This window comes from Pistacia vera, unplaced genomic scaffold (genome assembly GCF_008641045.1).
Source record: "Pistacia vera cultivar Batoury unplaced genomic scaffold, PisVer_v2 Contig200, whole genome shotgun sequence".
NCBI classification, from domain to species: domain Eukaryota; kingdom Viridiplantae; phylum Streptophyta; class Magnoliopsida; order Sapindales; family Anacardiaceae; genus Pistacia; species Pistacia vera.
This window is the reverse complement of record NW_022196003.1, coordinates 413,801-485,889: the sequence shown is the minus strand read 5'-3', so window position 1 is coordinate 485,889 and position 72,089 is coordinate 413,801. Positions and strand designations below refer to the sequence as shown.

Sequence of the window (72,089 nt, the reverse complement as noted above, 5' to 3'; positions counted from 1 at the left end):
CTTGGGTTTTTGGTAAAGGCAAGATTATTATTATTCCAAGAGAAATTAAGATGATTTCTCCACTTAGGGTTATAAGTGTTTGAATAAGGATCATTCCTAGGCTTAGGTTGGTAAGACTCCATCAAATTGGCTTGTTCTTGTTCATTCCCTACATAAGAGTCATAAGACAAAGAACAAGTGTTAGCACCATGCCCTAAAACACCACAAACTCCACATACCTCATTATTTGTTGTATTTTTGGTATTTAGAAGTTTCACTTGCTTAGTCAATGCAACAAGTTGCATAGCCATCTCATTGTCAAAGCTTAATTCATGTACTCCAACTCTTCTTCCTCTCACGTTCTTTTGTTGAGAATTAGCACCCAACATCTCATATAACTCAACCGTTTCTACAACAGTTTTCTTGCCCATTGCTCCACTAGCAGCTTTGTCCACCATATATTGACATTGTTGTGTCAATCCATCATAGAAAAACTAATTTTGTAATTGAAGCGGGTAATGATAGTGAGGAAATTAGATGAGAAGCAACTTAAATCTGTCCCATGCCTCATAAAAAGGCCCTCCTTCCATTTGAGAAAACGTTGCGATCTTGGCCCTCAAGTTAGCGGTCTTTTGATAAGAGTAAAATTTGCCCATGAATTTATTGTAAACTGATGAGAATGCAAAATGTCATATTTAACCCCCCTTAATGTCTAGTCTTTTATACTTATTTGTTGCCTAAATATACTCATTATTATACTATTTTGATTTAGGATGCAAATGGAGGCGTTAAATGCAAAACGGAACTAATTAGGTGAATTCAGATAGTTTTGACATCGCTTTGTAATCTGGGCATAACTCTCTCATCCGAGCTCCGATTGAGATGATTCAAAATGCTATGGAACCCTAAGAAAGAGATCTACAACTTTCATGTTTTGAGTTTGGAGATATACTCGATTAATCAAGGTTGTAATCGGGCTTGAAGTTGATGCACTTGCACTGCTGATGTTTTGGAACATTTTGCCCTATCATGCAAGTCAATTAGGCAGTTTATTATTGGAAGTTTTGAAGACCTGTTGCACGCAAGTTACAGCTAGAAACACCACTTTCCTATTTTACATTAGGACTTTATTTTATTTTCAATTAATCAGATTAGGATAAAATGTTATTTTAGGATATTAGAATATTTTTAGGAGATTTAGTAGATATTCCAAATTTGAATTGGATATTCTTAAAAGGGGAAGAGAGATCAGATTAGGGGAGATTACCTCTCTTCTGCAATTTTCTCTTTCGAGTTTTAATGATGGCCATGAGCGGCTAAAACTTTTATAACTTGGTCGAAGGAAACGGAGGCCTCGGAATCAATAAAACTGTGAGATCTAATCTGTTTTTTTTTCTAGTGTTCAATATATGTTTTGAGTATTGCATGTTATTCTATGCCTATTTTTATGATTGTTTCATTTAATTACTAGGAGGCCTACTAGTTTATTATTTGTTGTAATCTACTGCTAAGTTAGATATCAAATCCGTAATTGTTTGATCCTTCTAACTTGTGAGTAATTAGGGTTAAAGAATTTGCTACGTCAGGAATTATTAAATCTTAAGAAGAACATTCAACTAAATTAAATTAATACAATTGATTGTGTTTGTGTTGTTCAGTTTCATCGATTTCTCTAGCCCTTAAGGCTGCTACTAGATTAAACCTTTAGCGCTTGTCTAGGGTTGTTTAGTAGTAAGATTAATTAGATCGCTTGTTTTCTAATTAACTACAACTAAGGATAGATAGGAAAATAGTTCCAACGGTGAATATTCAAAGTATGAATTGATTTATTTTTGCATCGATGATCAGTTGTAAAATTCCGATGGTGGATGTTGACTTAGACCAAGGTTTGTTATTTTGATTGATTTCGGTAATTTAACTTGAATTGTTTTTCCTGAAAGTGTTTCCGTTTTACTCAAACCCCCCCCCCCCCCCCCCAGCCTTGTTCACATAACATTAAATTCGGCTAGACACTCTCCGTGGGAATAATCCTGACTTACACTACTACATGTGTTTTTAGGTTTTAATTTTGGTTGCCTGCGACAACACACCATAAACCACCTCCCATGTAGTCAATGAACCAGGTTGAAGAGTCATAAACCAAGCTTTAGCTCTATCCTTCAAGTATAGGGAAAACATCTCATCCTCAATTGATCCTCATTGAATCCTTGCAATGGAAAAGTTTGCACAGTGGCATAAAAATCTCTCATGAACGTCAAAGGGTCTTCATTAGGAACTCCGTAGAAAGAAGGCAACATGCTATAATTGATATTTTTCAACTCATAATTCCTTGCTGCTTCCCCTAATTGTATGCAAGACGTGGCAATCCCAATGATTAGCCTTGCATATTCCTTCATCATCCTTTGGTTCCCTGCTGGCTCTATACTTTTAGTTTCTTCAAAGCTTTCCTTTTCATCCTTGGAATGTAATGGCTCTTCTTTAAAGATATCCTCGAGATGTTCTTCAACTAACTTCTGCAAATTCTCCTTTATCCTATGAATATTATCAATTGGTGGTGCGAGGTTTCCTCCTAAGGATCTTCAACCTTGCATATACCTGAAACAAAAACCAAGAAAAATTCAAATAAAGCAAAACAAAATAAAACAAAGAACAAAATTCTAACAAGACAAAGAAAACAAAGATAGAATTTAAATGCCAATTCCCTGGCAATAGCACCAAAAACTTGATGTACAAATTTATTACTCGCAAACGCACGAATCATTAATAGCTAGCGTTAAGTATACTCCCAAGGTCAATCTCTCGCGGAATTGCAATGGTCTAAATTCTTAATTTATTTTCTTTAACAACTAAATAAAACAATTAATTAACTCCTAAACACTCTAACCAAAAGATTAATGAAATTAATCTAAAATAAAACTATAAATTAACTAAAATCAACGAATGCAATCTATTGAATGTGAACTAAATCAATGAGAGTGATAGTGGGAATTTAGCTAACTTCTCAATCATGTATTGGAATATTTGGCAAATAAAACAATTAAATCCTAAGTTCAGATTGTTGATTTTTCCACTAAGCCATAGAGAATTCCAATGATCATGTTCATTCTCCGTTTATAATTAACTAATTAACTTCTATAATCAAGTTGTTAACTAATTAATTGTAACCTATACAAGGAAATCACACAACCATCCAAATCAAAACAATGATCATGTATTCAATTTGAACTCTTGCTTAATAGAGCTCAATTAAGGCAAGATGATCACTAGAACCCTAATTCTCAATTTTAATTATAAAAAGTAGTTGGCCAGTCAACAAATTATAATTATATAAGATCATGAAGAACAATTAAACAAGAAACAATCTAAAACTTTCATAAAACAAATCACCAAATACCTAATACAATCATGATAGTTAAACTAAACTCCCACAATATATTTAGTCGCTCATAATCAAACTCAAACCAATGAATTCAATCAATGAAAAACTAATCATATTGCAAAATAAGATGTAACTAAAAAGAAATCACCTAGGAATTAAAATAGATTGATCCTCTTCCTTCTCCCCCTTGTTGAAAACTCACAATTTTCTCACACTAAAGACAGACTCTCCAAAACATAAAAGAGCATCCAAAAATCCACACAAGTCTACCTCTCTTGTGTTAAAAGTATGTATTTATAGCCTAGGGTTTTTAAGGGTATGATTGGGAATAAAACAAAATAATAAATCACGTAAAACTAACAAAAATTTACACACTTAAGGGCCCTGGATGCTAACTGTGATGACAAAAATGGTCGCCGCAGCGATATTCAATTGGCTTTAAGTTTGAATTCCCAAAACACGCTTGTCGCGGAGACCAAAATGGTCACTGCGGCAGTATTCCTCCAATACACCCTATATATTCAGAATTAGACAAGGTCATTAACACAAGAATTGTAGCTCTCTAAATCAGCTTTCCAACGCCACAAGAGTCATCCAATTCTGAGTTCCACAGCTCAAGTACTGAAGTACGTTCACAATTCAAGAAAATTTTAGGATTCGAATCTCATCTTCAAAGCACCATAACTTCCTTGTTTCAACTCCGATTCTCGACCCATTTTGCACGATTTCTTTCGAATGCATTCCAAAAGCTCATGTACCTTCAAAATGTTAAAAACCACCTCAAAGTAACATATTCTTAAGGTAAAACACACAAATAACAACTAAAAAGATAACAAAATACTAAGACAAATATTGGTTTATCAACATCAAAAAGCTTCAAATGCATCAAACTTTTCTCTCAAAAAATCAACCCATGAGAATCTAGAATAGTCATCAACACAAACATAAACATATCTCTTCCCTCCTAAACTTTCAATTTGCATAGGACCCATTAGATCTATATGGAGAAGTTCTAAAACATTAGAGGTAGTAAATTGAGATAGAGTTTTGTGAGAGCTCTTAGTTTGCTTACCTTTTTGGCATGGGCCACACACTTTACCTTTGGGAAACTTAAGTTTGGATAGCATCCTTCTTGGAAAGTTTCACAAGATCTTTGAAATTCATGTCCAAGCTCCTTGTGCCATAGATCCACACAATCTGTTTTTTTGAGCTTGAACAAGAAACTTTGTTAGATACAAATGGCAATTATCACTAGATTTCTTTCCTTCAAGCAAAGAAGTACCATCACCATTCAAGACTTGACACATATTCTTTGAAAATTGCACAATACAATCCTTGTCACATATTTGACTAATAGTTTTAAGTCCTTCAACATAAAACACATCATTCAATATTAGGAAGCCAAGAATGACAATTGAGCATTTTCTAATAATCTTACCTCTTTTGCCATCTCCATAGTGACCCAAGGGATCGATGTGGTGACCGTGAACCAAATTCATGATTTTCAATGCATCTTTTCAAATAAGAAATGAGTTTAAAGCAGTTTAGGCTAATGAGACCTTTCTTTTGACAAAAATGATAGATTGGAGTGAACCTTTTTACCTTCAAGGACTGATCACAAGTGGCAGCAATAGCTTTTGGAATTGATTTAGAAGTATTTATGAAGGTGGTCACACCAGGTTTGGAGGTGCTCGCTTTGATGAAAGTGGTCACTCTAGGTTTGGAGGTGCTTGCTTTGATGAAAGTGGTCACACCAGGTTTGGAGGTGCTCGCACCAGAAGAAAAACCCAAACCTGATTTATCATCAAAAATCTTCTCTTGGCCCAGAACTTCATCAAGTTTGCATGAACCGGCATTTAACCTTTCAACAATGGTCTTGGCCTCAGTTAGTTCATTTAAAGCTTGGTTTAACAACAGTTCTTTGTTGGACAAATAAAAAAATAAGGCTTTCAACTTATAATTCAAAATTTTCTTATCTTCTAACAAGATGCATTTTTCAGATTCAAGAGATTTAATCTTCTTGATAGCCTTTAACCATGACTCATACATCTTGTCATAAGCCTCCTGTTGCTCTTTGTAGACATCACATGAGTCATTCGAGGACACACTATCATTATTTTCTTGGTTAGCCGAAAAGGCCAAAAAAATTTCATCCTTATTAGAGTCATCACCCCCACTCTCACTGTCGTCACTCTCACTAAGGGTGGCAACCATGACTATACCCTTTTTTAAGAGTATTTGCACACTCAGATTGGATATGATCGTATCCCTCGCATCAAAGCATTTGAAACCTTTGCTTTTCTTTTCATTTCCTCTTGAAAATCTTTTTGAAAAGACACCCTAATTGGATTGGTCAGAAAACTTTTTCTCAAAAGGTTTTTTCCCTTTTTGGCCACATTTGGCTTTCTCATATTCTTTTTCAAAAATTTTGCAAAGTTTTTTTTGTAAGCAAAGCACATTCATCATCTTCAATCTCACTAGTATCAACATTAACATGAGATTTAGAGATTACCTCATGTTTCAGGGCAAGGCCTTTACCTGATTACTTCTCCCATCTTTTTAGGTTTAGCCGAAGGTTTGCAAAGAGCCAATCAGTTTATCCAATTGGATCTCATCGAGATCACGACATTCTTCAATGGAGGTTGCCTTGGACATGAATCTGTTAGGTAAAGAGCACAACATTTTACTGACAAGTTCAACGTCAAAATAGATTTTACCCAAAGCAAAACATTCATTTGTAACATCACACAAACAGCCATGAAAATAAAAAATTGATTCATCATCATGCATAACAAGATTTTCATAGTCAATTATTATTCTTCTAACCCTAGTCTTTTTCACAATATCTATTCCTTTATTTTTTACTTGGGGGTCTATCCCATGCATCCTTTGATGTTTCACAGTTAACAATATTTTTCATCTGATTTATACTAACAACATTAAAATTGGCATGAAAGGCTTTGAGTTAAAATTAGACTCTTCTAACTCTGCCTTGGTCCATTGATCAATGGCTTTTCCTTTGCTCCCACTTGCTTCATCAATTTTAGGTTCTTTCCAACCAACAATACAAGCATTCCAAGCCTTCTCATCAATGGATTTTAAAAAGGTACGCATCCTAGGTCTCCAAAAACCATAGTTGGTTCCCCCCAACAAGGGTGGTCTATTGGTTGACCCTCCTTCACTAAAAAAACTCATGGTAAACAAAACAATTGGTGTCATCACATATGACTGAAGTAGTCACAGGCAAGCACGCAGGACAACGGCCACATCACACATATAGAGGTGTTCACAGTCAAAATGCTCAACACAGATGTGGTAACACAGGACCAAAGTCGTCACAAGCTCTATAGCAAACAAATCTATTTAAAAACGTGAAAAAATACCAGGAAGAAAACAAATACAAAAATGCGATTTAAACACAATCAATAAGAAAAGATCAACTAAAATAACTCTTTAAAACATGTTCTGATACCAGATGAAAGTTTTAAACAATTACCAAGTTGTTAACACTTAAGCGGAATGGGTTTGCTTGTTCATTTTGTGCGTAGTGATTTGTTCAACATATGTGATTCATCCATGAAAGCAAATAAAGAACACATTCGTTTTTACATGGTTCGGCAACTTGCCTACATCCATATGACCAAGTCCAGAAAGAAGCAATCCACTATGTGAAACTTATGTGTTCAAATACAAAGCAAAAGATAAGCACAAGTTGCAAAATCACTCCCTGTTTTTGTCAACACTTCAATCTTCTCAACTTTGGTTAAACATCAAGCCACCATAGCTAGGGATGGGCACGGGCCGGGGACCACTGTCGCCGGCCCTGGCCCGAAAGCCTGAGGGGATTCCCCAATCCCGGCCCGAAGCCCGTTTGGGAAATTCGGGGAATCCCCGAAAAAAGCTTGTTCCCCAAACAGGGAATTCGGGGAATTCCCCGTTTGGGTTTTTTTTTTTTTTTTTTCAAACCTTAATTTTATACTTTTATTATTCTTTTCTCCCAATTATATATACCAACCAAAAAATAAATTAAATATATAATATACATATTAAACATAAAGACCATATATCATCAAAAAAAAAAAATTAAATCTATAATGTACATATTAAATATAAAAACCATCATACTAAATTGAATAATTGATCATATTAAATATATAATGTTAAATGTTAAATGTATACCATATATAATATATAATATATAATGTCGAATGTATAACTTTTGTTTCATAGTATTATTATATTATGTATAATATATATATATTACAAATATTTATAACGATTTATTATATTTAATCTAGTTTTATTTATTACCTATTTGTCTATAGTTTCATAAAATACTTACACAATTATAATTTGTTATTGTATAATGTATAATTGATTTTCAAATATATATATATATATATATATATAAAATATGCGGGCTGCGGCAAAGCCAATCCCGACCCCGGCCCGTCCCCGAATTCAGGGGCTAATATTGGACCTGATCCCGACCTGTAGCCTGAAATTTTCAAAGAAAATCTACCCCATTCGGGGCGGGTCGGGGCGGATCCCCGCAGGGGCGGGCTTTGTGCCCATCCCTAACCATAGCTAGCTCCTCTTCACAAGACCTCCTAGTCACCATTGAGTTCCTCTCAAGGTTCAACACCAAAGATCAACTCTGGCTTCACCAGCTTGAACTCCACCTAGCAACAAAAATGGAACCACGTTCCAAACAATCTCCAAAGAGGAAGAAAGATTAAGGTATTTTAAGCCTACCTAAGCAGAAGGGAAACCTTAGACTAAAACAAAAGTACCTCAACTATAATCAAAGAATTTCAAAGGCACAATCGGGCTTCCTTACAGAGATAAAAAGGAAAAAAGATGAATATATATAATTCATGCACAAAAAGGTGGGAAACCAAAAAAGTGGATAAAGGGGGAATTGTTTTGCCTTTTTAGGAAGCTTCTGCAATAATGACAAGACAAAACACTTTTCCAGGCACACTATTTATATAATGCCATGTGTCCATGGACCACAACAAATATCTCAACAAGAATAAAATCAGTTTATAAAATCAGAATGCAATACGTGTTTATAGAAATATCTACCAGATGAGTGATCACATAGACTCTGAGGTACTCACATGATACGCATGAAAATGATTGTGCGTTAAGCGAAAATGAAATCTCACACAAAGCTAGTGTTACCACACTGAGACATAAGTTGAAAAAATACTTACACAATTCAATACAATTAAATTGAATTCCTCTAAAATATCTCTTGAGCATACTCTGACCCTTTCAATTGTCTCTCTTGCCCTCTCAAAGTATCTCTCGGCTTAATTCTGACTCTTTCAATTGCCTTCTTATCCTCTTAATTTTGATATGGTATCAAAGCTCCTCTCTCAATTCTTATATATTTTACTCTATCTATATGAATTTATTAATTGACCTATTATATCGATAATATAAAATTAAATCATTACCAGAAAATATCTCTTTTTTTTTTTTTTTTTTGTTATTTCCTTTTTCAGTTTGTAGTGTCATTCCCATCATTCTCGAGAAATGACCCTCGATTTAAAGTTTAACGATCCTCTTAATAAGATTCTTAATTCACTCTCAATTCACCCATTAAAATTTCACGAAATCATATTTGAATATAATATACTAGTTTGTCTCGGGCTTGGTTTATCAATTCATTTTTCATTTTACATGAAAGAGTTTATGATAGAGAATTTAATAATAAAGTTGAAGCTTTTGAGCGAAACAATTACCAAGTTGTTAACACTTAAGCGGAATGGGTTTGCTTGTTCATTTTGTGCGTAGTATTTGTTCAACATATGTGATTCATCCATGAAAGCAAATAAAGAACACATTCGTTTTTACATGGTTCGGCAACTGCCTACATCCATATGACCAAGTCCAGAAAGAAGCAATCCACTATGTGAAACTTATGTGTTCCAATACAAAGCAAAAGATAAGCACAAGTTGCAAATCACTCCCTGTTTTTGTCAACACTTCAATCTTCACTTTGGTTAAACCACAGCCACCATAGCTAGGGATGGGCACGGGCCGGGACCACTGTCGCCGGCCCTGGCCCAAAGCCTGAGGGGATTCCCCAATCCCGGCCCGAAGCCCGTTTGGGAAATTCGGGAATCCCCGAAAAAAGCTTGTTCCCCAAACAGGGAATTCGGGGAATTCCCCGTTTGGGTTTTTTTTTTTTTTTTTCAAACCTTAATTTTATACTTTTATTATTCTTTTCTCCCAATTATATATACCAACCAAAAAATAAATTAATATATAATATACATATTAAACATAAACCATATATCATCAAAAAAAAAAATTAAATCTATAATGTACATATAAATATAAAAACCATCACTAAATTAAAAATAATTGATCATATTAATATATAATGTTAAATGTAATGTATACCATATATAATATATAATATATAATGTCGAATGTATACTTTTGTTTCATAGTATATTATATTATGTAATAATATAATATTTACAATATTTATAACGATTTATTATATTTAATCTAGTTTTTTTATTACCTATTCTATAGTTTCATAAAATACTTACACAATTATAATTTGTTATTGTATAATGTATAATTGATTTTTCAATATATTATTATATATAAAATATGCGGGCTGGCGCAAAGCCAATCCCGACCCCGGCCCGTCCCCGAATTCAGGGGCTAATATTGGACCTGATCCCGACCTGTAGCCTGAATTTTCAAAGAAAATCTACCCCATTCGGGGCGGGTCGGGGCGGATCCCCGCAGGCGGGCTTTGTGCCATCCCTAACCATACTAGCTCCTCTTCACAAGACCTCCTAGTCACCATTGAGTTCCTCTCAGGTTCAACCACCAAAGATCAACTCTGGCTTCACCAGCTTGAACTCCACCTAGCAACAAAAATGGAACCACGTTCCAAACAATCTCCAAGAGGAAGAAGATAAGGTATTTAAGCCTACCTAAGCAGAGGGAAACCTTAGACTAAAACAAAAGTACCTCAACTATAATCAAAGAATTTCAAAGGCACAATCGGGCTTCCTTACAGAGATAAAAAGAAAAAAGATGAATATATATAATTCATGCACAAAAGGTGGGAAACCAAAAAAGTGGATAAAGGGGAATTGTTTTGCCTTTTAGGAAAGATTCTACAAATAATGACAAGGCAAACAACTTTTCCAGCAACATTTTATATAATGCCATGTGTCCATAACCACCAACAATATCTCAACAAAGAATAAATCAGTTTAATAAAACAGATGCATACGTGTATAGTAAATATCTACTAGATAGTAGAATCACAATAGACTCTGAGGTACTCACATGATACCATGAAAATGATCGTGCGTTAGCAAAATGAAATGCTCACACAAAGCTACGTATTACCAACTGAAAAACATAATGTTAAAAATACCACACTGAGAACATAGTTGAAATTTACACAATTCTTACAATTAAATTGATTCCTCTCAATATTCTCGGACATATCTGACTACCTTCGATTGTCTCTCTTGCCCTCTCAAAGTATCTCCTCGGCTATATTCTCTCTCTCAATTCATTTCTTGTCCTTAATTTTGATGGGTATCGAGCTCCTCCAATTCTTATATATTTACTCTATCTGTTTCACTATCTATTGAATTTATTAATTGACCTATTGTACGATAATATAAAATTAAATCATTACCAGAAAAATATCTCTTTTTTTTTTTTTTTTTTTGTTATTTGTTAGTCCTTTTTCAGTTGTGAGTGTCCTAATAGATTCTTATATCACTCTCAATTACCATTAAAATTTCACGAAATCATTTTGAATATATTATACAGTTTGTCTGGGGCTTGGTTTATCAAACTTTTCATTTTACTGAAAGAGTTTATGATAGAATTTAATAAAGTTGAAGCTTTGAGCGAAACAATTATACTTAACTGTAACACAGCATTTCTTTTTCTTTCTTTCTTGAAAATAATTTACACAAGTAATTGAGTGATAATATATGGAACAATTATGCTTATTTTTTGGAAAATAAAAGCAATTAATTGTTTCATTCATGATATGTTGTAAGATTTAGTTGAAGTTATTTTTTCTCACAACACAAAATATAATCTCACGGCATAATATTAGATAATATTGTAATAGAGTACATATTGGTTAGAATTCCTTGGCTTATTATCTATTAAATTATTTTTTTAACAAAATTTTAAATGTAGTGTTTACATTTTTTTTTTTTAAATCCGACTTTTTGTAATCAAATTTTATACTTTTCAATGCTAAAAAAATTTAATTAAAACTTGTATTATAGTACTTAAAAGTGTCAATAAACATCTAATAAGTCAGTTACATGCTAAGACCGCTAATAGAATACTGAATAAGATATTAAGAATAGTCCAACCCTCCAGATTGGATTTATACATTTAGTAAGAGAGTTGAAAGGCAAAGCTAAGATAGTTTTATACGTTTCTAGTTAGTATTTTATTTTTATTTTTTAAATGTTTATTTCATATATCCCTCTAATATTATTAAAACTTAATATACCCACATTATAAAATATATATATATAGTTGTTTGGGTTATTGACATTTTTATAAATATATTTTTTGTATTCTTAAATATATTTTAAATAATTTTAAAGAAATTAATAACTTCTAATAATGTAGATGTGTTTAATATTAATGGATGTTACTGTATTAAAATAAACACTAATTATAATTAAAAGTCCTAATCAAGTTTGAATTCATCGTCGGCCACCAAACTGACGAAACATAGGGGTTAATGTATGGTCCATTAACCACATCATACACAAAGATTTTTTGGCTGCTGTGTAAACTTTTTCCAATTACTTTAACAACACCTTTGAATAATGGTAATCCTTTGATTTAGTCTTATGATTCGAAAACTCTTCAATGATTTTTTTTTTTAAAATAAAATTTAAGAAAAGTTTTAGGTGGATTAAAGTTTCATTTACAATAAATTGTAAATAATATTTTCTTTTTCTATTTAAAACAAGAGTTAATACGTAAGTATGTATCTTTAAATATTTATTGACAATAAATAAAACACATATAAATTTTAGAAAAAATACGGTCAATCTATTGAAATTTTGGCTTAAAAATAAATGTATATATAATTATTTAATAATAAATTCATATAAATGATATATGCATCATCGCCTCTCATATCTTTTACTCATGGATCTAATAGGTCACAAGGTGTAAAGATTTATTCAAATTACTTTGATAAATTCCCTTGACACAGAACTAGATAATCAATTTATAATCCTTATATTATATCTAATTCTAATATTAATAATTACATTAAGTGTGGTGGTGTCTTTCATTGCACAGAATTTGGAATTTCTTCTGTCTCGAAAAGCAAAAATAATTGTGCAATTTCTTTTCCTTATCCTAATAATAAAGTCCAACTCGTCTGCTTTGTAGTTGAAACGTAATTTTATGCTATTTAAATGGATAATAAGAGTTGAATTAAAAATAAATCTAATTATATTTTTTTTTATGCCCTATGTATGTCAATAAAGAGATGAAGGAAGTCTAATAAAAGCTATGTGGGATGACTATTAGGGAGTGTTTGGTTCAGGAATGTTAGATTACTGGGAATGTTGGATTACTGGAAAGATAGATTACCTTGGAAGATTACTGGAAATCTTTAAGAAAATATGTTTGGTTAGTTGGTGAGTATGTTATATTAAATTGATGGGTATGTTATTTAAATTACTAAATTATCTGCCTTTTAAATATTAATATAATATTATTTTTATTATTAATTTTGAATAATTTTTTAACCCCCAATATTTCAGATTTAGCTAAAACACCCCCGCTTATATAAAACTTTAATTTATGAAGAAACCACCCCCACCTCCTGCCGCCGCCTGCCGCCACAGCGAACCACCGCCGGAAAATCGCCGAAGTCCCTAGAAAAGAAGGAAATTCTGTGAGAGGCTCCGGGAGGCTTCGATATGGTCGTTTCCGGTCATATTGATGGCCGAAAACGGCCATATCAGGCTAGATCCCTGGCCATTATCGGCCATGGACCTGGCAGTTAATGGCATGTCCGTGGCCGTTAACGACCAGATCTGGCCCAGACCTGGCCGTTAATGACCAGGGACTTGGCCGTTAATGACCAGGGATCTGGCCGTTAATAGCTAGATCTGGCTTGATATGGCCATTATCGGCCATCAATATGGCAGTTTCCGGCCATATCGAAGCCTCCCACGGAATTTCCTTCTTTTTTAAGGACTCCGGCGATTTTCCGGCAGTGGTCCGTGGTGGTTGGCTTGCTGTCGACGGTGGTGGCTGGGTGGCAGTGGTGGTGGTGGTTGGGTGGCAGTGGTGGTGGTGGCTGGGTGGCAGTGGTGGTCTGTAAATAATTTTAAATATAAGGGTATTATTGTCCAAAATTTTAATTAAACAAGGGTAAAATTGAAATAGGATATTAATGTAAATTTGTTTTAAAGTAGGGGTATTATTGTCCAAAATTTTTATTAATAAGGGATAAAATTGTAACAAAAAAAGATAACCTTGGTAATCTCATAATACCTAAGAAAATAGAGGTAATCAGATTACCTCTGATATTACCAATAGTAACCACTATTGGTATTTGAAGATTACCGGTATCTCATATTACTTGACAACCAAACATGGTAATCAAGTAATATAAGATGACATTACCCCAGTAATCCTACTTAACCCCCAACCAAACGCCCCCTTAAGATGACTATGATCCTCAAATGAAACAATTCGTCAAGTAGCCTAGCTCTTAGAGTGGGTTGACTCATGGTATGAACAAACTTGTAGAATGGGTAACCTCATAGAATAAATCTTCTTACAAAATAGGTCATCTTCCTTGATGGTTTTTTCATAAGATAGATTTACGTGTGGATCCAATCAAAATTGGGTTATGACACTAGGTCATGTAATGACCAATTCGTAATGGGATCTGACAAGGTTCAGTGTGATTTTTAAACCCATAGAATGTGCAATCTTCAAATCTAGTATGATGGTTCAAATTTATGGTCTAACGTTGTCAGCATACAAGGATAGCCCCACAACATAATAAGTCCTATTATACTTTGGAGTTTGAAAGGGATGCCAACGTCAATTAGTAGTAGTATTGGACTCCACTAAGAATATTAGGTGCTCACCTACAAGTCCAAGAACTTTTCAGTTTAGTGTCCATCAATGCTATTAAACAAAGTCTGAATTTTCATAACTCAAAAATATGCATATCTAAGAATTTTCTCTTTGAAGATGAGCGACTGAGACACATTCTCTCTCTTGTAAATGAAGATGAGCTCCCTTTCTTCTTCTTCTTCTTCTTCAGGATTTTCCCTCTATTTCTGTATTTGCATCTTTATAATTTTCCATATAATACAGAAATCCTGTGCTCAAAATACTACTACGACTGACCCTAGTGAAGGTACGTACTCTCTCTCTCCCTCTCTCTCTCTCCCTCTTAATATTTTATATTCCAGTCTCTGTATGTTTCAATATATATCTATAGGCGTATTTATTATTATTTTGCAAATTAGTCTTGTGTGTGTGTTTATGTAGAGTAATTTATGAACTAGAAAAACAATAAATAAATGTTTATATCCACGATTATATTGGGTCGACAATATTGAAATTAATTATTATATGATTTTTGTCTTGATTTATCATTTTTTTTTCTTTATTCTTGAGAATTCATTTAATGAAATAAGTTGAGTGAAATTAGAATGATTATACTTTTTTTTTTTTTTCTGAAACCAAAAAGTCATTAATTGTTTCATATCATTATGGATGCTAGTATATTGAAACTTATATATGTTTTAACAAAATTCTCAAATTAATGCATATATTCTTCACATTTTTTTAAAATATGAACTTTGCTTTGTCAGAAATAATAAACATTAAAAGATAAAGTACGATGTAAAAAAAAATTGACTAATTTATTTTTACATTTATCTACAGTAATAAACCATTAACTACCGCTAATAGTTAATAAACGTGGTTTATTTAAGACTGCAACTAAATCAATAACCCTTGTAAGTCAATTTAATGGTAAGATTGCATAAGATATTATGGAATAGTCCAATCCTTCAAAATGGAAATAATATATTAAGATTGTAAATATAATCGTATAAATGTTATAAAGTTATTAACATGTAGAGGAAGAGTAAGATAATAAGCAAAATACAAAATCCAGAGGCCTTTTAAGCCGATGTTAAGTCATAATCCTTTAATGGAGGCTTTATTTGTTATTATTATTATTATTGTTGTCGTTGTTATTATAAATCTGCTGTCAAGTTTCCAATCGTTGTCGGCCACCAAATTAAGATAACGTTGGAATGAATGTGTGATTTCCTCCACTCGAATTGAGGCCCATCAGTCTCAACTCTAATATTTTTATGAGAAACTCAAGTTTTAAAACCATTGAGACTTTGTCTTATTTTGGAGAAGTCAATTTAAATAATATATCCATTTTAGTGATGACTTTTTTTTTTTAAATATCATGAATAACACTATAATCACTAATACCTTTTATTAATTTTCTCTCGTTAATATCACGTGTCAATTTATAATTCACCAGATTATATGGATTTCACTTGTTTAATAATAGGTTCCGTTTAACCAAACCAATCAGAAATAGTGAGGTTAGGATTATTGTTATGGAAAAACTCTATATATTTAAACTACTAGTAGACTACTTGGCAAAACAGGTAGACCGGATGGGTACGGGTCGGGTCCAACAGGTACAGGCCAAAAGAACTGATTCTTAACGAGTTAAAAATATTGGACCGTACCTATCCTATTCCGGCGATGGTGGACCTGTAAGTACTCACTACATTTTTCATTTGCTACAATCACAGCCCCACAACCAACTTCACAATTTCATTTCAATTCAACACATAACCCTAAGTCCGCCGCAAGACTCCTACGATGGCCACAATAGCCATTAGGCATCACAACACCACCACAAACAAGCAAGGGACAACCCACAACAAAGACTAACTAGGTGACGTGTTTGGACAGTGGGAAAGTCGTGAAATTTCGCGATGAAGACAACGCAGTTCGTCGTTAATGGCGACTGGATCAGGGCGGCGGCAACACACCAGGGGAAACGCAAAGGCACGAGGCTCGTGCGGGGTCATCTTGACACAATAGAAAGGCTTGATAGCACCCATGATCGATTGCATCACGCGCGCTCTATCGCGCGCAGCGCGACTAGAAAACGGATCGGCATTGTGTGACGCTAGCCAAAGGGGAAGTGAGACCTCCCAACGAGCAGCACACAACGAGCAAATAACGTTCCGAGGCGTACCAACATGGACCAGATCGGGACAAGGCAGATCTGGTGCAAAAAGAAGAAGAAGAAAGTTGGAGAATAAATTTTAGGAATTAGGGTTTTTATTTTTTTTTTTTAAGGTTTTACGAGTACCAGCGGATATACCCGGCTCACCCGCAAAAGAAACGGGTCATGCTGGGTACAGGTCCGAAAGAGGGGTCCAAATTTTCAGATTCGTACCCTATATTAGGTCCACCCACAAGAAATTACACGTTTTGGTAGGTCCACCATTAGTGAACCTCCATTATTTTAAAATTTGCGACCCTAGCCTCCACTCTATTTTTTTGATAAAGGTAATTGAAATTGAAGAATAGTTGATATTGTCAAAGTTTAAGAAAGCATTTCAGACTTTTCTGTTTTCTAAAGCAACCCCAGCCTCCATTTTTTTTTGTTTTTTCTAATAAAGTTAATTGATATGGAGGAATAGCTGATGTTGTCAAAATTTAAGAGGATATTTTAGACTTTTCAATATTCTACCGAAACCCTAATTTTTTTTTCTTCCTTTTACCCCTTATCCCAAAACTCAACTTCACTTATTTCTTCCACTAGTAGCTTTATGAGGCAAGATCCGACCTCATGTTGCTTTCTCTATGCCACAAATGGCTAGATCTGGCATCGCACATTGACGAAGAAGCACTGTGCAAGGTTGATCTAGCCTCACTCATTACCTTAGTTACTGCATAATGCCAATTTTAGCTTTGGCCAACATCATTAAAGCAAAAGGCCTTTAAATTGTTGGGATGGTGGTGAAGTTGTTAGGTTTTAGAGTTAAGAGGGTCCAAGAGGTTTTAGGGCTAGAAGGGCAAACATGTCATTTTCTATGTTAGCAAGTTATTTTTCATGATTTTTAATGGAATGGGAGCTAGGGTTACATTTTTTAAAACAATGGGAGTTAACGTTGGCAAAACATTTAGGGGTTTCTTGTAATTAGCCCTTTTGCATATTATAATAGCTGTTAATAAATGTTAATAAAATATGCTTTTATTATTATTTTATCCTAATAGACTAAACTTCAATTATATGCAATGTTTTGAAAACTAGGTCGGGCCTTGGCCTGGTTCATGGTTTGATTGGTCAAGGGCCTGGTTCACAGTTTGACTGGTCAGACCAGTTAAACCGATGGTACACCCTTGAAATATACATTTCAATCCTTATAGGTTTGAAATTTAGCAAATACACCCCTACGATTTGTTTGGGTTTTGACTTTTCCTGCCAAATTTCAGCTTATTCTGGCAACCAAAATTCAATCCGACACCACCACCTAAACCATCAGCCTCCGCTCTACAAAAACCCTCTAACCTCGGAACTTGGTAGCCCCTTGTTTGTCGGTCGTGATTCGCAAACACCATTGCGATTTGGTTGATTTGTTAGCCAAATTCCGGCTTATTCTGGCATAAAAAATTCAATCCAACACCACTACCTAAACCACTAGCCTCCACTCTATAAAACTCATCTAACCCTAGCACTTGGTAACCCCCTATTTGTCGATCGTGACTTGTGTATTGGGTTGATTTTTCTGACCAAATTCCAACTAATTCCAGCGTCCAAAATTCAATCCGACACCACCCCTTAAACCACAAGCCTCCACTCTATAAAACCCTTCTAATCTTGGCACTTGGTAGCCCCTCGTTCATCGACAATAAGATTAGGGATTTTAGTGAACAGTAAAATTGGAAATTCAGACCAAAGAGGATGCTAGTCGATGGTCAAACTGGTCCAACCGACCGGTCCGGTATGGTTTATAGAACATTAACTATATGTCAAGATTATGACTAAAATCTATCTTATTAAATAATATACCCTAATGATATACATAGATATGATTTGATATTTTTATTTTTAATTTATTTGATTCTACATTGCCCTTTCTAGATAAAAATCATGGGTCTGCATTTTTCATTCTTACGCCTCAGTAACAAAATTTGCTTTCTTTGTTTTTTGAAATCAAAACCAAGAAACATACGCCAAACATATTTTACGCGATTCTCGAGATAATAAAACCTGAAAAGAAGAAACATATTTTACGTTCCAATTAAAAATGTTCTAGATTGACTAAAATTTGGCTAATTAATCATTAAACGCAAAATAGTCTTTATGCCTCTTTGGTCGTAAATACTAGGTGTGTTCTTTTATAAATTTTATATTTTCGGTTCCTCATTTTTTAGAATTTTGACAAGAATTAGAAAATATAAAAATTGAAAACACATTTGATATGTTTATCTAAAAATAATATTTAAAAATATGAAAAATAAAAAAACATTTGACATGTTTGCTTGAAAATAGTACTCATAATAAATATGTATTTGTTTATATTCTTAAAAACAAGTATTTGAGCACTCAAAATATAGTAAAAGTGAAGCTTAAATTGACCGTATAACTAACAGAAATTAGAAATAATATAAATTGGACTTGCAAATTTAATGTGAAAAAATATCATAGGGTGCGTTTGGTTCCTTATTTTTATCCATATTCCCAATCCTATTCTCCAAATAATGTTTGACACATTATTCCAGAAATATTACCCTATTTTTTTAATTACTTTTAAACCCCATAAGGTTATGAATTTCATTAAATACCCCCTAAAAAAAGTTTAAAAATTAACAAAAACACCCTCATCAACCCATACTTGCCAGATTCCGGCAACCACCGTCGGTGATAGCCGAAATCTATACAACGGCCTACCTGCCGACCATAAATGGCCGGAAGTTCACTGATCTGGCCAGATCCACTGCGGACCTAGCCGAAAAAGGCCAGATCTCGTCGTCGTTGACCGTCAATGACGGCCACATTTGGCCATAAATCTGGCATTTTCCAGTCAGATCTGTGGTAGATCTGGCCGGAAAAGGCCATAACGACGCGTTATGGCACAGATCCGACCGGTCTGTGTCGTAACGAAATTTTTCGACCAGATTCTGGTGGTGGTGGCCGGAATCTGACACTGCAGGTGGTGAGGGTATTTTTTTTCATTTTATATATTAGGGTCTTTAATTAAATTAGTAAACCCAAGGGCTTTTTCATAAATTTTTAAAGTTTACCTCATAATACTCCTCTATCCAACAACCCAATATTATTCCCAAAATCCTATCCAAAATAATGAACCAAACGCACCCCTAATATTTTTGACATATAGGAAAAAATTAAACATTTAGGAAAGTTCAGGCTCCGTTTGTTTTGTTATTCCTATCCATATTCCCAAAATACTTGTTTGTTTTATTATTTGAAAAATACTATTCAGAGTCAGTGGTTGCTGGAATCTGTCACAACGGTATAGAAATGACCGGAAATGGCTGGTAATTCGTCGATCTGGCCTTTTTCGGTCAGATCCACAATGGATCTGGCCGTCGTTGACGGTCAACGGCGGCCAAATCTTGGCTGTCGCTAACGGCCAAATCTGGCCTTTTGCAGCCATCGACGGCCAGATCTGGCCTTTTTCGGCCAAATCCGTGATGGATCTGGTCGAAAAAGGCCATATCGACGTACGATCGGCCAAATCCAACCAGTCTGCATCATAACGCCATTTTCCGGCCAGATTCCGATAGTGGTGGCTGGAATTTGGCACTGTGGGTGGGTGAGGGTGTTTTTGTCATTTTACAAAATTTTTATATATTGGGGTGTTTAGTTAAATTAGCAAACGTAAGGGGTTTTTTGGTTGATTTTTAAATTTTATCTCGTGATACTCACCTTATTCAACTACCCAATATTATTCTCAGAATCTTATCCAAAATAACAAAACTAACGGATCCTCAAAAGTTTGTCTTATATGAGTGCTGTTTGTCTTTTCCTTGAACTCCCTTTGTCCTCTTCTCACTTTTTCTTCAGTTTTTTCTCCATTTTATAAAATTTTTAAAAACAAGTTCATATCAGAACAAGCCCTTTATTTCTTTGTTTTTGTTTATAGAGTGAGGTCTTAAAAACTGAAGTGTAAAGAGACTTGGCAACTCATATTTGCACAGACAATGGTTTGTGCTGTTGTACAAGATAAAATTGAATTTGGGTTGGGATTAAGTGACTTATACAAGATAAATCTCTAAGACTGAATTTGACTTGAAATTGGATAAAATTTATATACTTGACTATTGTTAGGAGTGTATATATTGTAACAGTTATTCTTCTTCACATAGTGAAATCGTCATCATCACCTCTGGAGTGTTGATTCTGTGTGTTTGTTGCGTTTATTGTCAATTATTTGTAATCTTAAGGTAGGATATAATTGTTTCAAGTTTGGAGTCTTTGGTTAATTTCTGTACACCTAAGTGTAAAGTAAATTGCAACACTTGGATTATTTTGCAACAAAACTTGTCTCAATTCATAAACTAGTGATTTAAATTTGGATTGATACCAAAAGTTAAATCTGCTCAGCATTTCTCAGAATTCTTTCAATTTATAAGCTCACATTCACTTGTACAAGTATAATCTTTTCTTTTTTGGTGGCAATGCTAATCAGTAAGAGCATTGAACTCAATATTTCAACAATGGATATCACAAGCAGTGAAGGATTGTGGAACTAACCGGATCCTTGTACTGAAGTGCTGAATGGGACTCACTTTGAGGACCCAGATATAATCCTGCTATCAGATGTGATTGCTCCTATGACATAATTCAACTTGCCATATCACTCAATTGTACGTTATTCATCCCCTTAATTACGTTAATTTATTTTATAATAATTCTGGAATTGTACTTATAAAACAAAAAATGGAGTCACCCATATCACTGTGATTTTGAATAAACAAAAATGGAGCGCTCTCTCTCTCTCTGTATATATATATCCCGTAACACCCTAATGCTAAATATTTTTTTTTTCCAGGAGAGTGTGCCGAACAAAAACGGGGTGATCCCAGAAGAGATAGTGACTTTGCGATACTTGACATATTTGTAGGGATTTTCCACTTATTTCCAGCCTTTATTTGTTTAAACTTTAATCTTTATGATGTCAAATCAACAAACATTGCATTTTTTGCAGGAAACTTGATCAAAATTACTTCACTGGTACATTGCCTGCTTTCATTGGAAACTATCTCGATTGCAGACATTGTAGACACTATATTGTACTCACCACTCATATTTTGTTCTTGCACATGTATGTTACTGATTATATTTTCTTTGGTTAAATGGCTTTGGATTTGTTGCTAATTCTGTTTTTCTTGTTCAATTGTTGTTTCAATTTTCCACATTATGTTTAGATCATTTGCATCAACGCGTTTACGGGTCCATCCCCAAGGAGCTTGGAAATCTTAAGGAGTTAGCTTTGCTTGTAAGATTTATAACTCTCGCTCTATCTTCAGGTTTTTGAAAAAAATCATCTACGAATGTACGTCATGCAGGCTATTGGTTCCAATAATTTCAACGGAACACTCCTCCAGAACTTGGTAACTTAGTCAAACTTGAGCAAATGTAGGTTCTAACTTCTGATTTGTTGATCACTTAAACTGTTTTTTTTTACAGCTTAAATTTCACATCTGAGATTCATGTCTAATGAAATTTAGAAATTTTTTGTTTTGATGAACCCAACAGTTACATGTAGTATTGGCGTGGGTGGTGAAATTCCCTCGTCTTTGCTAGTCTGCAAAATGTTCACACAATGTAAGGGGAATCGTCTCTACATAAACTATATCTTTATGGAATTTTCTAAGCTATGAAAAACTACTGTTATTTCAGGGTGGCATCGATATCCTTTTACAGGGACAATACCCGACTTCATCGGAAACTGGACCAAGCTTACATCATTGTAAGCTTGAAAAACTCCTGTTACTAATCTTCAGTTTCTGAATGTTTTGTTGATAAATTCTGTCAAACGTTTGTGCAGAGATTTCAAGGGAACTCTTTGAAGGTCCTATACCATCCAGTTTGCTAACTTGACCTTATTGACATCCTTGTGTACATTTTCTGTATCAATGCTTCCATCTTACTTTCTCCCTCGATTTTTGGAAAGAAAGCTGATATCAGTGATGTTTAAATTGATTGTGTGGAGAATCATGACATATACAATGTCAGCTCTTCTCTTGATTTCATCAGAATATGAAAAAATTAACCGACTTGTAAGTTTACACATACTCCATTCCTGATTTCTTTTTCAAGCTATTCATATTGACAATGATCAACTTTATTAACTCTTCAGATCCCTGAATCTTTATCAATGGTCTTTTCCATCTGACGTTGGGATACCAGAGCTTCAGACTCTGTAGTTAATTAATCAACAATTATACCTCTTAGCCACTACTAATAGATCTTCTTCAGAAAAAGTTCATCATTTTTTTCTTTCTCCTGCAGGATTTAATTTAACTTATTGTGAAATCCCAAGTGCTTTATTCAATATCAGTTCTCTTACTTCTTGTAAATTCCTTGAACTTCTCTTCTCAATTCAAGAACTTGAGTACTTTAAGTTTGATTGTTATATTAATTTTGGTCTAAGCCTTGTGCCTTTCACTTCATATATGTACTTCATTAGCTTACTTCTCTTCCACACATTTTCAATTACCAGGTTTCTTGGAAACAATAGTCTCTCAGGATCCCTCCCCAACCAAAAAGTGAAAATCTTCTAAATATGTAAGCCTTGATTGTTGCATGCACAAAATATGTTGGCTATTGTCATTCGGTTCTGCTGTGTCACATAAGCCCATGTCAACAAAATGATTTAATTCTTTCTTGCAGAGATTTATCATACAATTATCTATCCGAACTTTTCCCTCGTGGTGACTTCAGATTTGCAGTTGTATGTCCCTTAATCTATGTATTTTGGTTTCTTTGTTCTTTTCATTTTCTCGATTTCACACTTTACTTGAGCTTTGGCGTTGTTGAGCTATACAACTTTTTTCCCTGGTTTCTTTAATTTATCACCTGAGATGGTTATATGAAGAATCAATGCAAGAGAGTAGTATGAAACCTACTGAACACTATCTTTACGGCCCACCTACGGCTGTCTGAGGCCTAGTTAGTTTCTTTTCTTTCTTGGCACTCAAAAGAACTAATGTAAAATCTTGGCATGATGCCTTGGAAAACTATTTTGGATACCTTAAAAAGCACTGTTCATTCTATGTCTTTGTTAACTTAGTTGACACTCTACTGACAGACTGCTTCAACTTTGAAATAATTTGATCATTCATTGATTGTGTAGGAATGTGGCCACAACTTCACATTGACAGCCAACACCAGGTTGCTGATCTTTTTAAGATATATAGAATATCAGAATTGTATTTGTAAAAGGGTGCTTGTCTAAGCAAAATGTCCTCTGTGCTTGCTAGTATTTTCCCTGATTGAACTGTCTTCAGAGAACTTCCTGTGCAATCGAATCCGCCTCTCTGTAGCTGCTTTATTTCTGATGCTCAAATCAAATTCTGTAATGTATTGTGCTGGCTTGTAAATTAGAAAAGAGTGTTTTATTGATACTATAATGCAAGAGGATTCAGAAAGAGCTAGAGGTGACGCTAACTTTATGTTATTGTATCGACAGAGAAACAAATGTTTTAAGTTGGTCGCTTTTACTGGTCTAGACAATTTCCATTGCCACTTTCTGCCATTAACCAATTTGATTATGGATGGTAATGAAAAACGATGGTAATTAACCAATTGGAACAAGAATCAAATTATACCGGTAGCCTTTCGAGCCATCTTGCCATGAAAAAGCTTTAACAAAGCTCTTGTTCATGTGATAAATGAGTGTGAAGTGGATAGCACCTTTACAATCTCTATTGTTTCATAAATGTTCGTGAGCTGTATCAGCTTGGGCTGGAGAATATTCATCGTTAAAATTACTTGAGTGTTGTTGAACTAAAACTCCATACTTTTTGAAAAATGTGATTTGTTCTTTTTATCTTTGCATTTGCAGATGCAGATTTGCAATCAAGTGTGGGGGTGCAGAGATGACAGCGGAAAAAGTAGTCTATGAGACTGAAACTCATCCCTTGGTGCAGCTTCATTTATTGTGCTAGTACAGAAAATGGGCAGTTAGTATGTAGTTTTGTTTAGCGAGAACGAAAATCCACCTATGTGGGAACTACTCAAGCACAAGTGATTGGCACCCGAGCTCCAGAGCTTTATCAACTTCAAGGCTATCCCCTGGATCACTTAGATACTATGGCCTTGGCCTTCAGATGGACTCTATAATGTAAGCCTGTTATTGCAGAAACAGCTATGAGGATCCAAGCACACAAGGGTGGCAAAGTCTTGGAAGGCGTGTTTTTGATATCTATATCCAGGTAACCGTACTCGAAAATTTGAATTGTGAGATCATGTGATTCATCCCTAATTATACACAGATTCTATTTTTGATTAAGATATATGAATTCTATCTCCTGTCATGGATCCACCAGGGAACTCTCCAACGGAAGGATTTTGACATATCAAAGGAGGCAAATGGTTGTTAACAGAGCAGTTACAGGGATTTCAATGCTAATGTGACTGAGAACCATCTTGAAATTCACCTTTTTGGGCTGGTAAAGGTACCTGCGCATACCTGTACAAGGTGATTTTGAGACATCAATTTCGGCTCTTAGGTTGTTCCAGGTAGAACTTGCAATTCCTTTTAATCTTCATTTAAATGATTGTAATAAAAGTGATAATCTTCTTTTATGATACTTTTAGCTGAATTTTACTACTCAATTTCATACCACTGTCAGTGGTAAACCCCCTAATACCTACAAAGAAGAACCAGACAGGGCTGATCGTTGGTATTGCAGTCCCTCTTGGAATTGTGAGCTTGATACTATATTTATAGCATTTACATGAGAAGAAAAAAAGATGATGATGATGAGGATGGTAAGGCACCATAGAGGATGTAAAAAAAATAGCATTGCTACATATCACTTGTGCCCATTGTAAGGTTGTCTTGGCACTTAAAAAAGTAATGTGATTTTTGTTCTATCATTGTATAGTAACTTTTTTTTTCGAATGTGCAGTGCTACAAGCAGTAGGTCCTAAAGGAAACACGTTCAGTTATGCTGAATTGAGATCTGCAACAAAAGACTTCGATGCTTCCATAAGCTAGGAGAGGGAGGATTTGGACCTGTTTACAAGGTAACAAGTTAACAAGGATCTTAGCTATTGGATTTCTACCAAACGAGGGGCAGTTGTTAGTCTTATTAATAATTGTGGTACTTTACAGGGTACACTTTCTGATGGGAGAGTAATAGCCGTGAAGCTACTTTCAGTTGATCTCACCAAGGGAAAAATCATTTATAAATGAGATTGCTATCATCTCTGCAGTGCAACATCGAAATCTTGTGAAATTGTATGGTTGTTGCTCGAAGGAATGAGGCGCCTGCTTGTCTATGAGTATCTTGAAAACAAAAGCCTTGATCAAGTATTGTTCGGTATGAGAATGACAACATGCTAAACCACTTAGAAGAAGCAAAATATTAATAAGCTCCAAAATTCTCCTAGGGATATATTTTACCAGAATCCTGAACTTTTTAATTCAATAGATGTATAACTCTTTTAGGTCTCTGATTAATAAAGCTACCATTTGGTAGGAAATAGAGAGTTGCATCTCGATTGGCCAACTCGATTTAGTGTATGCATGGAAACTGCAAGAGACTAGCTTATCTTCATGAAAATCAGACCAAAGATTGTACATCGAGATGTCAAAGCAAGTAATATCTTACTTGTGCAGACTCTGCCCAAGATATCAGATTTCGGATTGGCAAAACTGTAGATGACAAGAAAACTCACATCAGCACTGGAGTTGCAGGCACCATGTAAGCTCCATCAACATTTCTCAACTAACATTCTTTTTAGTGCATTGAAAAGGAATAATAAGCACTGGGTGTAGGCCTAATCATGTAATGTATATTTACTCAGCGGCTTCTACACCCGAATATGCTAGCGTGGACACCTAACAGAAAGGCTGATGTATTCAGTTTTGGTGTTGTTCTTTGGAGATTATCAGTGGAAGGCAAACTCTGACAATAGCTTGGATACTGGAAGGATTTATCTTCTGGAATGGTAAAGGAAGTAGTAAACTTGAATTCTGTTTTCTGTAATTTTCTTTGCTTTCAAATATGTACTAGTTAAACAAACTCTTTGTTTATCCTTGTGAAATATCATTACAGGCATGGAATCTTCATGAAAATAACCAAAGCTTGGCGCTTGTAGATCCCACATTAACCGAGTTTAACAAAAGCGAAGCTCTTCGAATAATAGAGTAGGTCTTTTGTGCACTCAAGCTCACCTATATTGCGGCCACCCTGTCAAGAGTGTGGCCAGCTTACTGGAGACATAGAAGTGGGAACTGTTACTTCAAGCCAAGTTACCTGACTGACTGGATTTTAAAGACATAACAAGTGACTTTCTGAATAATGAAGATAGTGTTGCATCTTCATCTGGAAACAGCTCCGGCAAGCAGAAAAGTGAATCCAACACGCAACTTTTCTTAGCCATGGAGTGGATCCATTTCATTCCCCAGTAGATGTCACTCAGTTCAGTGACAAAATTACAGATGGGAGTGAAAAGAAGTCATAATTTATTATGTTGGCACATTTTCAGCTGCAAGTGCAAACCATAAACTTGTAATAATTGGGGTTTTCAAAGCTGTATTTATATAAGTTTAAGCCTTTGAGTGAAATAATTGTACTTAACAAATTCAATTATTTCTTTCTTGCGAATATGTCCTTCACTGAAATAATCGAGTGAGAAATAATAATTATACTTTTCTTTTTTTTTTTTTTTTTTGAAAGCAGAAGACATTAATTATTTCATACCAGATATGTTACAAAGATTTAGTTGAAGAAGTTATTATTATTATCTCCAACTTTCGTTTATCAAATTTTACATTCTTCGAGTGAAATATTTAATTAATTTTTGTATTTTTAATGTTTAAAATGTTATAAACGTTAATACTTAATACTGCATAATATTAAGAAAAATCCAAGCCTCCAAGGTTGGAATTTATACATTCAAAGGGAAAGAGAGTTGAATTGAACTTAATAGTTTTCTAGTTGAGTTAATGATACATTACTTTATATAAAATATCATATAATCCTATTACAAAGTTAAATACGTCGCATTTATCACAAAGTATTATATATCAGTTTGTTAGCGTATTAACAAACAAAATTTAATAAGCTTAAATATGTTTTCAACAAGAGTTACCAACTTTTCCCACCAAAATAATGGCTTAATGACAGCTTTCCTATCCACCAACATTTAAAATACATTTTATTACCTAAACTTATATTCGTTATAGTCTAATATCATTGCGACCCACACTACCACCATTCTCTTTCTGATATTCACTTACAAAAACCCTTCAAACCTTATTCATATCAATCCCGCCAATCACTGGTAATTGAGCGATTAGGATTTATCCAGTTATCCCCCCAAGTCAAATTCTCTTGATCTCACCACCAAAATTCAACTTTTCACCACTAAAACTCTTGGCCTCCCCTCTTCAAAAGCCCTAATAGTTTAGACAAAATTTATCTCTGTTCACCATCAAGTAAATTTGGATAACAAATGGTATTAAAAGTCGAGTGCGAAAGTGGATTAAACCATAATTTGGTGGGAAAAAAGTCCTTGGCTCTTTCAATATGTTAAAGATATTTAGGCTCCGTTTGGTTCACATTTTTGCTTTTTTCGGAAAAAGTTTTTTGAAAAAAGTTAAAAAAAAAGTTGAATTGGCATGTATTACGATGTAAGATTAAATTAATAAATACCTCCTATGTTTGTTTGTTTACAAAACACCCCTATATAAAACTTAAAAGTTACAAAAACACCCCCAACCCACCCTCAAATACGGACAGCTGGTCACCACTGCCGGAGGGTGGCCGGAGTCGCCGTATCGGTGCTAACAGGCTGGATCTTGTCAGTCGTGTGCCGATATGACCTTTTCTGGCTAGATCCGGCTAGATCTACGGCTAGATCTGGCCATTGACGGCCAGATCTAGCCGTATTTGCTCATCAATGATGGCCAACAAAGGTCATCGTTGATGGTCAACGCCGATCGTTTGTTGTTGGCCGTCGTTACTGACTAGTTATGGCCAAAGATCTAGCCAGAAAAGGCCAGATCGCGCACTACCAACCAGATTCAGTCGGTTGTGGGCCATCCTACCAATTCCGCCATTTTCTGGCATTGGTGGCCGAAATCTGGTAAATGTGGATTGCTGGGGGTGTTTTTTTGCAATTTTAAAAAATATTTAAAGGTATTTAATTAAATTAACGAATTTAGGGGTTTAAAAAAAGTTAATAATTTAATAATATTATGAGTTTTTGAATATTTTAGTGTTAACTTTTTTGAAATACTAAAAATATTTCCCAAAACCAACCAAATGGAGCCTTAATATTTTGAAAAAGTATTAATACTTTTGTGTTAAATATAATCGATTTTACCTGCTTTTAAAATAAAAATATATTTTAATTGAAAGTCCTAATCAAGTTTGGAGTCGCATCAAATTAAGGTCCCACTCAACAGCCCAAGATCTTCACTCGGCTGCTGTGCAAATTTTTTCCAAAAACTTAAACAACGCCGTTGACAAATGTTAATTCTTTGATTTGCTAAGTATTTATTGACAATAGTAAAACGCATATAAATTTAATATAACATCAACATTGGAAATTTTGCTTTAAAAAAATGCATATATAATTATATTTGTTGTGATTGGCTATCCACGGCCTTACTTTAAGCGGTGAATGGGGGCAGGGGTCGTTGGCTATAAAAGGCTCCCTCCCCTTCATTTTTAGAAGTTTTACAGCTCACTTCGACTTTACTTTCTTAGCATTTTGTTTTGTTAATCTATTACACTATACCACTAAGAATTATAACACGTTATCAGTACGAAAAGTTTAATAAGTGTAATGGTGTACACTTACTGAAAGTACATATTTTCAACCCTACAAAGGTTATTTAATCACTGTTTCTGCTTTATAGCTAGATTTATTTTATCATTAAATTCCAGTTTTTCAATCCCACATGTGTTCTTTAATCTCTATTTCCGTTTTTATGGTCGATTTATTCATTATTATTAAATCTACCCTTTATGGTCGGATTTATTTATTATTGTTAATTTCGCCTCTATAGTCAGATATATTTATTACTACTAATTCCCTTACGGTCAGATCTATTTATTATTGTCAAACTCCGTCTCTATGGTCGAATCTATTTATTATTGCTAAATATATACTACCTTCATGGCTGGATCTATTTATTATTTTTAAATACTGTCTTCATGGCTAGATCTATTTATTATTGTTAATATCACTTTATGGCTGGAGCTATTTATTATTGCTAAATAAAGCCTTCATGGATGGATCTATTTATAATTGCATTTTATTATCAATTCTTTCCAATTATCACATTTTATATTTCATTGTTAGTTTTGGATGCCTAAATGCATCCCATGACATGCATCCAAAAGATGCAGAACTAACTACACTTACTTAGAATGATATGCTCAAAATGTCGAACCTTGTGAGCTCCAATATGAGGCCCTGAAACTAGATGGAAAAAACTATGATGAATGGGCCTTAGACACACTCTCCATGTGGAATCTATGAAATTGGTGAAGTCATTAAGGAAGGAAACATGACGTCCTTGCACGACAAATCAAAGGCTACTATTTTCCTTCGACATCATATCAAGAAGGGCTACGTTGTATAAGGATAAAAGATCCACTCCAATTGTGGACTAATTTGAAGGAGAGATTTGAACATAACAAATCAGTAATACTCCTAATGACTCAATATGATTGGACTCTTTACGTCTACAGGACTATAAATTTGTTAGTGAATAATTATCGCTTTATTTGGGATTGTCTCTAAATTAAGATTAGGTGAGAGAAATACTAAGAAATATGTTGGAAAAACATTCTTCACTTTCCAGCCTCCAATATGCTCCTGTGGCAACAATATGGGAACGTAACTTTAAGAAATATTCTGAATTAATTTCGTTTACTTGTGGCTGAGCAAATATGACTCGCCCCACTGGTTCCCACAGTTCCCCGAAGTGACAACAACTAGCAGTAATAATCGTGGGCATGTGCAGGTCTAGTTAGGTCATGGGCGAAATAACTACGATCAAAAGGTGGTCATAACAAGAAATTTTAGTCGCACCCCCTGAATGGAGCAAGACTGAATCAAAAAAATAGAAGCCACTCAGAGACAAGAATAATGAAACAGTGCTATAGATGTGGAGGAAAGGGCCACTGGTCACATACCTATCGTACACCCAAGCACTTGGTGGAATTGTATCAAGCATCGATTAAGAACAAAAAGATAGAAACAAATCTAACTAATGCCCCTGAGTCAAATCATATTGATAATTCTGATCCGACTAGTTTTAATGTCTCAGATTTCTTTGGAGATGCTGATATGGAATATTAGAGTAGTTATGAAAATGCCTGTGATTTCCACAATTTATGTAACTTTTGTCATGTTTTTTGAAACTATATATGTTAAATGAATATTTTTTTTCCTTGTTTATTCCTCCTTAAGTTATGTGAACATCCTCGCTAATGTCAAAAAAAAAAAAAAAATTCTTTAAAGGATGAAATTCAAAATGAAACATTGATATCCAGTAATGATAGAGACATTTGTATAGTAGACAGTGCAACGACGCACACCATCCTTCGAGATAGAAAATATTAGGGTCTGTAAACATAATTGAGGGATCTAGAAGAGCAACACTCTTGTTACCAAGCGAAACTAAATTAAGTATCAATGATGCTTTATATTCTAGCAAATCTAGAAGATATTTGCTTAGTTTCAAAGATATACGACTCAATGGATACCACATTGAAACTTTAAGTGAAAAGGATGGAGAGTTTCTATGCATCATTGCTAATATTTCATGCCAAAAGCATATACTAAAGAAACTCCCTGCTTTTTTTCATCAGGGGTATATTATACATTCCTAAAGAATGTTGAAGTCTGTGTAGTTATAAACTAAAAGTTCACTAATCCTAAAATTTTTAAGACTTGGTACGACTGTCTTGGTACGACTGTCTTGGTCACCCAAGATCTACTATGATGCGTAGAATCATAGAAAACTCACATGGTCACCCATTAAAGAACCTGAAGATTTTATCACCTAATGAGAGTGCTTGTATTGCTTACTTACATGGCAAATTGGCACTTAAGGCATCCATCACTAAAGTTGGTCTATAACACCCCATCACTTTTACAAAGAATTCATGGGGACATATGTGGACTTATTCATCCGCCAAGTGGATCTTTTCGCTACTTTATGGTACTGATTGACGCATTGGCACGATGGTCACATGTTTGTCTATTATCTACCCGTAATGTTGCATTTGCCAGATTGCTGGCACAAATTATTGGATTATGAGCACACTTTCCAGATTACCCAATTAAAGCAATCCGTCTAGATAATTTTGGTGAGTTTACCTCAAAGACATTTGATGACTATTGTACAACAATGGGAATTGATGTTGAGCACCTAGTCCCACATGTACATACCCAGAACGATATGGAAAAGTCATTTATAAAGCGTATCCAACTAATTGCATGAACTTTACTATTATGTACGCAATTACCCGACTTCTGCCAGCTGGGCTCATGCTGTTTTACACGCTACGACATTAATTTGCCTATGACCCACTACATATCATCAATACTCTCCAATAGAGGTTGTATTTGGACATTAACCGAATATATCCCATTTAAAAACTTTTGGTTGTGCTGTGCAAGTTCCAATTGCACCCCCTCAACGCACCAAAATGGGACCCCAATGTTGTTTGGGAATATATGTTGGCTATGACGACTCACCATCAAACATAAGATATCTTGAGCCCTTGACGGCTGATGTGTTTACCGCACATTTTGTGAATTGCCATTTTGATGAGACAATATTTCCTCCTTTAGGGGGAAAGGTAAAGCCTCTTGAAGTAAGGCCTAAAATTTCTTGGAAAGTAAATTCTATGTCTCATTTAGATGTGGAAAACCATTCTCCCTTTCCAGCCTCCAATATGCTCCTGGGCAACATATGGGAACGTAACTTTAAGAAATATTCTGAATTAATTTCTTGTTTACTTGTGGCTGAGCAAAATAATAGACTCGCCCCACTGGTTCCCAACAGTTCCCCGAAGTGACAACAACTAGCAGTAATAATCGTGGGCATGTGCGAGGTCTGGTTGAGGTCATGGGGGAAATAACTATCATCAAAAGGTGGTCATAACAAGAAATTTAGTCCACCACCTGAAGTGGAGCAAGACTGAATCAAAAAAATGAAGAAGCCACTCAAAGAACAAGATAATGAAAACAAGTAACGACTCATTGGCCTCCCCTCTTCAAAAGCCCTAATAGTTTAGACAAAATTTGTTCTCTGTTCACCATCAAAATATAAATTTGGATAACAAAGTGGTATTTTAAAAGTCTACGAGTGCGAAAGTGTGATTAAACCATAATTTGGGTGGGAAAAAGTCCTTGGCTCTTCCAATAATGTTAAAGATATTTAGGCTCCGTTTGGTTCACATTTTTGCTTTTTTCGGAAAAGTTTTTTGAAAAAAGTTAAAAAAAAAGTTGAATTGGACAGGTATTACGATGTAAGATTTATAAATTAATAAATACCCCTTATGTTTGTTTGTTTACAAAACACCCCTATAATAAAACATTAAAAGTTAACAAAAACACCCCCAACCCACCCTCAAATACGGACAGCTGGCCACCACTGCCGGAGGGTGGCTGGAGTCGCCGTATCGGTGCATGACAGGCTGGATCTTGTCGGTCGTGTGTCGATATGACCTTTTTTGGCCAGATCCACGGTGGATCTGGCCAGCAAAGGCTAGATCTATGGCTAGATCTGGCCATTGACGGCCAGATCTGGCCGTATTTGCTTGTCAACGACGGCCAACAAACGGTCGTCGTTGATGGTCAACGACGATCGTTTGTTGGCCGTCGTTACTGACTAGTTACGGCCAAAGTTTGGCCAGAAAAGGCCAGATTGGCGCACTACCAGCCAGATTCAGCCGGTTGTGCGCCATCCTACCAGATTCCGGCCATTTTCCGGCATTGGTGGCCGAAATCTGTTAAATGTGGATTACTGGAGTGTTTTTGCAATTTTTTAAAAAATATTTAAGGGTATTTAATTAAATTAACAAATTTAGGGGGTTTAAAAAAAGTTAAATAATATTATGAGTTTTTGAGTATTTTAGTGTTTAACTTTTTTAGAAATACTAAAAGTAGTATTCTCAAAAACCAACCGAACTGAGCCTTAATATTTTGAAAAAGTATTAATACTTTTGTGTTAAATATTAATCGATTTTACCTGCTTTTAAAATAAAAATACATTTTAATTGAAAGTCCTAATCAAGTTTTGAGTCGCATCAAATTAAGGTCCCACATCAACAGCCCAAAGATCTTCACTCGGCTGCTGTGCAAAATTTTTCCAAAAACTTGTAAACAACGCCGTTGACAAATGTTAATTCTTTGATTTGCTAAGTATTTATTGACAATAGTAAACAGCATATAAAATTTAATATAAACATCAACATTGGAAATTTTGCTTTAAAAAAATGCATATATAATTATATTTGTTGTGATTGGCTATCCACCACCTTAACTTTAAAAGCGGTGAATGGGGGGAGGGCTCGTTGGCTATAAAATGCCCCCTCCCCTTCATTTTTAGAAGTTTTACAGCTCCCTCTCGACTTTACTTTCTTAGCATTTTGTTTTTGTTAATCTATTACACTTATACCACTAAGATTATAACACGTTATCAGTACGAAAAGTTTAATAAGTGTAATGGTGTACACTTACTGAAAGTACATATTTTCAACCCTACAAATGTTATTTAATCACTGTTTCTGCTTTTATAGCTAGATTTATTTATTATCATTAAATTCCATGTATTTTCAATCCCACATGTGTTCTTTAATCTCTATTTCCGCTTTTATGATCGAATTTATTCATTATTATTAAATTCTACCTTTATAGTTAGATTTATTTATTATTGTTAAATTTCGCCTCTATAGTCAGATATATTTATTACTACTAAATTCCGCCTTTACGACCGGATCTATTTATTATTGTCAAACTCCGTCTCTATGGTCGAATCTATTTATTATTGCTAAATATATACTACCTTCATGGCTGGATCTATTTATTATTTTTAAATACTGTCTTCATGGCTAGATCTATTTATTATTGTTAAATGTCACATTTATGGCTAGAGCTATTTATTATTGCTAAATAAAGCCTTCATGGATGGATCTATTTATAATTGTCATTTTATTTATCAATTCTTTACAATTATCACATTTTATATTTCATTTGTTAGTTTTGGATGCCTAAATGCATCCCATGACATGCATCCAAAAGATGCGAAACTAATTACATTACTCTTATTAATGAATAGTTCTCGAAAATGTCGAACCTTGTGAAGCTCCAATATGAGGCCCTAAAACTAGATGGAAAAAACTATGATTAATGGGCCTTAGACACCACTCTCCATGTGGAATCTATGAAATTGGGTGAAGTCATTAAGGAAGGAAACATGACGTCCTTGCACGACAAATCAAAGGCTACTATTTTCCTTCGACATCATATCCAAGAAGGGCTACGGGTTAAGTATAAGGATATAAAAGATCCACTCCAATTGTGGACTAATTTGAAGGAGAGATTTGAACATAACAAATCAGTAATACTCCTAATGACTCAATATGATTGGACTCATTTACGTCTACAGGACTATAAATTTGTTAGTGAATATAATTCTGCTTTATTTGGGATTGTCTCTAAATTAAGATTATGTGGAGAGAAAATACTAAAGAAGATGTTTGGAAAAACATTCTCCACTTTCCGCCCTCCATATGCTCCTGCGGCAACAATATGGGAACGTACTTTAGAAATATTCTGAATTAATTCTTGTTTACTTGTGGCTGAGCAAAATAATGACTCGCCCCACTGGTTCCCAACAGTTCCCCGAAGTGAAACAACTAGCAGTAATAATCGTGGGCATGTGCGAGGTCTAGGTTGAGGTCATGGGAGAAATAACTATCGATCAAAAGTGTCATAACAAGAAATTTTAGTCCCACCACCTGAAGTGGAGCAAGACTGAATCAAAAAAATGAAAGAACCACTCAAAGAACAAGAATAATGAAAACAAGTGCTATAGATGTGGAGGAAAGGGCCACTGGTCACAACCACGTACACCCAAGCACTTGGTGGCATGGTATCAAGCATCGATTAAGAACAAAAGATAGAAACAAATCTAACAATGCCCCTGAGTCAAATCATATTGTAATTCTGATCCGACTAGTCTTAATGTCTCAGATTTCTTTGGAGATGCTGATATGGACTATTAGAGTAGTTATGAAATGCCTGTGATTTCCACAATTTATGTAATTTTTGTCATGTTTTTGAAACTATATATGTTAAATGAATATTTTTTTTCCTTGTTATTCCTCTTAAGTTAGTAAACATCCTTGCTATGTCAAAAAAAAAAAAAAAAAAAATTCTTTAAAGGATGAAATTCAAAATGAAACATCGATATCCGTAATGATAGAGACATTTGTATAGTAGATAGTGCAACGACGCACACCATCCTTCAAGATAGAAAATATAGGGTCTGTAAACATATTGAGGGCTCTAGAAGAGCAACACTCTTGTTACCAAGTAAACAAATTAAGTATCAGGATGCTTATATTCTAGCAAATCTAGAAGATATTGCTTAGTTTCAAAGATATACGACTCAATCGTCAATGGAACCACATTGAAACTTTAGTGAAAAGGATGGAGAGTTTCTATGCATCATGCTAATATTTCATGCCAAAGCATATACTAAAGAAACTCCCTGCTTTTTTTCATCAGGGGTATATTATACATTCCAAAGAATGTTGAAGTTTGTGTAGTTATGAACTAAAATTTCACTATCCTAAAATTTTAAGACTTGGCACGACTGTCTTGGTCACCCAAGATCTACTATGATGCGTAGAATCATAGAAAACTCACATGGTCACCCATTAAAGAACCGTAGATTTTATCACCTAATGAGAGTGCTTGTATTGCTTACTCACACGGCAAATTAGCACTTAAGGCATCCATCACTAGTTGGTCTAGAACAACCCATCACTTTTAAAGTCATGGGGACATATGTGGACTTATCATCCGCCAAGTGGATCTTTTCGCTCCTTTATGGTACTGATTGACGCATTGGCACGATGGTCATGTTTGTCTATTATCTACCGCGTAATGTTGCATTTGCCAGATTGCTGGCACAAATTATGGATTATGCACACTTTCCAGATTACCCAATTAAAGCAATCCGTCTAGATAATTTTGGTGAGTTTACCTCAAAGACATTTGATGACTATTTGTACAACAATGGAATTGATGTTGAGCACCTAGTCCCACATGTACATACCCAGAACGATATGGAAAAGTCATTTATAAAGCGATCCAACTAATTGCATGAACTTTACTATTAGTACGCAATTACCGACTTCTCCAGCTGGGCTCATGCGTTTTACACCTACGACATTAATTTGCCTAGACCCCCTACATTCATCAATACTCTCCAATAGAGGTTTTATTTGGACATTAACCGAATATATCCCATTTAAAAACTTTTGGTTGTGCTGTGCAAGTTCCAATTGCACCCCCTCAACGCACCAAGGGACCCCAATGTTGTTTGGGAATATTTTGGCTATGACGACTCACCATCAAACATAAGATACTTGGCCCTTGACGGCTGATGTGTTTTACCGCACATTTTGTGAATTGCCATTTTGATGAGACAATATTTCCTCCTTTAGGGGAAAGGTAAAGCCTCTTGAAGTAGGCCTAAAATTTCTTGGAAGTAATTCTATGTCTCATTTAGATCTTCACACATCTCAATTTAAAATTGAGTGAAAAAATAACTCATTTGCAAATATTCCAACCAAATGTTCTGATGCATTTACAGATGCAGCAAATAACGAGATCACATTCTTGCCACCAATACACTACAGGATTGATGTTACCAATGAACAATCCATATGGGCAGCGATCGATTCATCTGTACACCCCAAAGCATAGGAGGCCTGTTGGAGCCAAGGATACTGATCATAGGAAACAAGAGCACATAATCAAATAGGTTCCAACATTGACAATACTAGCAAATTGACAATTCACCATCTTCTAAACTAACTCTAGAAGGTTAATAGTCCCTAAAAGGACACAAACCCAAAAGAGGAAGAAATCTTTGAAGAATGCAATAACATCAAATGAAGAAATTTATAAACTATTGTCACCTAAGAAAAGTGGCATCATAAGACACTATTGTCGATAACATTTCTCATAGCAGTAGCATGAAATATGAAATGAGTTTGGGCCCATTTTGTTGTGAATGTCGAAAGAGACAGGATTGGCCAATGGGAAGAGGCATCCAAGCAGAATTAACCTCCCTAGTAAAGCGTAATTTATTTGGACCTATAGTCAAACACCTGAAAATGTGAAACTTGTAGGAACAAATAGGTATTCACAAGAATGAAATGAGAAAAATGGATTGCTAGGTATAAGGCTAGACTAGTGGCTCAAGGTTTCCGGCAGAGACCCGAATTGACTTTGATGATACGTATTCAACAATGATGGATGCTATGACATTTCGATACTTTTAGTTTATCAATCTCAGAAGGCTTGATATGCGTTTCATGGACGTTGTCACTGCGTATTTGTATAGGACACTGGATATTGATATCTATATGAAAATCCCTAAAAGGAACATTTATTTAATAAAATTGCAAGATCATTATATGGGTTGAAACTATTAGGACAAATATGGTATAATCGTCTCAGTGAATATCTGATTAAGGAGGATACATCAATGATCTTGTATGCCTATGTGTCTTTATTAAAGGGTCAAAATCAGGATTTGCAATTGTGGATTATATGTCGATGACATGAACTTAATAGAAACTCTTAAGAGATCACAAAAGTTCAAAGTACTTAAAAAGAGAATTTAAATTGAAAGATCTAAGGAAACACAGAATTGTCTTGGCCTATAGATCGAGCATTGTTCAGATGGATTTTGCTCCATTATCAAATTATACTGAAAAAGATCCTAAAGCGATTTAATATGGATAAATCTCACCCCTTATTACCCCAATGGTAGTTCATCTCTTGATCCTAAAAAGATTCATTTCGTCCTAAAGAAGACGACGAAAAGATACCTGGTCCTAAAGTACCGTATCTAAATGCAATAGGTACATTATTATATTGACACAATGTACAAGATCAGACATAGCATTTGCAGTGAATCTATTGCGCAGATTTAACTCTACACAACTCGCCGACATTAGAATGAGACAACATGTCTTCATACCTCAGTGGAACAAAAGATTTGGAATTATTTTATCCAGGAAATCTATTAATATCCTAAATTAGTTGGCTATACAAATGTTGGGTACCTTTCTGATCCTACAAAGCCGCGTGCAGACGAGATATTTTTTCACTCATAATGGTACTACATATCATGGCGTTTTACAAAACAGACATTAGTTGCTACTTCCTCCAACCACTCCGAGATTCTTGCGCTTCATGAAGCTACCAAGAATGCGTATGGTGATCTATCATCCATCATATTGAAAGTACATGAAAATTGCCACGTACCTCGATGCTCCCACAATTATAAATGAAGACAATGCACATGTACTGCTCAAGTCGGGAGAATACATCATAAGAACTAAACCAAGCATATTTTACCGAAGTTCTTTTACACTCACGAACTCCAACAAAATCAAGAGATTGAGTCAAACAAATACTCCTAATGATAATCTTACAGATTTATTTACTAAGGCTTTACCGACATCAACATTTGAAAAGTATATATATATCGTATGCGTGCAAGTTAGTGTACTGTTTGTTGTACTAGACATATGTGCACTATACTCTTTTTTCCTTGACCAAGTTTGTCCCACTGAGATTTCTTGACAGTTTTTTAATGAGTAGTATAAAGCACTTTCAATTTCACAGTACAATAGAGTTGAATTTCTTAATTAAGTTTTTTTTCCCATTAGGTTTTTCTTCAATAAGGTTAAATACATTATCTGTAAGAGTGATGTGCAAAGGGGAGTATTGTGTTGGCCATCCCCCGCCTTAACTTTGAGATGGTGAATGGGGGTGTGGGGGGTGGGTGGTGGGTGTTGGCTATAAAAGGGCCCCCTCCCCTTAATTTTGACTACAATGAAAGAAAAATAAAGTTTTACAGCTTTCTTTCAACTATGCTTTCTCAGCATTTTGTCTTCTTTAACCCAGTACACTTATACCACTAAGATTATAACAATTATAACTTAAATTTATATACGTAAATTACGTGATATATCCGTTCTCTCCTAATTCTAATAATTATAACTACATAAAGTCTCTTTCATTACACATAAATTAGAAAGCAAAACTAATTGTGCACTTTCTTTTCCTTATCCCAATAATAAAGTCCAACGGTCTGCTTTGTAGTTGAAAGGTCGTTTTATGTATTTAAATCGATAAAAACATTGACTTATATATATATATTCAACTGTTATTATCAATTGCTAATTAAAATGTGGATGAAAATCTTCTCTTTTATGAAAATAATGTATACTGAATATTTTGACGTGAAGATTTTGAAGAACAAAATACATTGGTGAAGATAAATACGATACTATTGAAATTTAATTAAAGATGAAAATGATGATAGAATATGAGGGTTTTTTTTTTATTTATCCTGTGAGTCGTTTAATACGAAATATAAATGTTACTGAAAAGTATAATATACCTCTTAGTTATCAAAAACCTCGAATAGTTTTTAACAAAGTTATTACACGAGAATAAAATAAATCTTGCAATAAAGCTAATAAGGAAAATTTATAAAAAGAATTGGAGAATTTCAAAAATTAGCCCTGGCCTTTGCTTAATATTTGTTTGTTTACTGGATGTTGATTTAAAAAATAAATCTTTATTCAAAATTCTTGATAATTCACATTCATTTCTGTTAGCTGGTTTTCTAATTTTTGTATGGATTTTCCCATTTATTTTCCAGCCTTGATTTATTTAAACTTCAATCTTTATCAATGTCAAATCAACAAACATTGTATTATTTTGCACAAAACTAGATCAAAATTACTTCACTGGTATATTGCCTGCTTTCGTTGAAAATTTATCTCGATTGTAGGAATTGTAAGTATATTGGTCTTGAAACAATATAAAGTAATACGAAATCAAAACAGTAAACATACACAAATAACAAACTAGTAAAGAGAAAGAATAATACGCATGATTTACTCTGGTTTACCTAATTAACAGGCTACGTCTAGCAGAGTCAATATTATTGAAACATTACCTCATCTCTCTCGTTACAAGGGATGCAATTTGTCATCAGCCTCATACAAGAGAAAAATAGGTTTATATACTAAGTTTAAAGAGTAAAACCTAGTATTCAAGGATCGTTTTTCTTAAGCCCAAACCCAATTAGAAGTTAATTACTTAGAGAAATCTTTCAACTGGACCCCTGAATGCGTCTATGTGACCCCTAATTGTTGAAGTGGTCGACAACTCTAGCAATCTCCCACTTGGCAAGAACTTCACACAATGAAGGCCTACCTCATCAACACACCATATAAACTTTGCTAAGCTCACTGCTTTGGTTAGAAAATCTGCAGCGTTGACAAGTGTATCAACCTTCTCTAACAACACCAATTTTTCCTCCACCTTTTGCCTAATGAAATGGTATTGTATGTCAATAGCATTTGGACCGCGAATGAAAGGTGGGATTTTTGGCTAAATAAATAGCCCCTTGATTGTCACACCCTATCTTCACAACAATACCATGTATTCTGCCTCAGTAGATGACAACACTATAGTACTTTGTCTCTTACTCATCCAACAAACCACTACACCAAATAAACTGAATACATACCCACGCCTACTATCGAGATCACCTCCCCAATCAGCATCCATAAATCCTATCACATCTAGCTCACCCCCAATCGCCATGCCTCCATAACATAGTGCTAAATCCAAGGTCCCACAAAGATATCTAAGAACCCTCTTTGCAGCACTCTGATGCTTCTTGCTAGGATTAGACATAAATTGGCTTAATAATCTCATTGTTTGTGTAATATCAAGTCGCGTGCATACCATGGCACACACTAAATTTCCTATGGCACTAGCATATATATAGCACATGTGTCATTTCTTTAGCATCTTACTTAGACTTTGGACGTTAAACAGTAGACAATTTCTCTCCCATGGGAGTTTTCACAGGTTTACAATCTACCATGTTGAATTTCTTCAACACCTCCTCAATGTACTTTCTCTACCTTAGCCATAGTTTACAACTCTAACGATCTCTTGTAATTTGCATACCCGAAATGAAATTTGCAAACCCAAAATGAAATTTGCAACTCCAAGATCCTTCATATCAAATTTTGCAGCCAACAAACCCTTGACAAATTTTATTAACTCCTTGTTATTTCCTATTAGTAACATATCATCTACATATAAGGTTAAAATAACAAAAATATTTTCTAACCTTTTCACATACACACAATGATCCATGTTACTATGACTCAAACCATGCTGAAGAAGATAAGAGTTAAACTTTTGGTACCACATCCTTGGTAACTTTTTAAGCCCATAAAGAGACTTTTCCAATCTACACACCAAGTCTTCCTTCCCTTTGCATATAAACCCCTCAAGTTACCTCATGTAAATTTCCTCTTCCAAATACTCCATGTAAGAAGACAATCTTTATATCCAATTGCTCAATTTCAAGATCATACCCAACAACTATAGAGAGAACATACCTGATTGATGTTAATTTGGCCACAGGTGAAAAAATCTCACCATAATCAACACCCTTAATCTGCGAGAATCCTTTTACAATGAGCCTCGAATTATATTTTGCAATTATTCCATCTACCTACAACTTTCTTTGAACACCTATTTGCAACCAATTGCCTTTCGATCCTTAAGCAATTTACATAGGACCCATGTACTATTTTTGTCTAGTGACTACTTCTCATTCATCGCAAGCTCCCAAAAATTTGCATCTTCCATGGCTCTTGCTTCATTTACATTTATGGGTTCATCATCAATCACATTCAAAGCATGCATTCCACTCAAAGCACTTAGAGAGTAACGAACTGGTGCCATTCTTACTCTTGTAAATCTCCTCAAAGTTGGTGGCACCACAACTTCTTCATCAGAACCATCCTCTAAACCATCCAAAGAGCCCTCATCTGCCATGCTATCAAATTGATCTTCATGATCAGATTAAGTAGACTCAGAGTTAACAGTCTCTGTAGCAATATTAGGAATTTTCTCCTCTTCTTACTCCACAGTAGTCATATCAAATGAACTTTTTTTGACTATTTAAGATCTTCAGGAGTTCCTACACATTGTCTTACCTCTCTAAAATTTACATCTCTACTATAGATAATACTTCTATTCATAGGATTCCGCAACTTGTACCCCTTGATGCCATCATTAAACCCCGCAAACTTGCATTTCTCGGATTTACCGTCAAGCTTGCTTCTTTTTACACATTACAACCAAAAACATGAATATATGACAGATTAGGCTTTTTACCATGCAGAGCTTCATAAGGCGTCATGTCTTTAACAGAAGAAGTGGGAGACTAATTCTTCAAATAACAAGCCATTACAGTAGCTTCTACCCTAAATTTAGACCCCAAATCTATTGTATTCAACATACACCTTGCCTTTTCTAACAGTGACCAATTGAGATGTTTAGCCACTCCATTCTACTGAGGCATGTATGGTGTGGTTTTCTAAAATGCAATTCCATGTGCTACATACAAAACTGCTCAAACTTATCAGAAAAAACTCACCAGCATTATCAGTTTGCAAAGCCTTAATCTTTTTGTCGAACTGATTCTCAACTAATGATTTAAATTCTTGGAATTTCTAAAAGCTTCATATTTGCTACGCATGAAATAAACCCAACAATATCTAGAAAAATCATCTATAAAAGATACATAATACGTAGATTTTCCAATAGATTCAACTAGAGCAGGCCCAAAGACGATGCTGTGAATTAACCCCAGAATTTATGTTGCTCTTGTGCTTGTCGACGAAAAACTAACCCTATTCTGCTTGCCTTGTAATTTGTAAACATTCCTCACAAAACTCAAAACTCGTGGAACAATTAGGAGTACCTTCAACCATTTTTTGAGTCACCAAAGTAAACAAAGTTGTCTCTCCAATATGCCCCATTTGCTAATGCCACAGCATTGTAGAATCAATTTCTTTATGAACTTCCTTTTCTGAAACATAACCACCTAAAAAAGGATTTTAAAAAGTGATACCAATAGCTTGTATAGTCGAAATCATCGTGCAATAACCATAGATTCTCCAGTCATCTTGTAGGCTATTATGACAAAACTACATATTATTCCTGCATTAGCCATTGTTCCAACAAAGAGCAGATTTCTACTCATATTAGGGATGTGCATCACTTCAGGAAGCATCCTCATTGAACCATCATGCTACTTCAGCATGATTTTCTCGCGGCCAATAATCTTCCCAACAATATCATCTCCTAACAAAACGTTACCTCCATTGTATGTCTCATACTCATAAAACCATTCCTTGTGAGGCGTCCTATGGAATGATACATCAGTATCAACATACCAGACCACTTGGTTTGATCCATCCATGTACATTGCCGCAACGTACATGTCTCCATTTGATTCTCATTTGTATGACGAGGTTTCTGTAAGTAAATCGATGGGTAAATGCAGTGGAAAACATAAATATTTCTCGTCGATCACTCTGATTAACCCAAGATTAGGGTCTGATATGTATGTATTTTACATGCTTAAACTAAAAAGAACAAGTATAACATTAATCCAGACAAGGATCAAAGATCCTACGCACATTTGGAGGCTCCTTCGAATGTCTCTGAATCTACTTCGCCATCGATCCAAGAATAAGATCGAACGAATGGTGATCCACACGAAGAAAATCCAAAGAACCAAAGAGGAATTTGCTAGATCCTCTATTGGCTTCAAGAATCAACTTAAAAATCAAAGGAAACTTTGATTCAAAAGGCCAAGGCAAAACGTGGAGGGGTAGAGAAAAAGGGGGCTGCCCCTTTTTCTTTTCAATGAACGAAATGAGTTATATCATTTCTTTAACACACACATGCACTTAGATAGTGCATGTGTCTAAACCCTATTCCAATGAGGAATAGGAATGGGCTCCAACCCTTGTATCCAAACACCCCTCTTGTGGTATTTTTATTTTAAATTACTTATTATTATAATTAAAGTCAATTAATATATTTATAAAATATATTAACATTTATTTAACAATAATAATTCATTTAAATATATGCGTACATATATTTAAATATAATCTCACTAATTTAATTTTAACATTAAATTAAACATAGGCAACAACCTCAGCAAACTTAATTGCACTGTGAGATTACGGAAATACTCTTTCGTCTTAAAAGAAGAAAATTCCCCTTGCACAAACTGATTCTTAAATTATCTTCTATGTGTATGACCCATAGGCTCCTCATGATACCAGCAGTCAGTAGTATCACGATTAACACCAATTAATCGTCTCACTACATACAAACCAAAATTAGCCCCTAGCAAGATATCATGGCCACCCGATAGATTCAGATTCAACGAAATAGTAACTGTCAACGATATGATTACCGTGCAATCAAATCCTTTCATCATCTGTTTTCTCGTCGAGACTGGGGTATAGAAATAGTGCCAACCTTAGTTATCCTCGATATATTTGTATTCAGTTACTAGACTAATGACCGGAATAATAATTAGATTGAACAACAACTCAATCCCACTATGATAACAGATTTAGTGTCATTGTCATTAACTGAATTGCACCGTGAGATAACTTCTCTCATACCCGAGAGTGATGAATACTCTGTCAATCCACTATAGTCTTAATACACTCCTCGATGCAGTCAATCACTATCGTATTGATAGCTCTTAATAGAACTACGTTGGGCTAGTGTCAAACTACACCAATTGGTGCACAAGGCACTCCGATGATCTCAAGTCTAAAGATCATATGCACCACCATTCGTTAGAGGATTTGTTTCATAAACACTAGGGTTATCATTTATATGGAATCCTCTGGTGGGTCAGTCTAGTGAACTTGCCTACAGCAAGCACCTATATGTTGCACCAGGTTGTCGACAAACACCCTTAACAAGTGAGATTAGTCACTGCCTTTCGACAGGGTCGTGTATTTGTATAAGGCTTTACGACATCAACATTTGAAAAGTTATATATACATCGTATGTGATATGCAGTTAGTGTAGTTTGTTGTACTAGACATATGTGCACTTATCTTTTTTCCTTGACCAAGTTTTGTCCCATGAGATTTTGACAAGGTTTTAATGAGGTAGTATAAAGCACTTTCAATTTCAGGTACAATAGAGTTGAATTTCTTAATTAAGTTTTTTTTCCATTAGGTTTTTCTTCAATAAGGTTAAATACAACTATCTGTAGAGGTGGATGTGCAAAGGGGAGTATTGTGATTGGCCCTCACCGCCTTAACTTTGAGATGGTACTTGAGGGGGGGGGGGGGGGGTGGGGGGGTGGGGGGGGTTGGGGGGGGGGGGCGGGGGGCTGTAAAGGGCCCCTCCCCTTAATTTTGACTACAATGAAATGAAATAATAGAAGTTTTACAGCTTCTTTCGACTGTGCTTTCTCAGCATTTTGTCTTCTTTAACCCAGTACACTTATACCACTAAGATTATACAATTATAACATTAAATTTATATAAACGTAAATTATGTATAATCCGTTTTCCAATTCAATTAAAACTACATAAAGTCTCTTTCATTACACAAAATTAGAAAGCAAAACTAATTGTGCACTTTCTTCCTATACCCTAATAAAGTCCAACTTGTCTGCTTTGTAGTTGAAAGGTCGTTTTATGTATTTAAATCGATAATAACAGTTGACTTATATTATATATATTATTAATATATATCTATATAATTATATTATATATATAGTCAACTGTTTTATACATTGCTAATTAAAATGTGGATGAAAAGTCTTCTCTTTATGAAATAATGTATATATGAATATTTTGACGTGAAGATTTTGAAGAACAAAATACATTGGTGAAGATGAAATACGATACTGATTGAAATTTAATTAAAGATGAAAATGATGATAGATGAGGGTTTTGTTATTTATCCTGTGAAGTCGTTTATACGAAATATATGTTACTGAAAAGTATAATATACCTCTTAGGATATCAAAACCTCGAATAGTTTTTATAAAGTTATTACACGAGAAAAAAATAAATTGCAATAAGTAATAGGAAATTTAAAAAAGAATTGGAGAATTTCAAAATTAGCCCTGGCCTTTGCTTAATATTTGTTTGTTTACTGGATGTTGATTAAAAATAAATCTTTATTCAAAATTCTTGATAATTCACATTAATTTCTGTTAGCTGGTTTTCTAATTTTTGTATGGATTTTCCCATATTTTCCAGCCTGATTTATTTAAACTTCATATTTATCAATGTCAAATCAACAAACATTGATTATTTTGCACAAACTAGATCAAAATTACTCACTGGTATATTGCCTGCTTTCGTTGAAATTATCTCGATTGTAGGAATTGTAAGTATATTGGCTTGAAACAATATAGAGTAATACGAAATGAAAACAGTAAACTACACAAATAACAAACTAGTAAAGAGAATGAATAATACGCATGATTTACCCCGGTTTATCTAATTAACAGGCTACGTCTAGCAGAGCAATATTATTGAAACTTACCTCATCTCTCTCGTACAATGGATGCAATTTGTCATCACACTCATACAAGAGAAAAATAGGTTTATATACTAAGTTTAAAGAGTAAAACCTAGTATTCAGGATCGTTTTTCTTAAGCCAAACCAATTAGAAGTTAATACTTAGAGAAATCTTTCAACTGGACCCCTGAATGCGTCTATGTGGACCCCTAATTGTTGAAGTGGTCGACAACTCTAGCAATCTCCCACTTGGCAAGAACTCACACAATGAAGGCCTACCTCATCACACACCCTATAACTTTGCTAAGCTCACTGCTTTGGTTAGAAAATCTGCAGCGTTGACAAGTGTATCAACCTTCTCTAACAACACCAATTTTTCCTCCACCTTTTGCCTAATGAATGGTATTGTATGTCAATGCATTTGGACCGCGAATGAGGTGGGATTTTTGGCTAAATAATAGCCCTTGATGTCACACCCTATCTTCAACAATACCATGTTCTGCCTAGTAGATGACAACACTATAGTACTTTGTCTCTTACATCAACAAACCACTACACCAAATAAACTGAATACATACCCACGCCCACTATCGAGATCACCTCCCCAATCAGCATCCATAAATCCTATCACATCTAGCTCACCCCCAATCGCCATGCCCCATAACATAGTGCTAAATCCAAGGTCCCCAAAGATATCTAAGAACCCTCTTTGCAGCACTCTATGCTTCTTGCTAGGATTAGCATAAATTGGCTTAATAATCTCATTGTTTGTGATTATCAAGTCGCGTGCATACCATGGCACACACTAAATTTCCTATGGCACTAGCATATTATAGCACAGTGTCATTTCTTTAGCATCTTACTGACTTTGGACGTTAAACAGTAGACAATTCTCTCCCATGGGAGTTTTCACAGGTTTACAATCTACCTGTTGAATTTCTTCAAACCCTCCTCAATGTACTTTCTCACTCAGCATAGTTACAACTCAACGATCTCTTGTAATTTGCATACCCAAATGAATTTGCAAACCCAAAATGAAATTGCAACTCCAAGATCCTCATATCAAATTTTGCAGCCAACAACCCTTGACAAATTTTATTAACTCCTTGTTTTCCTATTAGTAACATATCATCTACATATAAGGTTAAAATAACAAAAATATTTTCTAACTTTTCACATACATACATGATCCATGTTACTTGACTCAAACATGCTGAAGAAGATATAGAGTCAATTGGTACACATCCTTGGTACTTTTTAAGCCCATAAAGGACTTTTCCTCACACCCAGTCTTCCTTCCCTTGCACTACACCCTCAAGTTACCTCATGTTTTCCTTCCAAATACTCCATGCAGAAGACAATCTATACCAATTGCTCAATTTCAAGATCATACCCAACAACTATAGGAGAATACCTGATTGATGAATTTGGCCACAGGTGAAAAAATCTCACCATATACAACACCTTAATCTGCGAGAATCCTTTACAATGAGCCTCGAATTATATTTTGCAATTGTATCACTCAACACTTTCTTTGACACCCATTTGCAACCAATTGCCTTTCGATCCTTAAGCAATTTACATAGGACCCATGTACTATTTTTGTCTAGACTACTTCATTCATCGCAAGCTCCCAAAAATTTGCATCTTCCATGGCTCTTGCTTCATTCACATTTCTGGGTTCATCACCAATCACATTCAAGCATACATTCCACTCAAAGCACTTAGAGAGTAACGAACTGGTGCCATTCTTACTCTTGTAGATCTCCTCAAAGTTGGTGGCACCACAACTTTATCACACCATCCTCTAAACATCCAAAGAGCCCTCATGCCTGCTCAAATTGATCTTCATGATCAGATTAAGTAGAACTCAGAGTTACGTCTCTGTAGCAATATTAGGAATTCTCTTTTTCTTACTCACCAGATAGTCTATCAAATGAACTTTTTTTGACTATTTAGATCTTCAGGAGTTCCTACACATTGTCTTACTCTCTAAATTTACATCTCTACTATAATTCTTCTATTCATAGGATTCCGCAACTTGTACCCCTTGATGCCATCATTAACCCCGCAAACTTGCATTTCTCGGATTTACCGTCAAGCTTGCTTCCTTTACTACAACCAAAACAAATGAATATATGACAGATTAGGCTTTTTACCATGCAGAGCTCATAAGGCGTCAGGCTTTAACAGAAGAAGCTGGGCCAGACTTTCTCAAATAAAAAGCCATTACAGTAGCTTCTACCCTAAATTTAGAACCCAAAATCTATGTATTCAACATACACCTTGCTGTTCTAACAGTGACACAAATTGAGAATGGGATGTATTTAATAAAATTGCAAAGATCATTATATGGGTTGAAACTATTAGGACGAATATGGTATAATTGTCTCAGTGAATATCTGATTAAGGAAGGATACATCAATGATCTTGTATGCCTATGTGTCTTTATTAAAGGGTCAAAATCAGGATTTGCAATTGTGGCATTATATGTCGATGACATGAACTTAATAGAAACTCTTAAAGAGATCACAAAAGTTGCAAAGTACTTAAAAAGAGAATTTAAATTGAAAGATCTAAGGAAAACAAAGTATTGTCTTGGCCTATAGATCGAGCATTGTTCAGATGGAATTTTGCTCCATTAATCAAATTATACTGAAAAGATCCTAAAGCGATTTAATATGGATAAATCTCACCCCTTAAGTACCCCAATGGTAGTTCAATCTCTTGATCCTAAAAAGGATTCATTTCGTCCTAAAGAAGACGACGAAAAGATACCTGGTCCTAAAGTACCGTATCTAAATGCAATAGGTACATTATTATATTTGACACAATGTACAAGATCAGACATAGCATTTGCAGTGAATCTATTGGCAAGATTTAACTCTACACCAACTCGCCGACATTAGAATGAGATCAAACATGTCTTCATTACCTCAGTGGAACAAAAGATTTGGAATTATTTTATCCAAGGAAATCTATTAATGATCCTAAATTAGTTGGCTATACAAATGTTGGGTACCTTTCTGATCCTTACAAAGCCCGCTTGCAGACGAGATATTTTTTCACTCATAATGGTACTACAATATCATGGCGTTTTACAAAACAGACATTAGTTGCTACTTCCTCCAACCACTCCGAGATTCTTGCGCTTCATGAAGCTAGCCAAGAATGCGTATGGTTAAGATCTATCATCCATCATATTGAAAGTACATGAAAATTGCCACGTACCTCAGATGCTCCCACAATTATAAATGAAGACAATGCAGCATGTACTGCTCAAGTCAGGGGAGGATACATCATAAGAGACTAAACCAAGCATATTTTACCGAAGTTCTTTTACACTCACGAACTCCAACAAAATCAAGAGATTGATGTCAAACAAATACTCTCTAATGATAATCTTACAGATTTATTATAAGGCTTTACCGACATCAACATTTGAAAAGTTAGTATATAACACAGTATGCGACATGAAGTTAGTGTCTGTTTGTTGTACTAGACATATGTGCACTATACTCTTTTTTCCTTGACCAAGTTTTGTCCCACTGAGATTTCTTGACAAGGTTTTTAATGAGGTAGTATAAAGCACTTTCAATCATAGTACAATAGATTGAATTCTTTAATTAAGTTTTTTTCCCATTAGGTTTTTCTTCAATAAGGTTAAATACAATTATCTGTAAGAGGTGGATGTGCAAAGGGAGTATTGTGATTGGCCATCCACCGCCTTAACTTTGAGATGGTGTGAATGGGGTGTGGGGGGGGGTGGTGGGTTGTGGCTTAAAAGGGCCCCCTCCCCTTAATTTTGACTACAATGAATGAAAAGAATAGAAGTTTTACAGCTTTCTTTCACTATGCTTTCTCAGCCATTTGTTTCTTTAACCCAGTACACTTATACCACTAAGATTATAACAATTATAACATTAAATTTATATAAACGTAAATTACGTGATATATCCGTTCTCTTAATTCTAATATTAATAACTACAAAGTCTCTTTCATTACACATAAATTAGAAAGCAAAACTAATGTGCACTTTCTTTCTTATCCCAATAATAAAGTCCAACTTGTCTGCTTTGTAGTTGAAAGGTCGTTTAGTATTAAATCGATAATAACAGTGACTTATATATATAATAATTCAACTGTTTTTAAATTGCTAATAAAATGTGGATGAAAGTCTCTCTTTATGAAAATAATGTATATCTGATATTTTGACGTGAAGATTTGAAGAACAAAATACATTGGTGAAGATGAAATACGAACTGATTGAAATTTAATTAAAGATGAAATGATGATAGAATATGAGGGTTTTGTTTATTTATCCTGTGAAGTCGTTAATACGAAATATATCAATGTTACTGAAAAGTATAATATACCTCTTAGGTTATCAAAAACCTGAATAGTTTTTAACAAAGTTATTACACGAGAAATAAAATAAATCTGCAATAAAGCAATAAGGAAATTTATAAAAAGAATTGGAGAATTTCAAAAATTAGCCTGGCCTTTGCTTAATATTTGTTTGTTTACTGGATGTTGATAAAAATAAATCTTTATTCAAAATTCTTGATAATTCACATAATTCTGTTAGCTGGTTTTCTAATTTTTGTATGGATTTCCCATTTATTTTCCAGCCTTGATTTATTAAACTTCAATTTATCAATGTCAAATCAACAAAAATTGTTATTTTGCACAAAACTAGATCAAAATTACTTCACTGGTATATTGTGCTTTCGTTGAAAATTTATCTCGATTGTAGGAATTGTAAGTATATTGGTCTTGAAACAATATAAGTATACGAAATCAAAACAGTAAACATACACAAATAACAAACTAGTAAAGAGAAAGAATAATACGCATGATTTACTCGGTTTACTAATTAACAGGCTAGTCTAGCAGAGTCAAATTATTGAAACATTACCTCTCTCTCCGTTCAAGGATGCAATTTGTCATCACCTCATAACAGAGAAAAATAGGTTATATACTAAGTTTAAAGAGTAAAACCTAGTATTCAGGATCGTTTTTCCTAAGCCCAAACCCATTAGAAGTTAATTACTTAGAGAAATCTTTCAACTGGACCCCTGAATGCGTCTATGTGACCCCTAATTGTTGAAGTGGTCGACAACTCTAGCAATCTCCCACTTGGCAAGACTTCACACAATGAAGGCCTACCTCATCAACACACCATATAAACTTTGCTAAGCTCACTGCTTTGGTCAGAAAATCTGCAGCGTTGACAAGTGTATCAACCTTCTTAACAACACACTTTTTCCTCCACCTTTTGCCTAATGAAATGGTATTGTAGTAATAGCATTTGGACCGCGAATGAAAGGTGGGATTTTTGGCTAAATAAAAGCCCCTTGATTGTCACACCCTATCTTCACAACAATACCATGTATTCTGCCTCGTAGAGACAACACTATAGTACTTTGTCTCTTACTCATCCAACAAACACTACCAAATAAATGAATACATACCCACGCCACTATCGAGATCACCTCCCCAATCAGCATCCATAAATCCTATCACATTAGCTCACCCCAATCGCCATGCCTCCATAACATAGTGCTAAATCCAAGGTCCCACAAAGATATCTAAGAACCCTCTTTGCAGCACTCTAATGCTTCTTGCTAGGATTAGACATAAAGGCTTAATAATCTCATGTTTGTGTAATATCAAGTCGTGCATACCATGGCACACACTAAATTTCCTATGGCACTAGCATATATATAGCACATGTGTCATTTCTTTAGCATCCCTTAGACTTTGGACATTAACAGTAGACAATTTCTCTCATGGGAGTTTTCACAGGTTACAATCTACCATGTTGAATTTCTTCACACCTCTCAATGTAATTTCTCTACTAGCCACAGTTTACAACTGACGATCTCTTTAATTTGCATACCCAAATGAAATTTGCAAACCCAAAAGAAATTTGCAACTCCAAGATCCTTCATATCAAATTTTGCAGCCAACAAACCCTTGCAAATTTTATTAACTCCTTGTTATTTCCTATTAGTAACATATCATCTACATATAAGGTTAAAATAACAAAAATATTTTCTAACCTTTCACATACACACAATGATCCATGTTACTAGACTCAAACCATGCTGAAGAAGATAAGAGTTAAACTTTTGGTACCACATCCTTGGTAACTTTAAGCCATAAAGAGACTTTTCCATCTACACACCAAGTCTTCCTTCCCTTTGCAATAAACCCCTCAGTACCTCATGTAAATTTCCTCTTCCAAATCCATGTAAGAAGACAATCTTTAATCCAATTGCTCAATTTCAGATCATACCCAACAACTATAGAGAGAACATACCTGATTGATGTTAATTTGGCCACAGGTGAAAAAATCTCACCATAATCAACACTTAATCTGCGAGAATCCTTTTACAACGAGCTCGAAATATTTTGCAATTATTCCATCTACCTACAACTTTCTTTGAACACCTATTTGCAACACTTGCCTTTCGATCCTTAAGCAATTTACATAGGACCCATGTACTATTTTTGTCTAGTGACTACTTCTCATCATCGCAAGCTCCAAAAATTTGCATCTTCCATGGCTCTGCTTCATTTACATTTATGGGTTATCATCAATCACATTCAAAGCATGCATTCCACTCAAAGCACTTAGAGAGTAACGAACTGGTGCCTTCTTACTTTGTAAATCCCTCAAAGTTGGTGGCACCACAACTTCTTCATCAAACCATCCTCTAAACCATCCAAAGAGCCCTCATCTGCCCTGCTATCAAATTGATCTTCATGATCAGATAATAGACTCAGAGTTAACAGTCTCTGTAGCAATATTAGGAATTTTCTTCTTCTTACTCACAGTAGTCATATCAAATGAACTTTTTTGACTATTTAAGATCTTCAGGAGTTCCTACACATTGATCTACCTCTCTAAATTTACATCTCTACTGTAGATAATACTTCTATTCATAGGATTCCGAACTTGTACCCCTTGATGCCATCATTAACCCCGCAAACGCATTTCTGGATTTACCGTCAAGCTTGCTTCTTTTTACACATTACAACCCAAAACATGAATATATGACAGATTAGGCTTTTTACCATGCAAAGCTTCATAAGACGTCAGTCTTTAATAGAAGAAGTGGGAGACCAATTCTTCAAATAACAAGCCATTACAGTGCTTTGCTACCTAATTTAGACCCCAAATCTATTGTATCAACATACACCTTGCCTTTTCTAACATGACCATTGAGATGTTTAGCCACTCCATTCTTAGAGGCATGTACGGTGTGGTTTCTAAATGCAATTCCATGTGCATCATACAAACTGCTCAAACTTATCAGAAAAAACTCACCAGCATTATCGTGCAAAGCCTTAATCTTTTTGTGAACTGATTCTCACTAATGATTTAAATCTTGGAATTTCTGAAAGCTTCATATTTGCTACGCATGAAATAAACCCAACAATATCTAGAAAAATCATCTATAAAAGATACATAATACCTAGATTTTCAACAGATTCAACTGAGCAGGCCCAAAGACGATGCTGTGAATTAACCCCAAATTTATGTGTCTGTTGGCTTGTCGACGAAAAACTAACCTATTCGCTTGCCTTGTAATTTGTAAACATTCCTCACAAAACTCAAAACTCGTGGAACAATTAGGAAGTACCTCAACCATTTTGAGTCACAAAGTAAACAAAGTTGTCTCCCAATATGCCCCATTGCTAATGCCACAGCATTGTAGAACAATTTCTTTATGAACTTCCTTTCGAAACATAACCACCTAAAAAAGGATTTAAAAAGTGATACAATAGCTTGTATAGTCGAAATCATCGTGCAATAACCATAGATTCTCCAGTCATCTTGTAGGTATTATGACAAAACTACATATTATTCCTGCATTAGCCATTGTCCAACAAGAGCAGATTTCTACTCATATTAGGGATGGTCATACTTCAGGAAGCATCCTCATTGAACCACTCTGCTATCAGACTGATTTCTCTGCGGCCAATAATCTTCCCAAAATTCATTCTAACAAAACGTTACCTCCATTGATGTCTCATACTCATAAAACCATTCCTTGTGAGGCGTCCTATGGAATGTACATCATATAAACATACCAGACACATTGGTTTGATCCATCCATGTACATTGCGCAACGTACATGTCGCCATTTGATCTCATTTGTAGACGAGGTTTCTGTAAGTAAATCGATGGGTAAATGCAGGGAAAACATAAATATTTTCTCGATCACTCTGATACCCAAGATTAGGGTGATATGTATGTATTTTACATGCTTAAACTAAAAAGAACAAGTATAACATTAATCCAGACAAGGATCAAAGATCCTACGCACATTTGGAGGCTCCTTCAATGTCTCGAATCTACTTCGCCATCGATCCAAGAATAAGATCGAACGAATGGTGATCCCACAAGAAAATCCAAAGAACCAAAGAGGATTTGCTAGACTCTATTGGCTTCAAGAATCAACTTAAAATCAAAGGAAACTTTGATTCAAAAGGCCAAGGCAAAACGTGGAGGGGTAGAGAAAAAGGGGGCTGCCCTTTTTTTTCAATGACGAAATGAGTTATACATTTCTTTAACACACATGCACTTAGATAGTGACTGTGTCTAAACCCTATCCAATGAGGAATAGGAAGGGCTCCAACCCTTATCCAAACACCCCTCTTGTGGTATTTTATTTTAAATTACTTATTATAATTAAAGTCAATTAATATATTTATAAAATATTAACATTATTTAACAATAATAATTCATTAAATATATGCGTACATATATTTAAATATAATTCACTAATTTAATTTTAACATATTAAACATAGGCAACAACTCAGCAAACTAATTGCATGTGAGATTACGAATACTCTTTGTCTTAAAAGAAGAAATTCCCCTTGCACAAACTGATTTAAATTATCTTCTATGTGTATGACCATAGGCTCTCATGATACCAGCAGTCAGTAGTATCACGATTAACACCAATTAATGTCTCACTACATACAAACCAAAATTAGCCCCTAGCAAGATATCATGGCCACCCGATAGATTCAGATTCAACGAAATGTAACTGTCAACGATATGATTACGTGCAATCAAATCTTTCATATCTGTTTTTTCTCGTCGAGAAGGTGATAGAATAGTGCCAACCTTAGTTATCCTCGATATATTTGTATTCAGTTACAGACTAATGAACGGAATAATAATTAGATTGAACAACAACTCAATCCACTATGATAACAGATTTAGTGTCATTGTCATTAACTGAATTGCACCGTGAGATAACTCTCTCATACCCGGAGTGATGAATACTCTGTATCCACTATAGTCTTAATACACTCCTCGATGCAGTCAATCTCACTATTGAGCTGTAGTTATTAGGTAATAGACTACGTTGGGCTAGTGTCAAACTACACCAATTGGGCACAAGGCACTCCGATGATCTCAAGTCTAAAGATCATATGCACCACCATCGTAGAGGATTTGTCATATAAAACTAGGGTATAATTTATATGGAATCCTTGGTGGGTCAGTTAGTGAACTTGCTACAGAAGCACTATATGTTGCACCAGGTTGTCGACAAACACCCTTAACAGGAGATTAGTCACTGCCTTTCGACAGGGTCGTTAACACTATGATAGTCTTACCGTATTATTTGTGTCTTTGTTAGAATAATACTAGGGGCTACGGACATTTATAGAATATGGCCACCATATGTGATCATAGGGTTCTCACTATCAAGATTTGAAACACTGGATACCCTCGTCACAGTTTCACCATCCTAAGGACATATATCAATACATACAACTATGATTTACATGATATAGTAGATAATGCATTTTATTGATTAATAAACATTATTACAAAAAGTCAATTCCACAATAATTGATTGGCTCTAAGACGCTTACTCCAATAGTTTCTACTTCTTTCCCCTTCACAAGTTTGTTTCTGCAGTCCTTCTTTAGATGCCTTAATTCCTAACATCTCTAGCATCTAATCTTACCTTTATCCTTGCTCTTAGATTTACGTCGCGACTTTCCCCTATTGCCAGACTTACTAGGATTTCTATTAAAATTTCTTCCTTTGCCTTTTCTATTAAAATTTCTTCCTTTGCTATTAAGGCATCCCTAAACGAACCCCCTAAACCTCTTCACTACTTATCCTTGACATGCTATTCGCAAGTGTACTAACGCCCAAGTAATAAAGCTCAAGTAATGAGTGTCGAATCCCAAGAGATACTATTACTACAAAGTACCAAACTAACCTATCTTATTACTATTTGATTAATCAGAATTTTAAGAATGATTTAACAAAGAATAAAACAACTAAAAACTAAAACAAGAGCAGAATTGTATTAATAATTCGGTAAAAATATCAATATGACTAAACCTAGGGCACAAATTTCACACCAATTTAATCATATACATTGACAATTATTGCTAACCTAATTAAGCTTTCTCTAAAGGCTAAATTCCCTGATATTTTGATAATTTTCTCTCAAACAATTACCAAATTAACCCTTAATCAACAATTCAAAATATCTCTAAAGTGGATTTAAAAGCTAAGAGATCATTAAGTTTTATGGAATTAACTAGAGTCTCACAGATCGCAGTAACTTATCTCTAGAGTTCACTCAATCTTTGATTTTATTGCCTTAGACTAATTAGGTTTCATCTCTCGATCTCAACCCAACCCATGATATCATTCAACTCTTGGATCCATAAGAATTGAAAGCATTACATACAATAATAAAATTTAGATAGTGCTCAATTAAAACTAACAACAGTAAAGTAAATAATATCCATAAATTAGGCTACATCTATAGCCCTAGAAAAAAGATTTAGTTCATAATTTCAGTACTAAAAACAATATTCATGAACAACATGAATACAAGAAAGAAAACAGAAAAACTTCTCTAATTGGTGAAAAAAAAACTCCAAGAATTTTGATCTCCAAATAGTGGCTGCTCTTCTCTCTTTCTCATCTCCATAAAAACTAATTAAAGACCCTTATTTATAGTGCTAGGGTTTTGAGGTTAATAAGGAAAGAGTTAAATTCCTCACACAAGTCAAATTCGGATTAAGATTTAAAACAGCCCATCCAGGTCCACATTTCATCGCTACAGCAACATAAATGGTTGTTGCGGCGATCATTCTTTCTATCCCATATCTTCATAATTTGGCAAAGTCATATACACAAACTTTGTGGCTCTCTAAATAAGCTTTCCAACGCCATAAGAATCATCCAATTTTAGTTTTTACAGCTCAAACAATGATCAAAACATTGAGGCATGTTCATCCTTGAAGAATTCCAGGATTCGAATCTCATCTTTAACCCACTATAACTTTCTCGTTTCAACTTCAATTCTTAGATCTGTTTGTTCCTAGCCATCACCAATTCAGTCACCAAGAGTGCTTCATTCGAATATCATTTATGACCTGAAAATATTCAAAATACACATGTGATCCCATAAAAGGTATTTATGAAATAATTAACTAAAATTTCGCAATTTAAACTAATTTTTCCAAAAATAATCTAAATAAATCACCAACTAAACTCATATTTTCAAGCTCTTATTAGTCCTCTACTAGCAATGTAGAACAAACAGTTTCTATCCGCAATTTCCAAAGCTCAAAACATTTGCCGTCGAACTTCTCAATTTCAACCTTTGATCTCGTTATCTCTAAATCACAATCTAACAAACCTAAAGGCTTGATACCAATTGAAACAATCTAGAGAAATAAAAAATCAAAATAGTAAACACACACAACTAACAAACTAGTAAAGAACAAGAATAATACGCGCAATTTATCTCAATTCACATAATTAATAGACTATATCCAGTAGAGTCAATATTTTTAAAATACTAATCCACCTCTCTCATTATCGTAAACGTAATTTACCCCATGATTTATTATTACACTTGTACAAAAGAAAAATAACTCTATATATTAAGTTTAAAAAGTAAAACTTAATATTATAATGAGCCTTTTTTCTAAGCCAAAACTAAATTATGAATTAATTACCTAAAGAAATCTTTCTACGCCTCTTAATGGAATAGGTCCATACCGCTTACTAGCCCGAGGGCACAACCCTAAACACGTCTGAGTCTGAGTCGCCCTAATTGTTGAATTGGTGGACATCTTCAACAGGCCTCACCACTATTCATATTTTGCTCTTGCCCCTGTTGATAAAATGGCACACCAAAGTATTTATTTTTCAAATTTTGTGTTATAATGTTTAATAGATTGCATTTCTTTGGTAAACTGCTGTTGATTGTGCTGCTAATTCTAGTTTCTTGGTTCAATCGGCGTTTCAATTTTGCCTTTCTTATGTTTAGATCAATTGGAAGCAATGAGTTTTTCGGGTGGAGCTCGGAAATCTTAAGGAGTTAACTTTGCTGTAAGATTTTCAAACTTTCTGCTGCTTTTATCTTCAGGATAGTGAAAAAATCATCTAACCAAATGTAGGGCTATTGGTTCCAATAATTTCTACGGAACACTGCCTCCAGAACTTGGTAACTTAGTGAAACTTGAGCAAATGTAGGTTCTAACATTCTGATTTGTGGCTCATTTAAAGTAATTTTCTTTAGTATATCTCTAAACTTCACATCTGAGGTTCATGTCTAATGAAATTAAGAAATTATTTGTTGATGAACTTAACAGTTACATGGATAGCTGTGGCCTGGGGAGTGAAATTCCCTCGTTGGCTGCTAATCTGCGAAATGTTCACACAATGTAAGGAGAATCGTGTCTACATAAACTACATCTTTATGGAATTTTCTAAGCTATGAAAAACTCCTGTTAAATTTCAGGTGGGCATCGGATAGTCCTTTTACAGGTACAATACCGGACTTCATTGGAAACTGGCCCAAGCTTACATCATTGTAATCTATGAAAAACTTCTGTTACTAATCTTCCAGTTTCTGAAAGTTTTGTTGACAAATTCTGTCAAATGTTTGTGTGGGAGATTTCAAGGGAACTCTTTTGAAGGTCCTGTACCATCCAATTTTGTTAACTTGACCTCTCATTGACATCCTTGTGAGTACAATTTCTGTATCAATGCTTCAATCTTACTTTCTCCCTCAATTTTTGGAAAGAAGACTAATATCAGTGATGGTCAAACAATTGATTGTGTATGAAGACTAATATTAGTGATGGTCAAATAATTTCTGATAAGAATCAGTGACATATACAATGTCAGGTCTTCTCTTGAATTCATCGAAAGTATGAAGGACTTAACTGACTTGTAAGTTAACACATTCTCCATTCAGCCTTTTATTAAGCTTTCATATTGACACTGATCAATCTTTTATTATCTCTACAAACTCAACACTGATTGAGAAATGCTTTGATCAATGGCAGTATTCCATCTGACATTGGAGAATTCCAGAGCTTATAGACTCTGTAAGTTAATACCCGATAGCCGCTACTGATATATCTTCTTCAGAAACAATTCATCCTTCTTTTTTTCCTTTTCCTGCAGGGGTTCAAGTTTCAACACATTATCTGGTCAAATCCCGAGTGGTTTATTCAATAAGAGTTCCCTTACTCACTTGTAAATTACTTGAAACTTACTCTCCATCGATTCAAGACCTTGAATACTTTTAAGTTCAATTGCTTGTTTTAGTTAGATTATGGTCTGAGCCTTGTGCCTTTCATTTCAAAAGCCAGGTTTCTTGGAAACAATAGTCTCTCAGGATCCCTCCCCAGCCATAAAAGTGAAAATCTTCTAAATATGTAAGCCTTCATTCGAAAGTACTTTGTTGCAGAAAATTAACATGTTGGCTATTGTTCTTCAGTTCTGTTGTCGCATTATTCCCAAATGTATCTCAGCAAATTGAGATCTATATATGTATGTGTACATATGTACGCTTTCATTGCTGTGTGTGCCATATAGCATATCCCAGGATGAATGTTATATGCCATTTTCTATAACTAGTAGAGATCTGTTAATTCTGGTTGTGCCAAATGATTAGAGTAATAGATAGACTAGAAATGAAGAAAGATATGCTGTCACAGTTCATGTTTCTGAGTGATTGAAGAGAAAAAATTTAGAAATTACTCATTTGGTTAATATGCCTTTGTCGTTTATTAACCATATATACTTTATTTTCGTTTTCTGAAATGTTTGCCATTTGAACCATGACGATCATGTTCCATTTTTCATTGGATAATAAATATCTATAGGGGTTCTTATGTTCATACTTACTGCTGCTTAACTGTTTATTGCAGAGATTTATCATACAATTATCTATCCGGAACTTTTCTGTCGTGGTTGACTTCAAATTTGCAACTGTATGTCCCTTAAACTATGTAATTTGATTTGTCTTTTCATTTTCATTTCTTAGAATTCACACTTTACCTTTGAGCTTCAGCATTGTTGAGCTCATACGAACCTTCTTCTCTTAGTTCTTTAATTTACATTATCTTGGATGGTCATATGAAAGAATCAATAAAAAGTTCATGACAACCATACCAATTCCAGAGAGAAGGCTGCCTGTAGCCTAGTTCAGTTTCTTTTCTTTCTTGGCTCTCAAAAGAACTAATGTAACTTACCAATCTATAAAATTACTTGACATTGGTTGATATATCAGCTTGATGCACTTGGAAAACTATTTTGGATACCTTAAAAAGCACAGTTCATTTCTAATGTCTTTGTAACGTAGACGACAGTCCACTGACAGCTATGCTTCAAACTTTGATATATAATTTGATCATATCATTTAATTGTGCAGGAATCTAGTGGCAAACGACTTCACATTTGACCTCTCAAGCAGCAGGTTATCTATAGTTCCTCTTCCGATAAATACAATACCACAATTTTATTTTTTTAAAAAGGGGCCTTGTCTTAGAAAATATATTCTCTGTGCTTGCCAGCTTTTTCCCTGGATTGAACTGTCTTCAGAGAAATTTCCCGTGCAATAGGAATACTCCATGCTGCAAGCTGATTTCTTCAATGTTCAATTCATTTCTGCAATTAATTGTACTGTGGTGTTATTATAGAAACAATTTACACATTGAGGCTATAAAGCAAGAAGCTTCAGAAAGAGATAGAAGTAAGACTAGCTTTACGTTATTGTATAGATAGAGAAACAAAATGATTTTAGGTTTAGATATTTTTGCTGGTCTGGACAATTTCCATCCAGTTTCTTCAATTAACCAATTTGATCATAAATAGTTATTAACAAAAAGATGTTTGAAGGAATTGCACAGGAACTGGGGCAAGAGCCATCTTGACTATGAAAAAGCTTTAACAGAGCTCTCGTTCATGTGATAGAATGAGTGTGTAGTTGATAGCACCTTTACAATCTCTATGTGTTCGATAAATGTTCTCTGAGCTTTACAGCTTGTGCTGGAGAGTATTTCATCGAACTAAAACTCCATAACTTAGTTAAAAGACTGTGATTTGTACTTTTATATTTGCATTTGCAGATGCAAATTTTGCAATCAAGTGTCGGGGTGAAGAGATGACAGCGGAAAATGTAGTCTATGAGGCTGAAAACTCATCCCTCGGTTCAGCTTCATTTAATATAACCAGTACGGAAAAATGGGCAGTAAGTAATGTGGGTTTGTTTAGCAAGAGCGAAAATCCAACCTATGTGGGAACTACTCACGCACAAGTGATTGGCACGAGAGCTCCAGAGCTTTATCAGACTTCAAGGCTATCCCCTGGATCACTTAGATACTATGGCCTTGGTCTTGAGAATGTACTCTATAATTTAAGCCTGTTATTTGCAGAAACAGCTATTGAGGATCTAAGCACACAAAGGTGGCAAAGTCTTCGAAGGCGTGTTTTTGATATCTATATCCAGGTAAACCTTTACTCGAAAATGAATTTGGAGATCATGTGATACATACCCTAATTATACACAGATTTTATTTTTGATTAAGATATATGAATTCTATCTCTTGTCATGGATCCTTCAGGGAACTCCCCAGTTGAAGGATTTTGACATATCAAAGGAGACAGATGGTGTTAACAGACCAGTTACAATGAATTTCAATGCTAATGCGTCTGAGAACCATCTTGATATTCACCTATTTTGGGCTGGTCAAGGCACCTGCTGCATACCTGAACAAGGTGATTTTGGACCATCAATTTCGGCTCTTAGAGTTGTTCCAGGTAGAACTTGCAATCCTTTTTAATCTCATTCAAAATGATTTGTAATAGATATGCTTATCTGCTACTGTACTTCTAACTGAATTGTATACTCAGATTTCATATCAGCTGTAAGTGGTATGCCCCCCAACACTCCACGAAAGAAGAACCAGACACAAATGATTGTTGGTATTACTGTCCCTCTTAGAATTGTGAGCTTGATACTGATATTTATAGCGTTTTATATGAAAAGAAAAAAAGACAAGATGATGAGGAAGGTAAGAACTCCATAGAAGGATGCAAAATAATAGCATTTCCTAGATCACTCACTTGTGTACTTGAAAAAAGTAGATTCCAAAATTGTAGTGTAGCCAAAGTCTGAATTCTTTTCTACCACATTTATAGTAACTCGTGTAGTCGTGTTTGCTGTTCTGCAGTTCTACAAGCAATAGGTCCTAAACGAAGCACATTCAGTTTATGTTGAGTTGAGATATGCAACAAAAGACTTCAATGCCTTACATAAGCTAGGAGAGGGAGGATTTGGACCTGTTTCCAAGGTAACAACAATCGGTGATTTAACTCTTGGTTTCGACCAAACAAGGAGTACTTGCATATAAGTCTTGTGTTAGTAAATGCGGTACACTACAGGATACACTTTTTGATGGGAGAGTAATAGCTGTGAAGGGACTTTCAGTTGGAACCCACCAAGGGGAAAATCAATTTATAAATGAGATTGCTACCCATCTCTGCAGTGCAACATCAGAATCTTGTGACATTGTATGGTTGCTTCATTGAAGGAACGAGGCGCCTGCTTGTTTATGAATTATGAGTATCTTGAAAACAAAAGCCTTGATCAAGTATTGTTTGGTATGAGAATGAAAATTATGCTAAAACACTTAGAAGAAGCAAAATATTTCCTTAGAGCTTAGTACCAATTTCTAATAAGCTCCAAATATCTCCAAAAGATTATAATATCCCAGAATCCTAAACTTTCCAATTCAGTAGATAATATAACTCTTTCAAGTTTCTGACAATGGAGCGACATTTCTGCAGGAAACAGTGAGTTGCAACTTGATTGGCCTAGCCGGTTTAGTGTATGCATGGGAATTGCAAGTGGGCTAGCTTATCTTCATGAGGAATCAAGACCAAGGATTGTACATCGAGACATCAAAGCAAGTAATATGTTACTTGATGTAGAACTCTGCCCCAAGATTTCAGATTGGCAAAGCTACATGATGACAAGAAAACTCACATCAGCACTAGAGTTGCAGTGACCATGTATGCTCCTTCAAATATTTCTCCACTACCATTCTTCCTTAGTAGCTCATCTTAAAATGGATTTTGGAATATATTATGATGTATTCTGTAAATATCATCTTGGCACTAACCAACAGTACATACTAATTTGTATATCAAACAAACTAAATTCAAAAGAATTTCGCATGGAAAAGGTATATATAAGCACATGGAATAGGCCTAATTCTTTCAATTGTATATATACTCAGAGGGTATCTAGCACCAAAGTATGCAATGCGGACACCTGACAGAAAAGGCTGATGTATTCAGTTTTGGTGTTGTTGCTTTGGAGATTATCAGTGGAAGAGCAAACTCTCATAATAGCCTGGACACTGGAAAGATTTATCTCCTTGTATGGATAAACAGAATAAACTTGAAGTCTGTTGTTTGTTTTCTTTGCTTTCTCCTATTGTGCACTCAAGTATCACCAATATTACCGCGACCATGCATGTCAAGAGTTGTGGCCATGCTTTCATTTTTAATGGTATCAAAAATGAAAAAACATTCTCTTAAACTTTCTTCTTTTCTTTTTTTTTTTTTTTTTTTTTTTTTTTTCAATGAACATTGAACGGGGCTACAAGGGCTTGATCTTAGCTTGTTGACAGAAAATAATAAACAGAAAAAAGAGAATGTCGAGGGTTCCCAGGGGTTGAGTAGATCGGGTCAGGCCAATCTTGGAGACCCTGACGGTATCAGCGACTGTGATTGCTTTTTTTTTTTTTTTAATTTCACAAAAGAAATTGTTTAAAGTCAATTGATTTAATTAATTAATATTTAATATAAAATCATTTTGTAATTTAAAGTATTTTATATGGGTGTAATTGCCATTGTCATTTTCAATATCTAACTTTAGAAATAATCTACTATTTAAAAGCTACCTAGGGCGTAACTTTTCAAATTTTCTTTATAAATCTGATTATTTTATAGCCAATTTGAAATTTATTCAGTTTTAAAAACAGTTCACACTATTAGAAGCTCTATCTGCACCGACGCAGATCACAACGCCAAGAGCTAGCTTTGACATTCAGACCAAAAGCCCATACCTACCTGCATCAACCTTGAACAAAATTTCCCGGCCGTGTTTGTATTTAGATCAAACCCTCTACTTAATCGATTTTTAATTATCATCGTGCAATCAACTTATAGTTGGTGAGTAAAGCATTGCCTTTGACCCATCTTCACCGGCGCAGTGACCGGAATAAAAACCATTAAAGGCAAAAGTCAATCCCAAAAATGAATCCACATGCACAGCTATACATCTACTTATTGTTAATTTCTTCAAAATAAAAAGAAATTTATCAACTTGCATGGCTCTTGATAAAGTCATGCAACAAAACTTCCTATAAAAACACATACAAAACTTTCATATAATTCGTCAACTTCATCACCTAAACAATATCAATTTCTTGAAAACAGAAGAAATATCAACGATGTACTACGTGTTTATATCTCTGCCTCTGTTTGTTTTCTTGGTGATTTTCCTGGTCGTCTTATTGTTCGGGTGTTTTTACTACGGAAGACACAATGGTATGCAACAAGGGCGAGCGATGACTGGTCAAGAGCTAGGAATCGGCATGCAGGCGCAGCCCGTTGCCATCCCGGTTGCTGGTCCTCGAGTTATGCCTGCAGGCGGGGCCGCGGCCGGAGGCCCTCCTCCTCCGACGCATCACTTTCCTTCTCCTTCTCCTCATCATCCCAATCCAGTCTACATGAAGCAAGAACATGGAAATGGCATGCAGATGGTTTGAGAAATTTATATTCAAGAGAAGTGAATTGAAAGAATTTATTTTGTGAAGTTTTGTCATAGTGTATATGCGAAGCTCTATTTTTTTTTTTTTTTTTTTTTTTATCATGAATTATTTTTATCAAATGAATTAGTTGAAAAACGAAATTTTACGACCTCTTATCGATTCATGTTATCTCTAGAAATATTAACTTATAATGCATAAGTGAAGATGTGAAATTTTAAGAGACGGTGACATTTTGAGGTGAGAGTGATTAATATTTATTTTTCTTTTGAATTTTAGTATGTGTATGTATTTATTCCATTGGAATAATTTTTCTCTCTAGCATTGAATTCTATTTGACCAATTCTTGTTTAAGTATTAAATTTCATGTATAACCAAATACTTTTTAATATAGTACCAGTTAGGTATATATATTCTATATTAATTATGTATAAAATCAGTAGTAGATCCAAAAATTTCGGTTAAGGTGTGTCAAAATAAAAACTAATTATACATTTTCATTAATATTTTTATAAAGGTGAGTTAAAATCTAGAAATTATACATATTAGTATTTAAAAACTAGGCCGGATCTGCCCTGTATAAAACTATAAAGAATTTTCAAGTGTGGATGTCCGCAAGCTTTTTAAAATTTAAACTCCCATTAATTTGTGTTATTAAATACTGAAATACAAAATATTATTGTTTTTCATGTATTAGATGACGCTAATAAATTGTTTATTACCACCAACTAACAAGATGCGTCTTTTAAAGCATATATACCAAATTTTATGTTGTCAACTTGAGGAAAAGGGTTTGCAAATTGCAGAGTCTAATAATTAATTGAAGTAATATAACTTCTAAATTAAGAACAATCATATTCCTTTAATACCCACATTTGTTCAGGGATCGTATTCGAAGTTCCAAACCTTCGGATTAGGTACCCATGAGTTTTGACCCAAACGTGTTGGATACAACCTAACCCGCTTCTAAGCGGGCATGCAGGTCGAGTTGGGTCATTGTTACCCGAAACCTTTTTCCTAATTATTTTAATCATAATCATTATGCTTAATTATTTCTTCAAACCTTTCCATTATAATTATATGTTCCTTAATTAGAAAAATTCATTATGTTTATTAGTTAATAGAGTTAATACTAATCCCCTTCAAGGTAACAACAATCGGTGATTTAACTCTTGGTTTCGACCAAACAAGGAGTACTTGCATATAAGTCTTGTGTTAGTAAATGCGGTACTCTACAGGATACACTTTTTGATGGGAGAGTAATAGCTGTGAAGGGACTTTCAGTTGGAACCCACCAAGGGGAAAATCAATTTATAAATGAGATTGCTACCCATCTCTGCAGTGCAACATCAGAATCTTGTGACATTGTATGGTTGCTTCATTGAAGGAACGAGGCGCCTGCTTGTTTATGAATTATGAGTATCTTGAAAACAAAAGCCTTGATCAAGTATTGTTTGGTATGAGAATGAAAATTATGCTAAAACACTTAGAAGAAGCAAAATATTTCCTTAGAGCTTAGTACCAATTTCTAATAAGCTCCAAATATCTCCAAAAGATTATAATATCCCAGAATCCTAAACTTTCCAATTCAGTAGATAATATAACTCTTTCAAGTTTCTGACAATGGAGCGACATTTCTGCAGGAAACAGTGAGTTGCAACTTGATTGGCCTAGCCGGTTTAGTGTATGCATGGGAATTGCAAGTGGGCTAGCTTATCTTCATGAGGAATCAAGACCAAGGATTGTACATCGAGACATCAAAGCAAGTAATATGTTACTTGATGTAGAACTCTGCCCCAAGATTTCAGATTGGCAAAGCTACATGATGACAAGAAAACTCACATCAGCACTAGAGTTGCAGTGACCATGTATGCTCCTTCAAATATTTCTCCACTACCATTCTTCCTTAGTAGCTCATCTTAAAATGGATTTTGGAATATATTATGATGCATTCTGTAAATATCATCTTGGCACTAACCAACAGTACATACTAATTTGTATATCAAACAAACTAAATTCAAAAGAATTTCGCATGGAAAAGGTATATATAAGCACATGGAATAGGCCTAATTCTTTCAATTGTATATATACTTAGAGGGTATCTAGCACCAAAGTATGCAATGCGGACACCTGACAGAAAAGGCTGATGTATTCAGTTTTGGTGTTGTTGCTTTGGAGATTATCAGTGGAAGAACAAACTCTCATAATAGCCTGGACACTGGAAAGATTTATCTCCCTGTATGGGTAAACAGAATAAACTTGAAGTCTGTTTTGTTTTCTTTGTTTTCTCCAATGTACTAATTAAACTCGCTCATTTGTTTATCCTTGTGAATTATCCTTATACACATGGATTCTTCATGAAAATAACCAAAGCTTGGCGCTTGTAGATCCCACATTAACCGAGTTTAACGAAAACGAAGCTCTTCAAGTAATAGGAATAGGTCTATTGTGCACTCAAGTATCACCAATATTACCGCGACCATCCATGTCAAGAGTTGTGGCCATGCTTTCATTTTTAATGGTATCAAAAATGAAAAAACATTCTCCTAAACTTTCAAATTAACATTGAACGGGGCTACAAGGGCTTGATCTTAGCTTGTTGACAGAAAATAATAAACAGAAAAAAGAGAATGTCGAGGATTCCCAGGGGTTGAGTAGATCGGCTCAGGCCAATCTTGGAGACCGTGACGGTATCAGCAACTGTGATTGCTTATTTTTTTCAATTTCACAAAAGAAATAGTTTAAAGTCAATTGATTTAATTAATTAATGTTTGATATAAAATCATTTTGTAATTTAAAGTATTTTACATGGGTGTAATTGGCATTGTCATTTTCAATATCTAACTTTAGAAATAATCTACTATTTAAAAGCTACCTAGGGCGTAACTTTTCAAATTTTCTTTATAAATCTGATTATTTTATAGTCAATTTGAAATTTATTCAGTTTTAAAAACAGTTCACACTATTAGAAGCTCTATCTGCACCGACGCAGATCACAACGCCAAGAGCTAGCTTTGACATTCAGACCAAAAGCCCATACCTACCTGCATCAACCTTGAACAAAATTTCCCGGCCGTGTTTGTATTTAGATCAAACCCTCTACTTAATCGATTTTTAATTATCATCGTGCAATCAACTTATAGTTGGTGAGTAAAGCATTGCCTTTGACCCATCTTCACCGGCGCAGTGACCGGAATAAAAACCATTAAAGGCAAAAGTCAATCCCAAAAATGAATCCACATGCACAGCTATACATCTACTTATTGTTAATTTCTTCAAAATAAAAAGAAATTTATCAACTTGCATGGCTCTTGATAAAGTCATGCAACAAAACTTCCTATAAAAACACATACAAAACTTTCATATAATTCGTCAACTTCATCACCTAAACAATATCAATTTCTTGAAAACAGAAGAAATATCAACGATGTACTACGTGTTTATATCTCTGCCTCTGTTTGTTTTCTTGGTGATTTTCCTGGTCGTCTTATTGTTCGGGTGTTTTTACTACGGAAGACACAATGGTATGCAACAAGGGCGAGCGATGACTGGTCAAGAGCTAGGAATCGGCATGCAGGCGCAGCCCGTTGCCATCCCGGTTGCTGGTCCTCGAGTTATGCCTGCAGGCGGGGCCGCGGCCGGAGGCCCTCCTCCTCCGACGCATCACTTTCCTTCTCCTTCTCCTCATCATCCCAATCCAGTCTACATGAAGCAAGAACATGGAAATGGCATGCAGATGGTTTGAGAAATTTATATTCAAGAGAAGTGAATTGAAAGAATTTATTTTGTGAAGTTTTGTCATAGTGTATATGCGAAGCTCTATTTTTTTTTTTTTTTTTTTTTTTATCATGAATTATTTTTATCAAATGAATTAGTTGAAAAACGAAATTTTACGACCTCTTATCGATTCATGTTATCTCTAGAAATATTAACTTATAATGCATAAGTGAAGATGTGAAATTTTAAGAGACGGTGACATTTTGAGGTGAGAGTGATTAATATTTATTTTTCTTTTGAATTTTAGTATGTGTATGTATTTATTCCATTGGAATAATTTTTCTCTCTAGCATTGAATTCTATTTGACCAATTCTTGTTTAAGTATTAAATTTCATGTATAACCAAATACTTTTTAATATAGTACCAGTTAGGTATATATATTCTATATTAATTATGTATAAAATCAGTAGTAGATCCAAAAATTTCGGTTAAGGTGTGTCAAAATAAAAACTAATTATACATTTTCATTAATATTTTTATAAAGGTGAGTTAAAATCTAGAAATTATACATATTAGTATTTAAAAACTAGGCCGGATCTGCCCTGTATAAAACTATAAAGAATTTTCAAGTGTGGATGTCCGCAAGCTTTTTAAAATTTAAACTCCCATTAATTTGTGTTATTAAATACTGAAATACAAAATATTATTGTTTTTCATGTATTAGATGACGCTAATAAATTGTTTATTACCACCAACTAACAAGATGCGTCTTTTAAAGCATATATACCAAATTTTATGTTGTCAACTTGAGGAAAAGGGTTTGCAAATTGCAGAGTCTAATAATTAATTGAAGTAATATAACTTCTAAATTAAGAACAATCATATCCCTTTAATACCCACATTTGTTTAGGGATCGTATTCGAAGTTCCAAACCTTCGGATTAGGTACCCATGAGTTTTGACCCAAACGTGTTGGATACAACCTAACCCGCTTCTAAGCGGGCATGTAGGTCGAGTTGGGTCATTGTTACCCGAAACCTTTTTCCTAATTATTTTAATCATAATCATTATGCTTAATTATTTCTTCAAACCTTTCCATTATAATTATATGTTCCTTAATTAGAAAAATTCATTATGTTTATTAGTTAATAGAGTTAATACTAATCCCCTAGAAATTTGATTTAATAAAAAAAAAAAATCTCTCTAAAATTTATGAAATAAAACAAATTTCTTCCCGGCTATAAAGTTTACGCTGTTAAAATAAATAAGCAAAAAGGTAATTAGATAAATTTTAACTAACACATAATAGTGCAAGTCTTAATAGCTTAGTAATAGTTCACTAACGACAAAAAAAGTTTTGTATTACTGAGACTTTAAAAACATTTATGTTATTTAATTAAATCTCAGGGATTGATGCATCAACCTAACTATATAATCCAAAAAATTTCAACTAGTCTTAATTTGATACTTTATTTGGTTACGTATTGCTAATCTAGTTTAATCATGTAACATTGATTTAGGTTTTGAGTTGTTAATATACCAACCTTTGATTTTATTAAAATTTTAGAATAAATTTTTTTGCCAAGTTAGACATTTAATTATTTAAATTTTTAACCAAATTGGATTTTTATTGCACAATATTACATGCATATGTATAATCGGGAAAGGGGTCAAAGTTGGAAAAATAATACAATTTTAAATTGAAATAAGCACAAATTTTATATTTATAAAATTCTTATTAACTAATACATTTATAATTGTCCTCGACAGGATTTCATCTTTTGAAAGTATTGTAAAATGATTTCATTATCAATACTATCAAATACATTTTTATCTATATACACAACTAGGTTAT

General features: G+C 34.5%; 1 pseudogene; it reads left to right on the top strand.

Moving 5' to 3' along the window:
• Positions 1 to 44,296: 44,296 nt before the first annotated feature.
• On the top strand, positions 44,297 to 64,826 carry LOC116128467 (annotated as a pseudogene).
• The last annotated feature ends 7,263 nt before the right edge of the window (positions 64,827 to 72,089 follow it).